The 72089-nt window shown below is 39.3% G+C and overlaps 5 protein-coding genes and 1 pseudogene across 6 annotated transcripts; 1 reads left to right on the top strand and 5 right to left on the bottom strand.

The window, feature by feature from the left end:
- Positions 1-2524: 2524 nt before the first annotated feature.
- On the bottom strand, positions 2525-3992 carry LOC122020940 (NAC domain-containing protein 79-like). Its single transcript, XM_042578994.1, has 3 exons — positions 3744-3992; positions 3405-3661; positions 2525-3302 (listed from the first exon to the last, which is right to left on the bottom strand). Exons 1-3 carry the CDS (start codon positions 3895-3897, stop codon positions 2790-2792), a joined length of 924 nt encoding a protein of 307 aa, XP_042434928.1. The 5' UTR covers positions 3898-3992; the 3' UTR covers positions 2525-2789.
- Positions 3993-33040: 29048 nt separating this feature from the next.
- Positions 33041-34534, bottom strand: LOC122021544 (transcription factor bHLH75-like). The gene is made up of 6 exons (XM_042579666.1): positions 34114-34534; positions 33909-34028; positions 33749-33814; positions 33613-33681; positions 33456-33536; positions 33041-33100 (listed from the first exon to the last, which is right to left on the bottom strand). The coding sequence occupies exons 1-6, from the start codon at positions 34420-34422 to the stop codon at positions 33041-33043; spliced, it is 705 nt and encodes a 234-aa protein (XP_042435600.1). The 5' UTR covers positions 34423-34534.
- A 2636-nt stretch (positions 34535-37170) lies between these two features.
- LOC122021542 (zinc finger protein GIS3-like) lies at positions 37171-37875 on the bottom strand. Its single transcript, XM_042579665.1, has one exon. The coding sequence runs from the start codon at positions 37873-37875 to the stop codon at positions 37171-37173; it is 705 nt and encodes a 234-aa protein (XP_042435599.1).
- Positions 37876-38912: 1037 nt separating this feature from the next.
- LOC122021040 lies at positions 38913-43917 on the bottom strand. 2 transcript variants are annotated; one of them, XM_042579107.1, is made up of 6 exons: positions 43207-43917; positions 43055-43122; positions 41225-42958; positions 39971-40097; positions 39750-39849; positions 38913-39647 (listed from the first exon to the last, which is right to left on the bottom strand). In XM_042579107.1, the coding sequence occupies exons 1-6, from the start codon at positions 43343-43345 to the stop codon at positions 39122-39124; spliced, it is 2694 nt and encodes an 897-aa protein (XP_042435041.1). In that variant the 5' UTR covers positions 43346-43917; the 3' UTR covers positions 38913-39121. The 2 variants fall into 2 exon arrangements, with proteins under 2 accessions (XP_042435041.1, XP_042435040.1); XM_042579106.1 differs by having other exon boundaries at positions 38913-39849; positions 43207-43914.
- A 4642-nt stretch (positions 43918-48559) lies between these two features.
- On the bottom strand, positions 48560-49258 carry LOC122020962 (probable calcium-binding protein CML18). The gene has a single exon (XM_042579024.1). It carries the CDS (start codon positions 49244-49246, stop codon positions 48737-48739), a length of 510 nt encoding a protein of 169 aa, XP_042434958.1. The 5' UTR covers positions 49247-49258; the 3' UTR covers positions 48560-48736.
- Positions 49259-52337: 3079 nt separating this feature from the next.
- On the top strand, positions 52338-54687 carry LOC122021538 (annotated as a pseudogene).
- The last annotated feature ends 17402 nt before the right edge of the window (positions 54688-72089 follow it).

The following is a 72089-nucleotide window of genomic DNA, read 5'->3' as shown; positions in this document are numbered from 1 at the left end:
CTCTGACCAAGCTTTGGTGATATCTGATCGGTGCTTCTTTGTCCCGGTTGGGCGAGTGAGTTGTCCGACTGGTCAACGACACATGGACGTCGACCGCTTAGACTTTGACTTCCACCGTGGCCATAACCCTCTGAGGGGTGGGCCCTTATCACCGGATTAGAAACAATATGCAACAAATCCTAAAAATCGAGGGAAACTCCTATATAACCGTCGTAGAGGTTCTAAATCATTCATTCAATATAATTACAACGGTGTAAATGCTAATTCTATAGTTATCGTATATTTTTTGTCGATTAAAATAGTAACATATTATTTTTTCAGACCAATCAATCACAGAGAAAAAAAAAATCATATTATCGCTTTTAATGAAACTCATTATAACTCAAGGGTGGATTGGGGAAAGGGTAAAAATTGTATAGGTATGCTATGATCTTATTTAGTGATTCTTAATTGTACATAATTATTTTTTATGATATTTTTAACATATTTGTTATTTATAGGATGATATAGTGAAATTGCATAATAAGTATGTTCAAACACAAGAACATATAGGAAATGACATCGATCCAATCTAAATTGCGGATGTAGTCTAAATTGCGGATCAAATCCGCGATACTCATTCTATTGAATTGTTTTATCATATTCTTTTCAATATTTCTTCATCTTGCTTGCATTTGGTTGTTTCATCTTGATCATTTGAGATACTCAGATGAGTTTAGTCTTATCCACATGCTCAAGATATCATCATATCATATGTTTTATTATCTTCAAAACTTGTATTATTTTGATGACTTAGGTATTGAAATACTAGGTCAATTACACGTTTGTTTTACTTTTGTACTTTATTATTTAAGTTCTATATTAACAGACACCCTCATATGAAGTATTTAGTCATGAAATGTAAAAGCCTCAAATTCATCTTTTTTGCATTCATGAGTATATGCACAAGTGTCATTTACTTGTGAAGGACTTTTAGTAATATTCATATACTTGCACGTCTCGTAATGATTATTTTTGATTCTTGAATTGAATTTTCATAATTTGGTATTTTATTGTCAAGCTATATCAGGTTCTTGGTACTCGTTCCAGATATATTAGAGGATTTGGAAGTTGACCAAAGCTAATTATGTCCACTTCTTCATATGCCACCTCATCCAAATCAACGACTAAAAGACATAGAAGAAGAGTTGGTAAACATCCAAATTCAGTTAGTAAGCATTCAAGATTAGTTAGCATTAATGAGATCAAGATAAGGTATTTTTGAATATATTCTTAACTAATTAACACTTGAAACATTACAATCCTTGATCTATGATTCCTCTTGAACTCCACCTCTTCGTCCTCCTCCTCAACCTTTATTTCCTTGTATTACTAGTTGTCCTCCTCCTCAACCTTTATTTCCTTGTATTACTAGTTGTTATAGTTGTGAACTTGATGATGTTTTATGAATGTTGTGAAATATGAGTATAAATTTGTGAATGCTATGAGTTGTAAAATTTTTTAATGTTGTGACTTTATTGTGAGTTATAAATTTGTATATAGGATATTAATACAAATAAATAATTAAAAAAAAAATAGTGTTAGCGATGAATTCAGATGAATTCGTCGCTAATAATGAGGGTTAGAGATGAATTAATGGGAATTCGTTGCGAATCCCTTAATGAGACTTGGGTTATTGAAATGTATCGTGGCGCTACTGGATTTTTTTTTAAAAAAAAATGGTTAGCGACAAATTATGTGTAATTCGTCGCTAACGAGAATGGATTTTAGCGGCGAATATGTGCCAATTCGTCACTAAGGTGATGAATTTAGCAACAAAAATGTGCCCATTTATCACTAATCTGGGTGAATATTAGAAGCGATTATGATCATCTTGACAACGTTTTATGTTATATCGTTAATCTTAATGAAGAAATCTTAGCTTTTGTCGTTAAATATGATCTACGATAAGCCAATAGAGACAATGTTAGCGGCGAATATTTATCTATCGTTAGATTCTTTTAGCGACAAAAATTGTTTTATTAGTGATGAAATAACTCACTGCTAAATCAGTAATTCATGTAGTGTGGTCTGATGAATTGCATGCACCAAATCTATTTTCTTTTGCTATGTTTTATTATATCTATGTCGAAATTACTGAAATATGAATTAAATATAGTAACATACAAAATATTTGCTGTTCCAAACTGTGTGTGTTTTTTAATGAATTTACTAAATATCTAAACTTATCATCAGATTCAATATTTCCGCACATTGTGTGAGTCTGCACACGGGCAAGTGCTAACTATATTTTGTTCTTGGTTCTTTGCAGACTCATCGTATCTTTGTCATTGACCTCGTAAGCTCCAATGGCATTGAACAATAAGCCATTTGAATTTCCTTTTCATCGTCCCCCTTGCAATTCCTAATTATTATTCTTCTTTTTAACCTGCACTTGCATCGTTGCATGATTTGCTCATTTTTCCCTTTCATTAATGGAAAATTACAGTCGTGTAATTATGTATGAAGTCACATAACATAGCATACAACTAAATTGCAGCAATTACACAGCCAGAGTACTGGACTAGACTAGAGCGGATTACATGAAGTATTGGCCTTGAACATCATTTAGTGCTACTAATACACATCATATTTATATGTATTTGTGTTTTTTATACACAATTGCTTTATATATATCTGCGACCTGCCCAAGTAACAGGGTTCATGGTCATGACCTTCGTCATCGATCCACCCACACGTTCATAGTAAATAGAAACAACAAAACTAACCCAAATGTAATGTGCTTCTGATCAGTAGTCCCTCCAAGCTGGTTCCTGATTGAATAGCTGCGCTTGTTGTTGTTCTGAACAGCCCACCCCTTTAGAAGAAGAAGCAGCTCCTTGCGGCATAAAATGACTCACACTTGCTGCATTGATCGGATGCTCTGGGCCGGAGAGCGCCAAGGCCTTCAGCATTGCCGGATTTGGAGGCGCGAAGCCTGCTCCAAACAAAGCAGCTGCCGCAGCCCACGGAACAGAGCCCTGCCCGTTCATCATCCAGTTCGTCTGCATGTTCACGTCGTCCAGCTTGACGTTGCTGCCGCTGTCGCCGTACATGCCTTCGTTAATCTGCATCGCCATGGAGCTGGGATTAGAATTGTGCACCAGATTGTTGAACGCCGAGACGTCGATCTCGCCGAGTTCGCTCAGAGACGCGGTGTTGCAAGGCGATTCGAGCAAGGCAGGCATGGCGAGGGAATCCGGGTGATCAGGCTGCTTCGCCGTGGAGCTCTTCTTGAACACCCTGCACACCACCCATTCCTCCTGTGCATCCAACACGCAGTTAATTCTTAAATTAATTTACCCACTAACAAAATTAAAGGTTTGAAGGGTTAATTAGTGAATGATTTTGTGAACAGATTAAACCTTAGTGGGGCAGTTGGTGTGGAGCCTGTACTCGTGCATGACCCAACAAGTCTTCTCGCCCTTAGGAGCCCTGCCCTTGTAGAACACCAGGGTCTTCTTCAACCCCACTAACACCCCGCAGTGGAAGATCTCCTTATCTTTGCCCGTCGTCTTCCAGTAGCCCGACTCGGTTGCCCGGTTCGTCCGCAGCCCGGTCGGGTACTTCCGGTCCTTCATACTGAAGAAATACCACTCCTTCTCCCCCATGCTCGCCTTCCCTGAATTCAGACCGAACAATCAGTTCATCCATATAACTAAATTGTCATCGTCGGAGAATGGAGAAACAGAGGCTAAAAATACCCGGCAGGTCCCATGGCTCGCACTTGTTGAGGTCGACGTCGGCCATGGCTCTGGTGGAGAAACCCAGCTCCGTCACCTTCCGGGTGAGATAGTAAGTGATGAGTTCCTCATCGGTGGGGTGGAATCTAAACCCTGGAGGAAGGATCTCCTCCATGGATCTTTATCAAGCTTTGGAGATCAGGCACTATAGCATGCAGATCCGAGGCAATTCTAATGTTGCCTAACTCAATTTAGCAGCAAGCCAAAGCTAGCAGTAAGGAGAACAGGGATTTATATATATATATTAAATCACGGAGAGCTTCTAGATCAATTAAAAATCCAAAAAAAAAGAATCAAACGAGGGCATTTGAATGAGTGGAAGAATATAATTAAATTTCTGCAGTGAATGATTTGAGAATATTGTATGATTGCAAGGAGGAGGATGTAATTTGCTTGCTAAAAATTTGAAGAGAGAGTCACACTCGTGCGGATCTCCTTATCCACTTTCCAACCAACCCCAACCGTTTCTACCAACCGGCGATCCAGCCGCGCGCTTCTCCGACAAGATCCGATAAAATCTACTTGCACGCGGTAGATTTCTCATGCACGTGAGGTTCATAATCGTATAATTTTACTTATTAACGAAAAGGATTCTAAATCATGCTGAAAGTATCCGATAACCCATTTTTATAGGAATCACAATATCAGATCATGTTTCGATATTTACAGTCGTTCTGTTTCTGCATATATCTGTTAGAACGTGAATTAACTTAATTGTTTTGGTAAACTTATAAGCTGAAGTTTCTAACAGTTTAGTTTGTCTCATAGTGTTTATGTTTTAATTGTCCTTGGACTAGGTCATCTCTTCCGCATACAAAATCTAAAATTCTATTAAACCATCAATATCATTTAGATCAGCATGAGTTGACTTTAGTGCTTGCTCCACTAAGTCCACGCACCAGGACACGGGACTAACCCTGTGTACTACAGCTAATTAATCCTTATTTTTATCTTTGCTAATCAATTACTCCTAATGATAGACTACGAGAAAACTACGACCCTGTCCAAAGAGGCTCACCAAACAACAGAGACTCCTCTCTGGCTCACTGGGCCTCTCTTTCTGTCTCTCCATGATGCTTGTTAGCTTCTCTCCTACTCGTTCATTATATCTCATTATATATATATAAATATTCAGTAAAATAAAACAACGTGGTTCTAGAGATTTTGGCAGTTTGTGCTAGATCTTGGTCTCTCCGTATGTGGAGTGAGGGGTGAGGAGAGAGGAGAGTCGTTCCTAACGAGTACTTTTTTTCGGTTTAGTGAATTAAGGGGATGGCGTCTCACAATCATTCTCCGTGGTATTGGTGTTCCACTTCCGTTACGTTTCACTACCAGACTGGATTGAGAAATTAAGGTGGAGCCTGGAAGCAAAGTTTTCTAGATCGCCTTCATTCCTTGATCAGTGGGAAAAGTGTGCCTCTGTTTTCTCTCAAACAAAAAAGGCTTGTTTCTAGATCTCCTTTTTAGTAGATAGAAAACATATTTGTTCGCGGCGGCGAGGAATTACACCCATCACCGGTAGAAATGACGCTGGAACAATGGGGTGGAATCGAGAAAATTTGATCGGGCCAAAATGGATTAAGCGGGACGCCCCTAGCAATCGCGTGAATTAAGCCCAAATGAATTGATCAGGGGCTCCCTTTTGTTGTCTTCCTCCAAGAAGCAACGAGGGCAATGTTTCTTTTCTTCCTCCAAGAAGCAAATAGGCCTTGATCTCTTCTCCGTGAAATAGTTTAAGGGTTTGAAGCTTGGAGCAAGTTAAGGAGGGTTTTATCATGTTAAACTTAAAAGAGATAAAAGAGAATTACCAGCATTGATCGGATCAAATTATCAAATCAAATCAAATTAATATTTATATTATTCTAATAATTCTATTATAATTATTAAATTAATTCTCAGTATTATTCTTAAAATAATTCTATTATTTATTAATTGATCAATTGACCAAGTACTTTTTGAACATTATATATTGTATTGTCTTTAGGACAAATATCAATGAACAATAAATTTTATTGCTCTCATATTATTTCTTGCTCTCTCCCTATTTTTCTTCTTACATAGTATCAGAGTCATTTCTTTTTATCTTCCCTCAACTTCTTGAGGCGAAGATCTAATAAACAGCGAATCCTTTTTAATTTTTTTTCTCTCAAGCCTCTTCTTCTTTCATACGTATTTTAATTTTCTTGTTCTTCTTTGTTTTCTTCCACGGCCAACTTCTTTATTTCTCTTTCCTCTTCCTTAATATTCCTTAATCTCTATGTTTCTCTTCCACAAAAAAAAAAGTTTCCTTAACGATTCTGTCTCTATGATTTTTCTCCATGGCCATCAACCACAAGGTAGAAGCTCTTTCTTGTAACGCCCTCCAATAGCTGCTGTCGGACAAGTTATTTTTACTTTAGATGTCAAATACTTAACGACATCAAAGAGGCTAAAAGTAAAATTCAGACCGATGTCAGATTTGTCACATCGTTGATCATATTGAAAATATATGTCCTAAAAGACTTGATTGATCTCGGTAAAATATAAAATTTATCTCGGAAATGGACATTTTGATATTCAATGTCCTAATCCATTTGACTTAAATTTTATTGGTGGTCCTACAGCCTCAAGACAACCATATATTTCACAAGTATATCCTAACATCCTCTCATCTGTGCCTACTTGTGGTAAAACCCCAGAGTTTTTATCTACTGATTGGTATATTAACACTGGAGCAATTCATCATGCCACATTAGATTATAATATCTTTACAGACGTAATATCATATTATGGCTCAGATACGGTTCAAGTAGGTGATGGTTCAAGTTTGCAAATTGCTAATCTTGGAAACACATATATTCATTTATCTAATCGAACTTTTCACATGCACAATGTCTTTCATATTTCATCTATCACTAAAAATTTACTTTCTACACATCAATTTTGTCTTGATAATAATGTCATTTTTGAGTTTCATCATATTCATTATCTTATAAAGGATAGAGGAACAAATGCTATTGTATATTATGGGAGAATCAAAAATGACCTCTACTATCTTCAGAGTTCTTCAATCAAAGCTTTTGTTGGTGAACATACAAATAAACCAGTTTGACATGCTCAACTTGATCATCCTTCCCTTCATATTGTTCAGTCAATCATCAATAGGTATGGTTTACCTACTTCCATTATCTCCTCTCAATCTCATTCATGTAGGGCCTGCATGAAATCTAAAAGTTATAAACTACTTTTCTCTTCATCTGATCATGTTTCTAATTTTTCACTTGAAATAATTCATTCTGATATTTGGGGTCCTGCAACTATTTTGTTTAATCAAGATTTTCAATATTATGTTATCTTCATTGATCATTTTAGTAAATATACTTAGCTCTATACTATAAGAAGGAAATCTAATTTATTTGATATATTATGTAATTTTCAAATTCAAGTTGAACGATATTTTAATCGTAAAATACTCTCTTTTCATTATGATTAGGGAGGCGAATATCACGCTCTCCATTGTCATCTTGTCTCTTGTGGAATTGTTCATCGAGTTTCTTGTCCTCACACTCCAAAACAAAATGGCTCTGCCGAGAGAAAACATAAACATATAGTTGAAACTGTCTTACCTCTTCTTCATCATGCATCGGTTCCACATAAATTTTTGGATGAAGTTGTTAGCACTGCAGTATATCTCATAAATCGACTTCCTACTCCATTGCTCAATCATAAGTGTCCTTTTGAAAAACTTTATAATCAAACTCCTGATTACACTTTACCTCGAATTTTTGGTTGTGCACGTTATCCATGGTTACGCTATATTCTACACACAAACTTGACTCTCGTTCATACAATGTGTTTTTTTTTTGTTATAACAATTTGTACTATGGTTATCGTTGTTTGCATATACCAACAGGACGAATTTATATTTCACGACATGTTACTTTTAATGTCTCTATTCTCTTTTTCGGTAGCTTCTTCGATCTCTCCTCCAGATACAAGTGACACATTCTTGATGCCACCTAATATTGTTAGAAGTGATGACATCCTAGGTCCTGCTCCAGAACTCTCTAATAACTCCCCTATATCATCAGAATCACCTCAGGTTGTTGCTCCAATCTTGGAAGTCTCACCGGTCGTAGATAATATGCTCTCTAGTTCTGGATCCTTGGATAATGCATGTTCGTCATCTACATCACCATGTCAGCCTACTTCCTTGTTGCCATCAACAAGTGATTCAGATGATAATGCTCCTCGTTGCATGCTTCCCATTAGTGACATTTATAAGCGTTGCCCACCAAATGCAACTCGATATCCCCTTCCACGAGCTCTAGTGGTCTCTTCAAAATCTATTAAACCAACTTGTTTTACATAAGCAAGCAAGGATCCAAACTAGTGTAGTGCAATGGCTACAGAATTTGATGCACTTCTTCGAAATGGATCATGGAGTCTAGTTCTGCGCACTTTCTCAATGAATGTTGTGAGCTCTAAATGAGTATTTCATCTTAAGCATCGAACTGATGGTTCTCTTGAACGGCATAAAGCTCGACTTATAGCTAAAGAATTTAGTCAACAACCAGGCATTAACTTTAATGACACTTTTAGTCCAGTCATCAAAATTACATCTGTCAGACGATTATTATCAATAGCTGTTGTTGGTGCAATCAGCCTCTAGGATTTCGATGTTTGATAATATACCTAAGTCTGGTCAATTTAACCAAGAATTAATCCAAACAGGACTTGGTATTTGGAAGAGAGAAGTCTAGTCAGGACTAGATGACTAGTAAAGGTAAGCCCTATCCAAAGGATAGGCAGGGAGAAGTCATGGTGAGTGAAGCTAGACCCTAGTGAGTGAAATTAGGTAGTGGAAGTTCTAGTGAGTGAAGCTAGGTGGTGGAAGTCTTGGTGAGTGAAGCTAGACCTTAGTGAGTGAAGCTAGGTGGTGGAAGTCCTGGTGAGTGAAGTCGGGCCCTAGCGAGTGAAGCTAGGTGGAGGAAGTCCTGGTGAGTGAAGTCGGGCCCTAGCGAGTGAAGTCAGGTGGAGGAAGCCCTGGTGAGTGAAGTCAGGCAATGAAAGTCCTAGTGAGTGAAGTTAGGCAACCCTAGGGGGAGATAACCCTATGTTATACTTGAATTCTATTTTACCTTACCATTTTATCTATTGTGCTAACTCAGTGTTGCAGGGAAGTCCAACTAGGTCAACAGGCTGACCAAATAGCTGGCATGAAGTCCAGATAGGTAGACGGGCTGACCAGATAGCTGACACGAAGTCCAGATAGGTTTGGGTGCCCGGAAGGCAAAACTTATCCTCGTCGCAACGTGGAGCACGCTGATTGGCTGGGCCAATGTCACAGTCCAGGAGCCCGGAAGGAATCCGAGTGCCCGGAGCACTCCTATAAAAGGAGCCTTCCTCCAGAACTAAATACACAATTTCTTTCAATGACTGCTCTGTTGCGCTCTACTCCTGCGACGCTGCAAAGCTTCTCCGACAACCTGCGGCTCAAGTTCTTTTCAATTGTTGTTGGTGTTAGGATCGGTTGAGCTAGAGGGGGGGTGAATGGCTCACTTCTTTTTCTGATTAACTTTGTTTTGCACAGCGGAAATCTGAAGGCAATGCTAACACCGTTATTTACTTGGTATCCACCTCCTCAAGGAGGTGACTAATCCAAGGATCCACACCACTCACACTCTTTCACTATCGAAAACCCTCCTTCTCGGAATCACACCGAAGGTGGAGAAACCTTAACAGAAATACACCTCTCCCTTTTCTTCAAAATAAATATCACAAAAGCTACAAAGAAGAAGTAGAGAAGGATTACAAGATTTAACCAGCTTCTTCTTTGCAGGTGAGATTTCAGTACGTAGTAGAGAGGAGCTTGAACCCTTTTGCTTTGAATCTTTATCACTTGAGAGCTTTCAAAAGGCTTGGAGAGCAATGGAACAGTATAGTGTTTTCTTGTGTATGTTTTCCCGTTTCTTTCCGTGCTTTATACGTTGAGAAAACTAGCCGTTTCTCACGCCGCCGTCGCCGTGGATCGATTGAGGTCATATTCCAATCGATTCACAACTATCCGTTGGAAGCCATCGCGTCAAGATCAACGGTGCAGATTCTTTTATTTGACTTGGATCGATTGGGGCAGCGTTTGAATCGATTCAAACGCTTGCTCATGAATTTAGCAGCTGCGTGAATCGATCGGCCGATCGATTCAATAACTTGAATCGATCGGCTGATCGATTCAGAGTGATTCTGTGCTTCGCACAGAATGTTCACGGATCGATTGAATCGATCGGCTGATCGATTCAGAACGATTCTGTGCTTCGCACAGAATGTTCACGGATCGATCGGCCGATCGATTCAGTACCTTGAATCGATCGGCTGATCGATCCAGACGCATTCTGTGCTGCGCAGAACTTTACCAATCGATCAGCCAATCGATTGCCTTACCTTCAATCGATCGACTGATCGATTCAGAGGCAATTTGCCGCACAGCCATGTCTGAATCGATTTTCCAGTCGATCTCTGACAGTGAGCCTATCACACACATAATCTTGTGACTTGCAGGAGGTTTCTCTTGCCAAGAATCCGGTTCCCGACCTTCTTGGACTTCTCTTGCCTTGCATCTGGTCTTCTGACCTGCAAGAACTCTTTTTGCCAAGAATCCAGTCCTCGACCTTCTTGGTCTTCTCTTGCATCTGGTCTTCTGACCTGCAAGAAACTCCTCCTGCAAACTCACAATGCATGTTAGTTCCACCGTATTAACCTAAACTTAAATAAATGTCAACACATTGAAACTTCCAGGGCATGATTGCACCAACAGTTGGTATTTCTTTTAAGAATTCTTGTACTTATATTTGTAATCCTTTTTGCGAACTACTAGTGAATTGCCCAACGAAAGCACTCGACAAATGCGGGCCTTGGAGTAAGAGTCGACGAAAGCTTCGAACTAAGTAAAATTGCTTTGTGTTAGCATTGTGTCTTTGGTATTTCCGTTGCATACTCGACTTGAATTTGTTACGAATTTTTCAATTACTATTCACCCCCCCTGTCTAGCGAATTCTACGATCCAACAGCTGTTAGTTTTAATTGGCCTGTAAGACAATTGGACATTTTAAATGCATTTCTCCATGGTCATCTTGAGGAAACTATATTTATAGAGCAACCACCTGGGTTCATTCATCCACAATTTCCATCTCATGTTTGCCAACTTAAGAAATCCTTATATGATCTTCGACAAGCTCCTCGTGCATGGTTTCATCGACTATCTAATTAGTTATAAGCTCAAGGATTTTCTGGATCAAAGACCGACTCGTCTCTATTTCACAAATATAATGATGGATCTATGATACTTTTTTCTTATTTATGTGGACGACATTCTGATAACCGACAATGATCACAAGGGTATCACAACTTTATTAAGTCTTCTCAATCAAGAATTTCCTACTCGAGATTTGGGTATTGCTTATTTTTTTCTTGGCATTGAGCTTATTCCACATGACGATGACTATCTTCTCTCTCAAAGCAAATACATTATTGGACTTCTTCAAAGAGCCAAAATGTATAGAGCACGTCTGGTCTCTACAGCAATTGCTATAAATAACTCTCCAACTTCATCCTCTCCTACTCTATTTGATCCACAGATTTATCGAAGTATTATTGGAGCCTTATAATATATCACTATCACACGCCCTGATATTATTTTTGCGGTAAATCATGCTTGTCAATTCATGCATGCTCCAACTGAACAAAATTAGGATAATGTAAAAAGAATACTTCGCTATCTCAAAGGTACTATTCTACATGGTCTTCTTTTATATTGTCAATTGTCTCGAGATTTACATGCATATAGTTGAAGGCACTGGAATTTCGTTATGTTTAAATTTCCTTGTACAAAAATTGTATAAGTACAGAACTTTTCCTAGCAACCCGCATGTTCGATCAGACATGTGTTTGATCAATCAAGCAAATTCTTGACGGATCAAAGTACACCTTGATTGAAGTACAAGATCGTTGGCCTCTTGTGTTGGTATTCAAAATCAGTCCAAAGAAAACTTAAACTAATTACACAGCGAAATTAAAGAACTAGTTGTATCTTTCCTTTGTAGCTAAAGACCTCTTGATCTTCTGTCGTATTCCTCTCCTCTTCTTGGACATCGTGTGGGTGACGATCTACCAAGACAAAATCACCCTTCTCATTTCTTCCAAACCGTCGGCCACCAAGGACTCTCTAGGATGGGGCGCTTACTAATCTTCTTCCTTCTCCTCTTCTTCCTCTTCTCCAATTCGCCACCCACCAAGGGATCCTAGCAAGGAGGGGTGCCGACCCTAGCAAGGAGGGGTGCCGACCCTAGCAAGGAGGGAGGCGCCGGCCACAAGGAGGGAGGCGCCGGCCACAAGGAGGGAGGTGTCGGCCCTAAGCAAGGAGGAGGGGAGGGGAGTTGGCCCTAGGAGGAGGATGTGTGCTGCCGGCCCTAGGAGGAGAGAAGAGAATTGTGGGAAAATTAGGTTTTTGGGGCCACCACCTACTCCTTTTATAGCCTTGTCGTCGACCCTAGGAAGGTAAGAAAAAATCAAACCAAAACCAAGTTGTGGATGGGTGGATGTGAGGTTTTATATAGAGGTTACAATAGGGATCTAGAGGAGGAATTAGTTTAGGCCTCCTGATGGGCTTGGACTTCCTGTGTTTAGCATGAACACCCAACCCAAGTCCATCAATAATAACTCATACCAGTACTAAAGGGTTATTATTGAACTACCGCACCAATCCCATATTACAATATGAGCTTCTTCTTATCATGAGTACGTTAATCTTCCTGTGTTTAAGATATCGTATGTCCGTTAATTAATTGAGTTACTGACAACCCAATTAATTAACATCTGATTCCAAGAGTAGTACCATTCAACTTTATTATCATGTCAGACTAAGTCCACCTGCAGAGTTTACATGATAATCCTTATGAGCTCCTCAAGGGGACATCATCAGCCTAAATAATTAGGACATAGATTCCTTCTATAATCAACAATACACCATATAAATAATACTATCTCCCAACGCATCGTTCCTATTGATTTAATGAATAAATATCACTCATTGATAAGTTAAAGAAATAAATACTAAGTATACGTGCTTATTATATAGGGATTAAGAGGACGCACATCCATAATAACAGAGGTTCTATTCTATTATGTAGTCATTACAAATTGAACAAATCTCAAACGGTCCTGCTCAATACACACATAGTATACTAGTGTAATTTTATAGTCAAGACAGACTAATACCAAATTACACTACAACCGTTCCAATGGTTTGTCCCAATCCATCTTGGTTATGAGCTACTATTTATAATTTATAAGGAACTGATAACATGATCTTCTGTGTGGCACCACACACCATGGTATCGACAATATAAATTAAATGAGCAACTGCAATGATATATATATATATATATATATATATATATATATATATATATATATATATATATATATATAAAATGCAGACATTTGATTAAAGTGATTCTCATTTCAAAATATTTCAAAATAGATGTTCATACAAAAACTAGGCTTATAGTATACATCCCAACAATAGTGATGCGGATTGGGCAAATTCTCCTAAAGATGGATGCTCTACTAGTGGATATGCAATATTTCTTGGATGAAATCTTATCTCATGAAATTTGAAAAAGTAACCTACAGTATCTCGTTCTAGCACTGAGGCAGAATATAATCTATAGTAAATACAACGTCAGAAATTATTTGGTTTTAATCACTTCTCTCTGAACTTCATCTTGCATCAAATATTGTAACAAAAATTTAGTACGATAATATTAGAGCAACATATTGTTGGTACCTCGAGGTTGTTTTGATGTGATCAAACAAGTTAAGTTAGGTCTTATTGTGTTTAACCCTGTGTCTAAGTGTGCAGGAGCTTATGAGCACAGGAAGTCGAGCAAAAGACGCAGCTAGCGAGAAGAATGGCACGGGAGAGAGCCGACGGGCTCGGTGCGTCCGAGGAACGAGGTGCTGAGGAAGAGTACGCGGGTGGACGAGAAGGAGGCGCGAGGCGTTTCCGAGGGACGAGAAGCCGGAGCGAAAGCTTGCTCGAGCAGAAGACCGAAAGTTGGGTTCAGGTGAGCCCTATTCCGGATGGCCGAAATCACCCAAGCGAGCGGAGCCGGAGTGGAAGGCCCAGACCGAGGTGAGTAGCACCGGAGCAGAGGGCCCGGACCGAAAAAAAGTCAACATTGTTACCTTTTAGGGTCCGGGTGTAACGACCCGACCCTCTTGGCCCATTTGGCTACCTCTCATGTCGTCGACCGTCGGCCCTTATGTCGTCACGGCCAGGGCAAAAATCCTAGGATTCATAAACTCTAATACTTAAGTCTGGAGGTTTAGAGTTCGAATCCTAGGGGAGGCAAAAATTCACTGACCAGGGGTGGAAAGTGCTAGTGAGTAACGGCACGGCCAAGGGTCGTCGGTCGACGACATTAGAGGTCGCCAAATGAGCCGACGACATAAGGGTCGACGGTCGACGACATGAGAGGTTGCCAAATGGGCCAAGAGGGCCGGGTCGTTACAATAAAAAGGCGTCTTTTATTGTAACGACCCGACTCATTTGGCGGCCCATTTGGCGACCCTCGGGTCATCGACCGTCGGTTGTGCCGTTACTCACTAGGACTTTCCACCCTTGGCTAGTGGATTTTTTGCCTCCCCCAGGATTCGTAACGGCACGGCAAAAAATCCTAGGGTTCATAAACTCTAGTACTTAAGCTTGGAGGTCTAGAGTTTGAATCCTGGAGGAGGCAAAAAATCAACTAGCCAGGGGTGGAAAGTCCTAGTGAGTAACGGCACGACCGACGGTCGATGGTCGATGACCCGAGGGTCGCCAAATGGGTCGGGTCGTTACACCGGGCGCCCGAACCAGTCCGAGCGCCCAGAATGTGATATTATCCAGATCACGTTTGACAGCGATCTGTTGTGAAAGAGATAAAGTTTTATCCTCTTCCAGGCGCCTGGAACCCTTCCAGGCGCCCCGACCAAGTCTATAAATACAGCCTTGGTACAGAAGCTAAACTAACAAAGTGAAGCGCAAGTCATCAAGACGACGAAAACAAAGCAAGCTCGTTCGAAATGAGCATTGAGAGCATCGATGAAGGGGAAGTGACATCAGAAGAAACCAGCACTTCAGGGGGAGCTACGGATAACGGGAACGACCAGGTATGTCAGGTACGATCTCTTCCACCTGATCAGATGTTCAAATTTGTTAAATTGCTATCAAAAACCTGTTGCATGCTAGAAAAAGAAAACAATGAATTGAAATTGATTTTAGATAAATCTTGTCTAGTAGAAGATTGTGATAAACTAAAAATAGAAAATGATAATTGAAAGTACAAGTAGAAGACTTGACAATCGTGCATTCTTAAATGTTAAAACCTAAAATTATAATAGACTAAGCTAACATCTTATATTTCATAGGGGCCAAATCAGAAAACTATCTAGAAAATATGTCCTGAAGATATTATTAATTAATCCAGCTGGAAGGAACCTGTATTGGGTTCCCAAATCTTGTATAAATTGAACTTTAATTAGGCTTAGGGATTTCAGCGAGAAAATTAAATGTTTGATTTCCTTAAGAGGCTTTGTCTAGAAAGTGGTTATTGCTCCAATAACCAAGAAGGTCTAGTGTCTCGGCATATTCTGAAAGTCAATTAATGAAATAAAATGTTTAATGGACTAACTGGCAAAAGTATTTAAATATGTTTTAAATAGTTGTCAAAGTTACTCAAATTTTTTTTTTTTTGCAATTTTTTTTAACTTAGAATTTTTTTTATAACTTAAAGTCTTTTAAAATTATTTGTCTATCAAAGTTTTTTTTGGAAGCATCAGCTTTACTTTACTAAAATTATTTCTCCAAAATTATTCAAATATATTTTTTTAATTTATTTAACTTAAGAAATTGTTTTTATAAAACTTAAAGTTTCTAAAAATATTGACGTTGCAAATTTTTTTAAAGTGATTTCAAAATTATTTTCAAAGTTTTTCAAAAATTTGAGAAGTTTTTTAAAAATATTGGAAAATCAAAGTCTCTCTTAGAACTAAAAACTTTCTTATTTTTTGATAAGTTACCCTTAGATTTTTTTGGTACCCCATTTTTTATGTGATCAAAGGGGGAGAAGGGAAGATTAAGTCTAGGAGGAGGTAGTTTAAAACTTTTTAAAAAAGATTTTTTTTTGTACTCGAATTGCAAATTCTTTGCTTTTACTTTATGTTGGTTAACCCTAACTTAACTTAAGTTACTCGCATCAAAAAAGAGGGAGATTGTTGGTCTACCAAGGTTGTTTTGATGTGATCAAACAAGTTAAGTTTGGTCATGTTGTGTTTAATCATGTGTCTAAGTGTGCAGGAACTTAGGAGCACATGATATCAAGCAAAAGATATAGCTAGCGAGAAGGACGACACGGGGAGAGAGTCGACGAGCTTGGTGTGTCTAAGGGACGAGGTACTACGAAAGAGTACGTGTTGGTTGCTACTCAGAAAACCTATAGGTTCCACTGTACAAAAAATTTGTACAAAGGTCTGAACCTTTTCCTAGCTACCATGTGTTCTTTTAAATTAAATTTTGGATCGCCTGCGGAACTTAACACGTTTGATCCAAAACTTAATCTATTTGTTCTTTTAGGTTTTGACTTGGATCTCCTGCGGAACTTAACACGTTCGACCCAAGTCTCCTTAAGTTATTAATTCCATTAAATATTAATTTCCATAATTGGTTCCCAGTACTGACGTGGCGAGGCACATGGCATTCTTGGATATGGGAGCAACCACCACCGACTAGACAAAACCTTTTATAGAAAGCTAATATTTAATTTCCTAAAATAACTTTAGATTAACCAAAGAGAACAATCAAATCACAAGGAAAAGAAAAAACAAAAGAACACAATATCGAAAAACATATTCGAAATTCTAGAACGTAAGCCTCTTGTATTTGGTATTATTTCCATAAATAACTAGCATGATGCGGAAAGGAAAAATTACTAGTTATACCTTGTAAAAAAAAACCTCTTGATCTTCTACCGTATTCCTCTTCTAACCTCGAACGTTGTGTGGGCAACGATCTTCCGAGATGAGAAACCACCAACCACCTTCTTCTCCTCCAAGCAAGGTTCGGCCACAAAGGAAAAACTTCACCAAGGAGGAAAACCAAAATACTAACCAAGCTCCAAGAGATGCTAGCTTTCTCTCCTTCTTCTTCTTCTTCTCCGAGTAGTATCCGGCCACCACAAAAGCTCCAATAGAAGAGAAGGGTTCGGCCACCACAAGAGGAAGAGAGGGAGAGGATGGCCGGCCACACCAAGGAACAAAAGAGGGAGAGGAATAATAGATGTTGTATCTCATGAAAGCACCCTCACCCCTTCTTTTATATTCCTTGGCCTAGGCAAATTAGAAAATTTAATTACAATAAAATTTCCTTAATTTTCCTTGACATGAATTAATTGAGAAAAATAAAATAAAATTTCCCAATCAACTTGTGATGGCCGGCCACAATCAAAAGAGCAAATTAGGAGAGTTTCAATCAACAAATTAAAACTTCCTAATTTGTTTCCGGAAATTTAAAAAAAAAAAAAATTTCTCTTTAAAAATCTCTTCATGGTTAATAAAAGGAAATTTCTATAATTTTAATTTTATTATCATGTGAATAATTTTAAAGAGAAAATAAAATATCTCACCAATCTACAAATAAGGAAAGAGATCTAATCTCTTTCTTTAATCTTTTGTAGATCTTTTATAAGAGAGATATTTTAATTTAAATTCTCTTTAATAAATTATTTCTTCCACATAATAAAAATTAAAATTAAAATTCCTTTTTAATTTAATTTGGCCGGCCCCCACTAGCTTGGGTTCAAGCTAGGGCCGCCCCTAGGCCGGCCCTAGCTTGTTTCCAAGCTAGCTTGGCCGACCCCTATTGGGTGGGAATAGAAGGTGGGTATAGGTGAGTATAGAACTCTACAAATAAGAGGCTACGATAGGGACCGAGAGGAGGAATTGGTTTTGGTCTCCCGATAAAATTAAGCACGCTTCGAACACACAACTTAATTTTATCAATGATAATTCATTCCACTAGAGAACTATCATTGAACTACCGCACCAATCCCAAATTACATTTTTGGGCTCCTTCTTATTATGAGTGTGTTAGTCTCCCTGTGTTTAAGATATCGAATGTCCACTAATTAAGTGAGCTACTGACTACTCATTTAATTAATATCTTAGTCCAAGAGTAGTACCACTCAACCTTATCGTCATGTCGGACTAAGTCCACTTGCAGGGTTTAACATAACAATCCTTATGAGCTCCTCTTGGGGACATTCTCAACCTAGTATCTCTAGGACACAGTTTCCTTCTATAATCAACAACACACACTATAAGTGATACCATTTCCCAACTTATCGGACTTATTGATTCATCGAACTAAATCTCACTCATTGATAAATTAAAGAAATAAATATCAAATATATGTGCTTGTTATTATATTAGGATTAAGAGCACACACTTCCATAATAACCGAGGTCTTTGTTTCTTTATAAAATCAGTATAAAAGAAACGACCTCAAATGGTCCTACTCAATACACTCTAAGTGTACTAGTGTAATTATACAGTCAAGATAAACTGATACCTGATTACACTACGACCTTCTAATGGTTTGTTCCTTTCCATTTTGGTCGTGAGCTACTATTTATAATTTATAAGGTACTGATAACATTATCTTCTGCATATGACACCACATGCTATGTTATCTACAATATAAATTAATTGAACAACTACAAACAAATGTAGACAATTTGATCAAATGTGATTCTTTATTCATAATGAATGTTTACAAAGCTTAGGCTTTCAGTATACACTCCAACAATCTCCCACTTATACTAATGACTAAGCTGCCATATCTTCTACCATACATCTTATTCCCATTCCCTCCACATGCCGATCGAAAGCTTTCGCCGGAAGGGCCTTAGTGAAAGGATCCGCCAGGTTATCCGCTGCAATCTTGCGATGACAACTTCTCCTCGCTTCACGATATCTCGTATCGGGTGGTACCCTATATGTTTACTTGCCTTATGAGATCGTGGTTCCTTCGAGTTTGCCGCTATTATCACAATAAATTGTGATGATTTTGGGCAAACCAGAATCACATCTAAGTCCATTAGAAAGTTCCTGAGCCATACCGCTTCTTTAGCTTCCTCAGAGCTACATACTCAGCTTCCATGGTTGAGTCCGAAACGCATTTCGCTTAACACTCCTCCATGAAATGGCTCCACCTCCTAAAGTAAACACATAGCCGATGTAGACTTACTATCCCTTATCAATCGAAATCAGTGTAACCCACAGGAAGCGAATCGTCCGCTTGGTAAACTAGCATATAATCTCTAGTCCTTCTCGGTACTTCAATATATGCTTTACCGCAGTCCAATGTCCTTATCCGGTTACTCGATATCTCACCATGCCCACGCAGAAACAAATATCGTGTCTCATAGCATTGCATACATTAGGCTTCCTACCAATCATAAGGAACTGCTTTCATGTCCTCTATCTCTTTCGACGTCTTTGGAGACATCTCTTTAGATAGAGCTACCCCATGTCTAAAAGGTAAGAAACCTTTCTTGGAATCCTGCATGCTTAAACGAGCAAAGATTGTATCTATATATGAAGCTTGGGACAGACACAACATTATTTTCTTACGATCCCTTATAACTTTGATCCCAAGAATGTGTGCACAATCTCCTAAGTCCTTCATATCAAATTATTTGGACAACCATACCCTTACGTCTGATAATACCTTGACATTGTTGCCAATTAACAAAATATCATCTACGTATAGTACAAGAAATACCACCACGTTTCCGTTACACTTCTTATATACACAAGACTCATCCGGACTTTGAATAAATTCATATGACTGGATTACTTCATTAAACCGGATGTTCCAAGACCTTGAAGCTTGCTTCAGTCCATAAATGGACCGATTGAGCTTGCACACTAGATGCTCTTTGCCTTTTTCAATGAACCCTTCTGGTTGCTTCATATGGATGTTCTCTTCAAGACTTCCATTAAGGAAAGCTGTCTTGACATCCATTTGCCAAATCTCATAATCCATATGAGCAGCAATGGATAAGAGTATCCGGATAGACTTAAGCATGGCTACCGGTGAAAAGGTTTCCTCATAATCGATTCCCTCTTTCTGAGTGTACCCTTTCGCAACAAGCCTAGCTTTGAAGGTTTCTACCTTCCCGTCTGTCCCTCTTTTCCTTTTGTAGATCCACTTACATCCAACGGCTTTTACACCATCAGGTGGTTCTACAAGCTCCCAGACCTTATTAGAGTACATAGACTCTATTTCAGAATTCATCGCCTTTTGCCAAGATGCTGCATCTGTATCTTGGAGTGCTTCGTCATATGTCCGGGGATCAGGTTCATGTTTACCTGGGATCAAATCCGAAGACTCTCCCAAAAACATGAATCTTTCAGGTTGCCTTACAACCCTCCCACTACGACGAGGCACTGTCTGTGGTTGTGTACGTGTTGCAGTCTCTTGTGGTACTTCATCTTGTACTGTTGGTACTGAAGTAGACGTGTCCTCTCTAAGTTCTTCTAAAACAACTTTGCTACTGGGCTTGTGATCCATTATATAGTCTTCTTCTAAAAATTAGGCATTGGTGCTAACAATGACCTTCTGGTCTTTAGGACTATAAAATAAACAACCTTTCGTTCCTTTGGGATATCCTACAAACACGCGAACTTCTGTACGGGATTCTAACTTATCAGCATCTGGTTTCAGCACATGTGCTGGACTACCCCAAATTCGAATATGTCTTAGACTAGACTTTCGCCCATTCCACAATTCTATGGGAGTAGAAGAAACTGATTCAGAAGGTACTAAGTTCAGAACGTATACTGCTGTTTCCAGAGCATATCCCCAAAACGAATTTGGTAATTCTGAATAACTCATCATTGATCTAATCATCTCCATAAGAGTCCTATTCCTTCGTTCTGCTACACCATTCTGTTGGGGTGTTCCAGGTGCAGACAATTGGGATTGAATCCCGGCCTCTGATAAGTTATTCCTAAACTCTCCTAAGAGGTATTCGCCACCACGATCTGACCGTAGTGTCTTGATACTTTTACCTAGTCGTTTCTCCACATCAGCCTTGTATTCTTTGAACTTATCAAAGCACTCGGACTTGCGGTGCATTAGGTAAATGTATCCATATCTTGAATAATCGTCTATGAAAGAAACAAAATATTCAAAACCTCCTCTTGCCTGGATAGACATAGGACCACACAAATCAGAGTGAACCAATTCTAACACTTCTTTGGCTCTATACCCCTTGGCCTTGAACGGCCTCTTGGTCATTTTACCTTCCAAGCAAGATTCACAAGTTGAAAAATTTTCCAACTCAAATGAACTCAAAAGTCCATCGGCTATAAGCCTCTGAATCCTACTTAAGTTAATATGACCAAGCCTTAGATGCCAAAGATATGCTTGGTTCATCTCCGAAGGTTCTTTTCTCTTATTAGAGTTAGAAGATGAGTTATAAATTTTCATGTTTTGCTTTGTGGAAGAAATTGGATTTAAAGTATACAAATTGCCAACTAATGCACCAGAACAGATAATTACTTTATTTCTCTTAATAACTACATCGTTACTGAAAGAAACTGAATATCCATCTAAAAACAGTTTAGAAACTGAAATTAAATTCTTTCTAAAACTGGGTACATAAAGACAATTTCTTAAAATCAAATTTCTATTTCTACTAAAAGATAAGTAGACGTCTCCCACTGCAACAGCTGCCACCTTAGTAGCATTGCCCATGTAGATGGTAATTTCTCCTTCAGATAGTCGTCGGGTTTCCTGGAACCCCTGCAAGGAATTGCAGACATGATCAGTGGCTCCCGTATCTACACACCAGGTGCTGGTAGATAACACCGCTAAACATGTTTCAACAACTAGAGTATGAGATATACCTTTGTTTTGGTTCCTACGAGGACAGTCCGCCTTCCAATGTCTGCTTACAGATGAAGCACTTGCCTTTTCTTCCAACTTTAAACCCCGTACACTGAGATTTATTCACTTTCTTTCTTTGAACCGACTTGTTTCTTCTTCTTCTTTCCTTCGGTTTAGAAGTAGAACCATTTTCAACATAGTGAATTTAAGCATTGTGACGAAATAATCCTTCGGCTGCTTGTCTGTCAGTAGTTCCGCTAATGAATAAACCCTCTTATTCATATTATAGTTCAAACCGCTCAAAACTTCTAGGTAGCGTTTGAAGAATCATATCTGGGTTTCCCATCAATTTCTCCTCCAAGGATCAGATCTCGTTCGGATAAGCCATCATCTTTAGGATATGATCCCTTCAGGAGTACCCTCTTGCATGGTGGTCATTATCTTTCTCATGGCTTCTTGCCTAGAAGCCCTATCCCGATGACCAAAGAGTTCCTTGAGATTGTTCATAATATCATAGTCGTTGGTCTTGATCTTGATGTTACAATACATTTGACATTGAAGCCAAAATGTAACACGCGCCATCTCATCCGCTTTTACCCATTTCCTATGAAATTCAATCTCCTCTTGGGTAGATTCACCGGTAGGTGCATCAGGGCATTGCTCGGTCGATAAATTTATAGCTTTCAGCAGTAAAACAATGTCCAGGTTTCTTTTCCAATCTATGTAGTTTGGTCCAGTAAGTCTATTCTCTTTAGTATAATGGACAGTGGGTTGAAAGACATCCTAAGAATCACAAATAACTTTTGGTCAAAACTCTAAATTTAGAATAATATTGATTCCTCAAACAATACTATTTTAAATTAACCAACACCTCAAAACACCGTGAATTTTGTATGTCACGTTAGTGTGGACGTATATAAATTCAACATTTGTAAAGGAGGGTTTTATCCCATTAATTTTATTATCTTGTCAACCTAACTTTTGACAAATAAAATTAATAGTTGGTGTCTTTGGTCACACAAATAATAGCAATGACTCTGATGGGGAGGATACTATTAGATGTGTCTAAGTGTATACCATTACTTGACACTAAGTTCATTAATAAGATTATGCCCCTTCCGTTGGGGAAGATCACACGCTCTTAATTAACTTCCTATAGTCATCCAAAAATGGAAGTCTGTTCTAGTGATCCACAAACAAGCTCATCCGTTATGGAGGAAGGCACTCAGAGCCAACGTGCAAGCTTGTTTGCATCACTTACAAACCAGTAATGGAGACCATGGGATTTATTTAAAAATCCCTCTCCCACTTAGTTATTTATAAATGAGGAATTTTAACTATGCTAGCCTACTAAAACTTGTAAACTAACATGCACATACAGCATAATATAAAAGCAATAAATGGAAAATTTAATTTTCAACTATTATGGCTTTTATCACTTATTATCCTCCGTGTGTTGTCATCCCAAGCTGCTGCCATATTTGGCCACCGCCACCGGAACTAGTTGTCGCATCCATCTTGCTCCTAGTTCCGCTGCGCTTCTGGTCCTTAGAAGGTTCCACGCTTTGCAAGATTCGATCCGCGACATAAATAGAATTTTACATTTTGATCCTATATTCCATAAAAGGAATGTACATGTATCTAGATCAAAAATAAAATCCTAATAAAACTAAATACAGCTCCTGCTGTATTTTAATACAATCATGCACACACAGATAAATGCCCTTGACATGTCCAAGGGTCCAATCACACACATAATAACTAAAAGCCATAATAGTTGGATCCTGCATCAACAAAGTTAGCACATCCTACTATTAACCTGCCTAAATTATGTATGACATGTGCATAATTAAACTAAATACCAAATACACAGAGACAAAACCCTAGCTCTGATATCAATTGTTGGTTGCTACTCGGAAAACCTATAGGTTCCACTGTACAAAAAATTTGTACAAAGGTCTGAACCTTTTCCTAGCTACCATGTGTTCTTTTAAATTAAATTTTGGATCGCCTGCGGAACTTAACACGTTTGATCCAAAACTTAATCTATTTGTTCTTTTAGGTTTTGACTTGGATCTCCTGCGGAACTTAACACGTTCGACCCAAGTCTCCTTAAGTTATTAATTCCATTAAATATTAATTTCCATAATTGGTTCCCAGTACTGACGTGGCGAGGCGCATGGCCTTCTTGGATATGGGAGCAACCACCACCGACTAGACAAAACCTTTTATAGAAAGCTAATATTTAATTTCCTAAAATAACTTTAGGTTAACCAAAGAGAACAATCAAATCACAAGGAAAAGAAAAAACAAAAGAACACAATATCGAAAAATATATTCGAAATTCTAGAACGTAAGCCTCTTGTGTTTGGTATTATTTCCATAAATAACTAGCATGATGCGGAAAGGAAAAATTACTAGTTATACCTTGTAAAAAAAACCTCTTGATCTTCTACCGTATTCCTCTTCTAACCTCGAACGTTGTGTGGGCAACGATTTTCCAAGATGAGAAACCACCAACCACCTTCTTCTCCTCCAAGCAAGGTTCGGCCACAAAGGAAAAACTTCACCAAGGAGGAAAACCAAAATACTAACCAAGCTCCAAGAGATGCTAGCTTTCTCTCCTTCTTCTTCTTCTTCTTCTCCGAGTAGTATCCGGCCACCACAAAAGCTCCAATAGAAGAGAAGGGTTCGGCCACCACAAGAGGAAGAGAGGGAGAGGATGGCCGGCCACACCAAGGAACAAAAGAGGGAGAGGAATAATAGATGTTGTATCTCATGAAGGCACCCTCACCCCTTCTTTTATATTCCTTGGCCTAGGCAAATTAGGAAATTTAATTACAATAAAATTTCCTTAATTTTCCTTGACATGAATTAATTGAGAAAAATAAAATAAAATTTCCCAATCAACTTGTGATGGCCGGCCACAATCAAAAGAGCAAATTAGGAGAGTTTCAATCAACAAATTAAAACTTCCTAATTTGTTTCCGGAAATTTTAAAAAAATAAAATTTCTCTTTAAAAATCTCTTCATGGTTAATAAAAGGAAATTTCTATAATTTTAATTTTATTATCATGTGAATAATTTTAAAGAGAAAATAAAATATCTCACCAATCTACAAATAAGGAAAGAGATCTAATCTCTTTCTTTAATCTTTTGTAGATCTTTTATAAGAGAGATATTTTAATTTAAATTCTCTTTAATAAATTATTTCTTCCACATAATAAAAATTAAAATTAAAATTCCTTTTTAAATTAATTTGGCCGGCCCCCACTAGCTTGGGTTCAAGCTAGGGCCGGCCACCCAAATTCATACCTAGGCCGGCCCTAGCTTGTTTCCAAGCTAGCTTGGCCGACCCCTATTGGGTGGGAATAGAAGGTGGGTATAGGTGAGTATAGAACTCTACAAATAAGAGGCTACGATAGGGACCGAGAGGAGGAATTGGTTTTGGTCTCCCGATAAAATTAAGCATCTCGTGTTCGCCCCGAACACACAACTTAATTTTATCAATGATAATTCATTCCACTAGAGAACTATCATTGAACTACCGCACCAATCCCAAATTACATTTTTGGGCTCCTTCTTATTATGAGTGTGTTAGTCTCCCTGTGTTTAAGATATCGAATGTCCACTAATTAAGTGAGCTACTGACAACTCATTTAATTAATATCTTAGTCCAAGAGTAGTACCACTCAACCTTATCGTCATGTCGGACTAAGTCCACCTGCAGGGTTTAACATAACAATCCTTATGAGCTCCTCTTGGGGACATTCTCAACCTAGTATCTTTAGGACACAGTTTCCTTCTATAATCAACAACACACACTATAAGTGATACCATTTCCCAACTTATCGGGCTTATTGATTCATCGAACTAAATCTCACCCATTGATAAATTAAAGAAATAAATATCAAATATATGTGCTTGTTATTATATTAGGATTAAGAGCGCACACTTCCATAATAACCGAGGTCTTTGTTTCTTTATAAAATCAGTATAAAAGAAACGACCTCAAATGGTCCTACTCAATACACTCTAAGTGTACTAGTGTAATTATACAGTCAAGATAAACTGATACCTGATTACACTACGACCTTCTAATGGTTTGTTCCTTTCCATTTTGGTCGTGAGCTACTGTTTATAATTTATAAGGTACTGATAACATTATCTTCTGCATATGACACCACATGCTATGTTATCTACAATATAAATTAATTGAACAACTACAAACAAATGTAGACAATTTGACCAAATGTGATTCTTTATTCATAATGAATGTTTACAAAGCTTAGGCTTTCAGTATACACTCCAACAGTACGCGGGTGGATGAGAAGGAGGTGCACGACGTTTTCGAGGGACGAGAAGCCAGGAGCGGAAGCTTGCTTGAGAGGGTCAGAAGTTGGGCTCGGGTGAGCCCTATTCCGGATGACCGAGATCACCCAAGTAAGAGGAACCGGAGCAAAAGACTCGGATCGAGGCGAACGAAATCAGAGCGGAAGGTCTGGACTGAAAAAGTCAACTTGGTTGACTTTCCTGGTCTGGGCGCAGGGACTCCGAGCGCCCGGAACCCTTCCGGGCGCCTGGAACCAAATTTTATCCAGATTTCGTTTGACTGTGATCCGTTGATAAAGAGATAAAATTTTATCCTCCTCCAGGCGCCTGGAACCCTTCGAAGCGTCCCGAGCAAGGCTATATAAGTAGCCTTGCTCCTAAAGCTTTACAACAATGTGAAATACAAAGAAACAACACTTGTGTGCTTTAGTTTTTGTTTAGCTTCTTTTCTGTGAGTTCATTGTTGTAAGAGGTTTCTCCGCCTGAATGAAATTCTTAGTGCGATTCAACTTTCTTGGATTAACAACCTCCCCAGTTGTAACCAAGTAAATATGTGAGCCTCGTTTTTTATCTTTTATTTTGTTTATCCAAGTGTTCATTTTATTTAAGTTATAAGTCCGAGGAAGGTAGTTTTGTCTTGATCTGTGCAGGGGCTATTCACCCTCCCTCTAGTCTGTTGGGGTTGCAAGGTTGCAAACATAGTCCCATATTGGAAACACATGAGAAAGATCATGGGTTTATAAGAGAAAAGATATCTCCATTGGCATGAGGCCTTTTGGGTAGAGCCCAAGAGAAAAACCATGAGGGCTTAGGCCCAAAGTGGACAATATCATGCTATTGTAGAGATATCTAAATTCTTTTCGATCCTACAATTGGTATCAGAGCCCGGACTGCCAGAAGGTTTAACCGCCGACTGTGCATAAGAGCTATGGTCTGATTGAGCCATGTGGGTACAATATTAACCTCGAACAAAGAAAGTGGGGGCTCCTATGTTCGGATCAAGAGGACCAGACACCAGGCAGGAAGTCCTAGTTGCGACTAGGCAAGGAAGTCCTAGTAGGTCGGGTGGACCAAGGGACAGGAAGACCTGGTGGGTCGAGGATCGAACGTGGGAAGCGTATGGTCCTTTGTTTGAGGGGGGGATTGTTGGGGTTGCAAGGTTGCAAACATAGTCTCATATTGGAAACACATGGGAAAGAAAGATATCTCCATTGGCATGAGGTCTTTTGGGTAGAGCCCAAGAGCAAAACCATGAGGGCTTAGGCCCAAAGTGGACAATATCATGCTATTGTGGAGATATCTAAATTCTTTTCGATCCTACATAGTCGACCGCCAAGGGTCCTAACAGTTGGTTCCCTAATAAAGCATAAAAACATCAATCGACTTGACTTTAGCCTTTTTACTATTTTCTATATAGATGTATCTTTTACCATCAAACGTAAGTCAGCTCATGAGACAACCATGCATAGTGACACTTATGTGAGTAGTATCGCCGGTATCTATCAACTAAGTGTCAGTGGGTATAATAGCTAAATTGACTTCTGAACTAATAAAGTTGAGAAATTTATCCTTCTTTACACGCCAGTTGGTGTAGTTGAGCCAGTCTTTCTTCATATAACCTTTCTTCTTGCAAAAGAAACAAATGAATTCCTCATCTTGCTTCTTGTGCTCCTTATGACCATTGCCTCCAAAATCTACAGTTTATTTTTCTATTACTTTGTTATTGATCCTCTTTTGCTTCTTGCTCGTACTTTGAGAACCAAATGATAAGTGAGCACTCTCAGATGTCTCAATCTTTAGTCTCAACTCCTCTTGCACGCATTGAGCAATGAGCTCATTCAATGTTCATTTTTCCTTTTGAGTATTATATGATATCTTAAAATGAGTGAATCGTGTAAACAGAAATATCAAGACAAAATGCACTAATATACCCTCAGACATATCGAGTTTTAGTGCTTTCAGACTTGTCGTCATATTGGACATCTCCATAATGTACTCGCTTATGTTTCCTTTACCATTGTACCACATGGTTACTAACTTTGTAAGAAGTCTGGTAGTCTCAACCTTTTGATTTGAGGTGAATCAGTTTGCCAATTGGTCCAAGAAACTCCTAGAATCTCCTCCCTTTGTTATTGAGCTCTTTATTGGTGCCGGTATAAAAACTCTCATGATACTTAGACACATGCAATTTGATTTCTCCCACAGCTAAAATTCAACCCTCTGCTTTATAGTGCTAGCACTGTCAAATGTGCAGGGTGATCATTCTTTAATTCATAGTCTAAGTCCATAACGCCTAAGAACACGATTACGTATTCTTTCGATTCAGTAAAATTTGAACTATGTTATTAATACTGACAGTTACATATTGCGCTAAAATTAAAGAGAAAAAATTATTTAAGTTCATGATTTAACTAAAGCCAAGAACATGTATAATATAAATTATGCAAATAAAATAAAATTTTAAATATATATATATACACGAACTCTTTATGAGATACTAAATACAACATTACATTTACTATGTAGACTAAAATATAATTTATTAACGATATTTTCATATATAACTCAAACTTTATTTGGTCACATAATATGTCTTTGAATTGATTCATTGTGTGCATAATATGATACTTTATATGAGTTATATTTCCTTCCATAGCTCACAACAACCTTAATCAACCACATGCTTCCTTTAAGCTGATATATTTTGTACATGATCTGAATAAAGTAATAATTTTGTTTCATAGTCGTAAGATATTTTAGACATATATCTAACATAAAGTAATATTTATTTGGGTCGATTACTTTTAGTATAGATATATATATCTATCAACATAAAATACATTAAAGTTACTTAAGACATGTTCCTTTAAACTTACACGTGTATATATATATATATATTTTTAAAAAATTATATACTCGCATTAAGTTTTTTTCCCTTCGAGTGTTCACGTTGAAACAGTACGTACTGTTCCACATTTTTTCTATGACACAGTGTTTTATTGAAACATTTTGTTTTTATCTATCTAACGAAAGACACGAAACAGTAGCCGTTTCATGAAGTCATTAACTTAAAATAAATTAATCGAAAACGAGAAATAATTTTAATCGATTGAAAATAAGCATGGTCATAAGTTTAAGATGGTTAATTAATTAAATATTAATTATTTCTATTTAAAATTTTAAATTTATCAACCGATTAGTCGATTAACGTAATCAATTCAACCAATATAATTTTATATAAAATTATATTAAACAATGACGATTTTCACGGTTCTCCGTGTTCTTGGTGGAAATATAAAAAATTTGAAAAATAAATCTATCATAATTTTTCTTTACATGATTTTCAATGATCGAAAAATTGTATTGTACTAGAAAATTTTGATCTAGTATATAAATAATAATCGATGAAAAACTTAAATTTTATTGTCAATAAAAATTACGAAACAGAATATATGACTCTGATACCAATTGATATAATATGAATTTTCTTATAACTGAATGAATTCTAAAAATAAAATAGGAATTCGAATCGAGAAAACATAAATATGATCTAGTCTCATTCGTAAACTTGACATAATAATGAAATACGAAATACTGTAATTACAAAGAACCTAAATACAACGGAATCATTATTGTTCTTCATGTAAAGCTCGTTGATTTGATAATCCTATGGAAGAAGTAGAAAGAGACGAAGGTTGATCTCCCGGAGAAGTTAGGATTGACGGCATCAAATCCTCGTCGTTAATGGGGAACGAGGAGACGTCTCAAAAGATGTCCTAAACCTCTGGGGATCAACCTATTATATTGTGCATATTCATTATCAGCCCATAGATGATAATGAATGCCGAATTCTACACATATGAGATACATATCTAACAACTTGAAAATCCAATAACTTTAAGTTAAATCACTTAGTTCGTATTAATATATACAAATTACAATTAAACCCAGTTAATTGAGATAAATCCAACAATTCTTTGTTCCCGAAAAGAACTATTCCAATCAGCAACGTCTCAGGGAAACCTCGGTCAAGAAATCCCCGTTCCACTCCTCACTTTCCATCATACTCTGTCATGAACAAGGTGCATATTACATTGTATGTTGTCTGCTTTTCAATTTTAGACCACACTAGTTATTTAATTGCTTTATGATGTTAACAGATGCCGATCTCTGTGAAGATGCTAGTAACAGAATCAAATTCAAGGATGATGATGAGTAGGTCTTCATTGAGGACCAACGACAACGGAAAGGCAAAGTGCTTGAGCTGGAAGAAGATAGTAAGATACAATGATGGTGGTTCTAAGTCATGTGCGACAGTGCGAGCTCAACCAAAGTGGAGTAGAGGAACTCTTCAGTCTCCAGGGATTCCCTCTGACACGGAATGCCTATACTCTTCATCATCGCGCATCTTATTGGCGATTTAATCGTGTGAAATACCAGGGTTTTAACTATGCTTTATATTTTCAGAATCATTTAGGAACATAATTGATGTTGTTTGAAAGTTAGAGATGACGTGCTGGGTAGATGACAGCAACATTGATTGGCCGAAGACTTTTAGATTGAATTAAAGACTATGAGTTGGTGCACAAATCCTCTTTGCACACACTTAAACGAGCAAACAGAAGGGGTCCTTGGCGAAGATCCTCCGACGTTCAAATCAGTGTATTTTCTAAGCAGGAAGTAGAACAATAAATGAGTAGCAAGACGGGCGCATAGTAAAATGCATTGTGTACCTTGTCATCGGAGAAGACCCTTTTTATATATCACTTCTATAACTTCCTCAATTATGAGATGATAGATATGACAAACAGAAGTTGTCGAATAAGGGAATATATATAACTTGGGAGGTGTGTAATCATCGTTTGAGGAATCTTCCCTTACCCGTGTGCACCCTTTTGTAAATGACGTCATTGATGAGACGGTTGAAGAAATATACTATCATATAATATGTCAATTGATGGAAATGTAGAGTCACCTTCGAGGAAGGTTTCATTGAATGCTCATGTAACAAGAGAAGAATATTCTATGATAAATGGTTGTTACTCTCTAACAAATTGTTGTGGTTCTCTGATAATGTTATCTCCTAGAGATGTCCCGGTCAGACATTTAGCCGACCGACTATATATTGTAGCGGCAGCTCGATATATGAATGAGATACTGAGTTATGCGAGGATGCTCTACTTTTAGGTCTGCTCGAATATATGTTATGTGATGCTGGAGGTCTAATTATAAAGTAATATAAAACCAAGTCCCTAGGTCTGGGTGATTCTACGATGTGCCAGCCTTATACATTGATCGAGCCCCAAAAGGCCTAACCAATTCTTTCAACCGGTCATCCTTGTATTTGGAGGGCCTACCCTTAGAAGTGATATTTTGAGCTCTAGGAATCCAGTCGGGCTTCTTTTGAGAGTTGCCTTGCATGCTGTGGGGCTAAGGATACTGAGCTATATAACTCTAGTCACCCTTTTAATTGGCTGATGGTACATAAAAGGGCGGAAGAATGAAAAGCAAAACTCATATGTTTGACTAATTATATATGAAGTTGTACTCTGGTTGAAAATGTTGGATTATTGAGATCCAGCCGAATATGTTATCGGACGGCCTTTTGACAGGCCGGTCTTCCCTTCGACCTGAGCGGATAATGAACAATGGGATATACACAAAGTGTTTTGGCACATTAAGTCCCTTGGATCCGACCGACGATTAGGTCGGTCGTCCTTGGATTGGGAGGCCCTAATATTGGACGATGGACTAGGCTTTGTCGAGAGTGACTTTTTGACTGTCATTCCCTCTTGACTCGGACCGTCACTTCACTTTGACTTTGACTGCCATATTATATCGGGACCCGTTCGTAATACCCGAATCAATAATGTTCCAAACAAGATCGATCAATCCCACAAGAACCTTCTTGAGCTTCCTTAGAGCAGACAAGAAGAATCCTTGCCTGGATAAATTGTAGCATGCACGCGATGTACATGGATAAATGAATTGAAGTATATGTACATTTTGAAGTGTCGATTGGGCTATGAATTTTTGGCCCACTGCATTATAACAGCTATTGCTGAGTTGATGTTTAGTGTAAATCAAGATAAAAAAGTGATAGTAATCAAATTGCATTATGAGAAAGCTTGTTAGTAGAAGCCAATTGAACATGTTTTGATGCTTAATGGTTTCTCAAAGCATTAAGCATTGGATCTCAAGTATGCAATAAGTATTGTGACTAACACCCGAGAAGCGTTTATCATATATTATTTATATTTTTGAAAGGTTGGTAAGGTAAAACATCCTCATAGGATTGGTGGATCACATAACTTTTTTAATTAATTAGCCGATGGAAAATTTATGCATAATGATTGTTCAATCAATAATATGATAAGTCTAGTACTAGGTTACTATGAATTTCAAATATGACTTCAGCAAGTCATCACACGATTAAAATTTTGTTGAGAAACATTAATTGCGTCTCATATGATATATCAATTTGATGCATAAACATCGCCTGAAAAGGTAGATTGAGATTAATTAACCTTTTTCAAAAATTAAAAAACTAAAGTAGTAACTCTCAGCAATAGTTCACCACGTACAGAGGTGTTAATTTCACAAGAACTGTGGCATTTATTTTTTGTAATCATCTTAATTACGTATATACATGTCAACCACACTAACCTTGTCCAAGTTGTTGGGATGTCACCTAATTAACAAGATGTTAGATTGGCAGTCTACAACCAATTTATAATATTTTTGACAATTTATATTAACTAAAAGTTAAACAACCATTGTAATTAAGTTAGAAGCCTAAACAAGATGAAGCTGCAAAGACAACAAAACTAGTTACAATTTAAACTTCAATTCAATATTACACCAATCGCATGTCAAAGTAGATTCAGATATATTCATTATGAAAGCAGAGATGAGCACCTCGTAATTATCATGCACAAAGCCAGAAAGAGTAGGATTATTTTAAAACGTACGGCATGGTAGAATCATCCCTTGCCACCGACAGCCCATCACCACCCTGCAGGGGTACAAATCCTATATCAAAACACGTACATAGTTCATTCACTTAATATGATTTACAGAAAATGAATTTTCGTGAATTCGGTTAAGTGGAGCCCAATTAACGGCATCCAGTTGACATAGGATGCTTGCAGTATTTAAAAACTAACAAAAAAAAAAATAGTTCTTGTCCTTTTATGATCGACATCAAGATTTGATATTATTTTCAATGAAATGACCCTGTCTCGAAACAGTCCTTGTTAGGACTGTTCTTACTGTTTTGGCTGCACAAGGACAGTGCGTGGCCCTTGTACTTGACTGCCTCCACAGTCAGTGGACATTAGAGAGGAAAGGAAGATAAATTTAAGGATCACCTGTAGTGCTGAAAAACCCTCCACGTCGATGGAATGGCGTTCATAAACAGAGCATGCAGCTGAAAGAGTCACTGAAAGAAACTGCAAGAACGCAAATGTCATGTGCCACGGAAAGTTATACGAGATTGATTAAGGTATCATCATAACGTATATCTACCTCGACTTGGCTCTGCAGTGACTGTACGTAGTTGATTATCTCGTCCAGCCTTCCTGCCATGCCCAGACTCTAAAGCAAAACATAGAAACTTAAAATTAATGAATCACAATCTTACGAATATGCATTTATTGATTACCTTGTGACAGCCGGGAACGAGGTCTTGCAAGACCCGCATTCTTTCATTGATCCTCTCTCTTCTGCCCTGCAACCATTTAGGCATCTTAATTATAACAGATTGAAATTGTTAAGATAACGGTTAATTTATATTAAGCAATATATATATTTGCTGCACTCACTCTCTCAGCTAGACTGTGACTGTCAGTGGCTTGGCCTTTTCTCGCCCTCACATGAACCACCTCTTTCGGCTTGTCTGCTTCCTTTGAGTTGCCTCTCGCTCTCTTCCCATTCCCTGAGCTCTGCTAAACATACATGTAATTAAACTGACAAAAAAGAGCAATAGAACTAAATCAGGGGCTTCTGAATCTCTTTAATTTTACGTACATTTTTGTTCTCACTGATCTTTGTTTCAGCGGTTAATTCATGCACCTCCATGCTCTTCCTTTTCCTTCCTTCTCCACGACTCAGCTCTGCGGCAGACGATGCAACGGGCAGTGGCAAAACAGGGGAAGCAAGCGGGCGTTCATCCGGAGAAGACACGTAGATGGACAAGTAATCTTCGTCGAAATAGCTCATCAACTCGAGACTTGGGATCTCCATCGTGCACTCTTCGAGTTGGCTCGTCATCAAATCCATCTCCATGGCAGGGAGGCAGGGGTTGAAGCAGGTCGGAATCCCGGCGTATTCTTCCATCAGAGCGGATTCACCTTTGAGCGTGAGGTGATCTGACAAACAAATGAAAATAAGAAGAGGCAGATTCAATTGATCAGCAACTCAAAGGAAAGGGACTTGGAGCAATTGGATTGGGCCTTCTTCTACCATGCAGGCCGTTTCTTGGCATATAGCCGAAACTGAAGATTAATGCCCCTGGTACTACTGCTGTCAGATGGACAATCCGTGATGGGACGGATCGATCGACCATCCTTGCGGGCTGATAAATTCCAAATTCAATTCATCCCAAGATGAGTTACAGATTAGATAGTAGATTAAAATTTTTTAATTTGAATTGTGATTTAGGCGGATAAAGCTTTCAATTGTAAGAAGATTTTAGATGGATAAATATTTTTTTATTTTCATTAGGAATGAGAATCGATGGAAAAAATTTATCATCAGTGGTGTGGTGATTAGGCGATGCCCCATCCTGACACTTCGTGGAAGTCAAAGTCAAGATAATCAACGGTTGAGTGATTGGATAGCCAATTGGGTTAGTTATACATCGATCGAAGAGTTGAGTAGCGACCCATCATCCTGTGTGCAAGGAGTAATCAGATCGACGCTCAAGGGATGTGTAGAAGCCGAGTCGAGCGGCTATCTCGTTCGGCTCGGCTACGGACGACACGGGCAGAGGACTTTTAGTCGAGCGGCCCTCCCGCTCAGCGCAACAGAGGACTTTCAGCCGAACGGCTCCCCCGCTCGGCATGGCAGCAAATAACATAGGGGTATTGGAATTATGGCTGAGCGGGCATTCCGCTCGCCCAAGCAACAGATACAGCGGGATATCCTTCGACATCCTTTTGAAAGCTAGTGTCGCTGACAAGTGGCCTGGTCAGATAGAGAATTGTACGGTTCACTTCAGAGATATGCTCGACCCGCTAAGTTATTATGTCAGTGACACTTTATTGACATGTTGCTTTAGGGAAAGCTTGGGATAGTATGCTCGCTTTAAAAAATGTGTACACACGTTACAGGAGCCCTATATAAAGGGGGTCCAGGCATCGGCAGAGGTATGATTCTCTCACGATTTCTACTGTTGTGCTACAGTTCTCTATACTTCTTCTTGCTTCGTCGAAGATTGACTTGAGGATCGGAGGGTCATTGTCGGGATCCTTCCCTGGTTTGGTATTGACATTGCTTATGTTGCAGGCGGGAGCGGAGTCTACTGTAGGTCAGCAAGAACATCACATCGCCAACATCCATCTCCTCTGACTTTCGGACAAGAACAATCAATTTAGTACCTTAGCCCCGTTACTAAAAATTTATAATTGTTCTATTTTCTCGAGTGAGCCCATCAAGAAATACAAAAAAGGTTAAATTTTTTAATTTTGAGTTGTGGTTTAGGCGGATTAAATTCATGAGTCCATTGAGTTTTTAACTTTAATTTAAAATTTTGAAAAGGAAAAAATTTTTAACACGTAGACCAACTCAAGCTTGTTACGAGTTGATCTGTGCGGATTTAGAGTTTATGCGGGTTAGTCTGTCTGAACCCATCGTAAAATAAATTGATAAAATTTTAATTCAATCTCTTAAATTATTTAAATTAAATTATTTAAATTATTCCACGAGATGGATCAATCCGCCTAATCTAAATTGTCAATTCTACCTGACACAAGTGATCGACTTTTAGATTATCCATCTTGAGGTAACTTCTATGCTGTGACACTTTGGTTCGAAGGGATAATTGAATAATTGTATATGTTAAACCACAATTAGCAACTAAATATTGGACAACTCGAAGTCATTTCAGACACTTACTGTATCATAGCGCTAGGAATTAATTAATTAATTAATTAATTAATTCAGATGTGCTGTCTCATATTTAAGAATAGCCTACTTCAACAACTTTATCAGACTCCAAATTTTTACCATCTGAATCGGTCAAAATCCCACCCAATAAACCTTCATGACAGTCTACCAACAACAAATTAAACTTTAGCAAAAGTTAACACACGCAATTATGTTAATTAGTTTATTTTGACATGACATTGGCGAAAACACTTACAATAATTCGACCAGGTGCCATAAATCTACTGGCAATTAATTTATTCAATCAGCACTTAGTCGAGTGAGTGGGAGAAGAAAGGCCCAAGTCAATCGGTGTCAAATCTATTAATTGCATCGGTGCTTGATTAAATTATGGATTATGATTAATATAACAGATACGAATCTCAGGATGATATATCTGTTCGCATAATTGAATTAATTAATCAACGAGGGTTCTGAGTAATTAGTTAACAGGCATGTAAAGCCCAAACACTGAAAAAATTAACATGCATGCGTGGCGAACTCGAAGACTCGTGACTGCGTTAGCATCCACATTACTTGAAAGTGCACGATGTGTATAGCATCCACTATCGTGTAAAATATAATATATTTTCTTCCAATAGATATCTGAAATCGTTCATGATTATGGGGTTTGAGAATTGAGATCTCTCCGGCATAAAACTATTGATATCAACTCGAAATGAGACAAGTATTTGACTCCATAAAGATTTTGTCCAATGCGGAGGGAAGATGATGATGCCTTCATTTGAATAATTGGCTTGATTTTATTAGAGAATTGTATATATATATATATAATATATATGCTCACAAATCTTTCAGAAAAGATCTGGTGAAAAAAAGAAAGAACTTTAATTAACTACAAGGTTTTGCATTTGCTATATGGCTAAAAGATCCCCCCGTTTCATCTCTGGACCGTGCTAATTAGTTAATTGACTCGAGTCACCACCCGCCTGGAGCCAAGCTGAGCTTGAGGTCCAACCTGCACGACTCGCCGGGTCCGGCCGAATTCTTCGCCGGCCTCGCGAACGAGCTCGAGCCTGTCTCCGCTGAGGCTGCGTGGCCGCTGCCCGCTTCGTGGACAAGCGCTCCGCGCGCATATCCGGCGGGTACGCGAGAGAAGCCCGAGGCAGGGGACGATGGAGGAAATGCGCAACCGTGCGCCACGTGGATGGGCTCCGACGGCGCCGCCGGCGGCGGCTCATTGGCGGTGCGCGAAAAATAGAACCACCTGGTGGCGGAGTCGGCAGCGGGTGGGCCCGTTAGCAGATGGGGCGGCGGCGCGAAGGCCCACCCAATCGGGTTCCGCGGATACAGCGCGCTGCTGCTGCGGCTACCGCCGCCCCCGTAGAGGAGATTCTGCTGCTGCTGCTGTCGCTGAATCTGCTCGCGCTTCAGGTGCTGCCGCTCCTTCTTGTGCGCGTTCTGGTGGCCGCCGAGCGCCTGCGAGTTGGCGAACTCCCGGCGGCAGTAGTGACACTCGTACTTGGCCCTGTCTCTGGCGCCGCCGGAGGCGGTCGTGGCGCCGTCGGCGGCGTCGGTGGTCGATCCGCCGGCCTCCTGGCCTTCGGACACGTCGAAGCCGAACAATTTCATCCCGTAGCCGCGATTGTTGGACGACGGTGAACAATTATCTTCCTCGGTCATCAATAAGATTCCTCGTCTTGGTAAACAGAAACAAAGAATTAAAGCAGAGCAAAGAAATTAAATCGGTGTGCGTGCTTATCCATGTCGTCTCCTGTCTACACGCCAATATGTTGTTTATATAGAGTGCAGTTTGCTGTGACCTCATAGATAATTTGAAGGATGGAAGAGTGAGTTCCCAAAGCGTAGTTAAAAGACAGGGATCAAGAGCATGATCTGAATACTTTAACCAATAAAAAAGACAAGATAGGGCATATGCACTATCATACTATTTGAATGAAGTGGTGTTTCGGGCATTAAGTTGCTTGATTGTGCATGTTAGATGAAGAAGAAGAAGTGGTTCGGATTGAGAAAGGCTGAAGGAAAAGTGAGTGGGTTCCACATCGTGTTCATCCAAATGCAGTGTGCGAGCCATGCACGCACAGAGTTTCCAACCGCAGCTGGTTGGTGCCGTCAGTGAACGGCACCAAGCTCTCTCATTTGTCTCCTCTGTTTATTGTTAATTGTACCAATTAACAACTTAATTATAATGCAATTAAACCAACCAATTCCCCCGGCCGGTCATTTAATTATCAAGGAACAAAAAAAAGAAATGAATTAATAAGCTTCCAAACTTTACCTGCCGGCAAAATTATGATATGTAGACCGGAGGACCGAACCTTTTGGATTTGTTAAACATATCCGATAGAGCTAAAGAATGCTTAACAGTGTGCTAGGAAGTGTAGGATAGATAACAAAGCCCCTGGCCTTTTCAATTTTTTTAATAATTATGTATAATATGCGTGATAAACATCTGCGTGCCTTCGAATTAGGAGCATTCTAATTGCTAGTGTGGTTTTTTTATAGTTTAATCGCTGTTGAAGAGTGAGGTCTACTCCAACATAGTGACACTGGCTATTGTATTAAGGCTTCAGTGTATGCTAAGTAAACCCCCAAAGAGTCTCATTAGCACTTCAACATCTACTTTAAAGAGTAGCTACGAAGATTCTGCAAGTAGTTAAATACAAAGAAGCTTTTAAACAGAAAATAAGCACATTGAGTAAAAGGGAATCAACTCATAATATGTAATTGAGGCCACAAAGCAAATCCAAAGATTGAGCAAAAAAATACATCGACTCGGCAATCAACCCTTTTCACAAATCTTCTGGCAATTTGTACAAAACTTGATTTTTTGCTTCTTAGTGTCTTAAATACAGTAAGAAACCAAGAAACACAAAATCAGGGCTTGTTTATGAGACCAATCGACCCATCAGTTGCAACTTCTGATGTTCAACATCTGCCAGCAGAAATCGGTCACAGTTTCTTCCACCAAAGTCTGAAGAATGCTGCTCTCTAGATCCATGCCGGTCTCAAACACTTCCATCTTACATACTGTCCACTTTTCAGTTGAGCTTTTCATTCCATTCTTGATCAAATCATCCAAAAAGTTGCCTGCCAAATCCATCCATTCTCTTATTTGCCTGTCAAGTTCTTCCAACAATTTTTCTCGGGTTAAATGGAAAGGTATCTTAAGATATGTCATGAAACCAGACTTGCTTGAACAGCTATAGTTTGAATCCAGGCATTCGATCATGCAATCAAATAGCAACTCTCTTAGTTGATCTGTTCCTTTTAACCCATTATAACAGGGATCAACGGTTGGTATCTGAAGTGTGTCGCAAATAGCTTGTAGCAAGTCTAAAAGAGATGATTCTAGAGAAATGTCTAAAGAACCAACTTCTGGCCCATTCGAGGTGAAATTTTCAAACAACAGTTGTGCATTTGAAGCGAAATGCCTGGATTCACAAAGTTTAGCGTTTGAAAATCCAACATCACAATGAATATCATCAGCAGTTGAAGTTATGCAATTCAGAAGATGGATTTTGTCCACAATAGACCTGAGATCAACTGAAGTTGCTGAATCCAAAAGTTCATTCTCTGTGTCAGTTGACTGTGGTGTGTTGCAACTTTCCACCAAACCAAACTGCAGCTTTCCACCTGAAAGCAAACACATTGTAGACAAATATGATCTCTTAATTTACAATGTCAGTGTTCATTGGAGCAAACATAGAAAAAGGAGTTCAAGGTCCACAAACATATATGATAAATTTTGCTGCACCTGAACTGGCATAAAGGCTCCCAATTGAGCAACTCTCATTGGAAAATGTAGCCTCTAGAATGGATATTGGGCTAAGCTGACTACTCTCCAAATCAAGAACTGATGCAGGGCTGATTTTGACATTGTCCTGTCCGGAAAAGATTTGTCAGAATCAAGTTGAGCAACTATCATACTAGGAGCAATCTTGAGAAATTTATCTTTAATGGATAATCTCAGTTATCATTGTAGAAGTTATGTTAAAGAAGTTGACTGAGAAAGCAACAATGATAAAATGAGGTGAAAATTCTGGCCTTTTTATATATTGCCCATAAAGAATTTGGCCACGCCATTTCAACTTGATGCTACAAAATGTCCAGATAACATAACTGTCAAGATTAGGAGTGCTGACTAGGTCAAACCACCCATGGCCCAGCCCGGTATCGGCATGCCGACCATATATGGGCCAGGCCTGAACCCAGCGAAGTACCTGGGCCAGCAGCAATTACATGGCACATGAGCTGAGTCCAACCCACCAAAAAGACTATATATACAATAGTTTAATATTTTAAATATATTCAATAAAAATATTTTTTCTATTCTTGCTCAAGTTTTTATTGACATTTTTTAATACTTTAAACTTTTAAATATGGCCTCCAGGCCCAGGTTACTACTGAACCAGACCTCAGTTTGATCCCAGCAAACATGACTCCTCACGAGCCAGGACATGGCCCAAGCTCAAGTCCAACCCATTGACACCTATAGTCGAGAAAGCAAATAAGTGAGATCTTTAATAACACTATTTACGAATACCAATCTCATGTCTAGAAGCAGGGTTGTAATTATGCTTCTTTTTTTGGCACAAAGACAACACCAATTGAACAAATCTTACGGCTCTCATAACTCATTTCATTTTTAAAAAACTATACATTATGAAGGAAAGTGACATGAAAAAATAGCAGGCGAAAAAAAATGAAGTTTGCTGAGTTTCTTTCATCTCAAATCATGCTTATCATCACTAAGCCATGAGGTCCAACAATTTAGAACTGATTTCATATATAACTCATTATAAGCACTAACATGCTTACATTATATATTCTTGCAAACAAAAAAACTATATCCCCTATGATATGCATCTAGATTTTAGATATAAAAGGCCTAAAAAGGGCAAAAAATGTGCTAGATAAGCTCTGGTCAAGGAACACTCATACTACAACCACTATGTCATATGGAGGGCACCACAAGGATATATGGCAAATAAAACCATTTTTTTTTCACCTGTGTTTGCGTAGGAAAACAAGATGAGTCTGAGCAGGAAGAGGTGACAATTTTCTCGGAGCAGGCACCAGTATTTTTATGTTCATTCTGTCCAGCTATGAAGGCAGTTCCTAGATCCTCTAGACAAGGAAAAGGCCTTGCAGCTCTAACTAGTAAGTCCTGATCAATGGAAGTAAATTCCTTAATTTTTTCTTCAAGCAGATTCCTTAATTCATCCCCTCTCAATGTAGCTATTCTGTTAGATATCATGTTACTCCGCGTATCCAACTCCAAGGTTGAATCACAATCAATGTTGTTTATGTACCCATTTGTAGTCCTGTTCTTCTCCTTTTCCTTGTAAGAAGGTGATCCAAGTGTATGCATAATCGGTGAATTCAATGTGAAACAAAAAATATCACTGCTCTTGAAACCAGATACATCACCACTTTGGTAATTTGAATTGCTTTTGATACATCTTTTGCTGACAGACCTGTTACTGTTTTGTTCAACCCCCTTTCTATCACTTAAATTGATTCCAGTATTTTGCTTGGTAGAAGTGGTGCGTCTGGTTTCAACATGTTCTCCACAGAAAGTACTTATTGTTCTCTTATGCGACATGTTCTTCTTAGTGTTAGTATCTAATTCTCTTCTATTGCTATTTTGTTCATAAGCCAACTTTGAACAACTGTCTTTGCTTGCGTTTCTAACCACAAAAGCAGAACCTTTTGCACTACTGAGCTTATTTGCATCTCTTCCACCATGCTTACTTGAACTAACCTTGGTTCCAAATGCTACTTTGTCTCTTGAAATAGCATTTTTTCCACTGGCTTGATTCTGCCTAAGTTGATTCCTCCTAAGCCTATTCGATGACCTATCAAGCTTAGTCTTGCATGCACATTGGTTATTCTTCTGACCAAGCTCCTCCACGTTGTTTTGCATGACGATCTTAGATTGAACGGGTTTAAGCATCTCAAAGCCATTACACTGTTCACCATGCAAGGCAAACGAACTAAAACTACCTAATGCAATTTCAGCATGAGAGCAAGAAGGATTACCAATATCAAAAGAAGATGAACCAATCCTTTGTCTCGGAGTTTCTTCATCACCTGGTTGGAATCGGAATCTGTCATCTAATCTCCTACAGGTCAAGCTAGATTCAGAAACAGAATCAGAGAATGATTCATTAGAGTCCTTCAAGGTCGTGACGATATCAATGCCTTCTGCGTCAAAGTTTGAAGAATCCTTGTAGGTTATTGCCACTTTAGCCCGGCCTCCAGTCTGCAAACCAGGCTCCAGAATTCTAGTAGCAGCCTTCATTAACCTGCCCGGTGGTAACCGCGAGCTTTTCACAGGGGCAGGTAGCTTGTGAAGCTTATTCTTTGAGGGGGAAGAGAGCACCGTCTTCTTCTTCTTCTTCCCCGGAAGATAAGCTTTCCCGTGGCCTTCATCAATGGGATGTCTCTCCAAGAACCCTCCAGTCTTCCTCAACTTCTGCGGTCTGCTCTCCTGTTTCCCAATCCCACCAGATTCCACACGCAGATCCTGATCGATTCGGTGAAACACCCCACCACTTTCCTCCCTGTTGGCAAGGCAGCTGCAGTATGTAGCCTTTCGTGGCCTTTCATGCGCGACAACAGGCATGGATTCGAGACCCATCAACCTGGCCACCAGCCCAGGAGCCCGCATCCCACGTCCCAGATCGTCGAGCTTTTTCGTGCTGGGAAAATCACCCTGGTAGTGGTTCTCATCATCGATCTAACAATTTGACCCAAAAGATAGACTTTTAGGGAGGGAGCGTCAATGACACAAGGAGCATAAAAGGACACACACAAAAAAAAATCGAAACTTCACCAGCAGCAATTTCGCCAATGGCATCTTCTCATCGGCGGCGAACGCCTTCGCCGCTTTCACTGCCCGAACTGCGCAACCAAATGAAGTGCGTAAGCGCTCCAGACGCAATGCACATTATATTGTCAGCGCAGAATAACAAACTGCCAAAATACCTGGAGGGAGGAGCTTCCTCCGAGAAAAAAGCTTCCTCTTTGCGAGCCGTCGGTTCCACTCCAAAAGGTGGAAGAAGACGCCGACGAACCCACCCGGCTGCCTCTGTTGTGCCTTCCTCTCCGCGATGGCGAGACTCATCTCCAGGCCACCGTAAAACCCCCCTCAAGAAAGGCTGAGTAGCAAAAGGCAGCAGGACAGCGATTGCTTATTACTACTCAGCAATCAATGGAGCGTCTTCTTCCTTTTTCTCATCATCCTTTTGGCAGTGCAGCTGGCAAGCAACAAATTAAATGCTTCCCTTAGAACTCGTCGCAGTCTAGCAGTCGCAGTCGCAGAGCACGCAGAACAAAGAAGCCAAAGAGAGAGAGAGAGAGAGAGAGAGAGAGAGAGTCGAACTGAGCGAAATCCGAGGAGGATTAACTAGTAAACAAATAGTTAAAGCTTATGGAAACAAGGAAAGCCTTGAAAGGAGAGTGCGGTGTCGGAGCGCATTCTTCTTCCTTCCCCCAATCCCCCTCACATTCTTTGAAGTTGCAAATGCTGAAATCCCACCCTTTTTTTTTTTTTTGCCTTTTTATTCCTCCCTGTAATTAGAGGGATCAAGAAGAATGCAGCAGTAGCAAGTGGAGGATGGCGGATGCCAGAAACAGGCCCGATGTCTTCTTCCTTTTGCTTTTCTTCTCTGTTATTTTGCGACAGTTCAAACAGAGTAATGATATAAGACCAATCTACATGGCCAACAGTCAATTTTAGTAATTCAAAATGCCAGTGGGCTCTTTCATTCCCAATGACCCCCTCTCGCACTCTTCTTTCTTTTGTCATCCTTTTTTTGTATGAACAAGCCAGGTATGTATGGTACGTGGGAGGCCAATGGATCATCTGTCCAAGCTCCATTTCCCATTCAGCGGCACGAGCGGATCCACAATGAGCTTTATCAGGCTACGCCCCATTATGTGATCAGTGAATCAAACTTTATCCCATGCTTCGTCAGGAACTCGAATTTCCGAGACCGATTGATGAGATGCCAAGGCAGGCCGAGGCGGCCGCGCCTTCGGTTAGGCTAGCTATCCCTGTTCCTTCCCGTGGTGTCCCACGCCATGCAGTGGACGAAAGAGGAAGAGGACCACGAGAGTCATTGCATGCGGAGCGTCCCCGGGTCACGAGGCGCGTCGCCGTGGTTCCCAATTGAGCCACGAGCGGGCCGAGTGGGGACAGCGACGGCCGAGGCGGCCGACAATTTGTTTTCCCTCTTCAGATCCTTGCCCAATTGACCTACATTACCATCGCACGGCTTCTCTGCATCGTTTTCAACAAGGAATTTAAAATGCTCTGTCGGTGCAGTCCCTGTCCTCAGGCAGATGTTAATAATAATTACTCTACATTCGAATAACTCTTCAGGTGGTGCTTTATCCATCACTGAATAATTACGGGAAACAACTTTTATTTACTATAATTTCGACTGTTGATGGCATTTGTCAGCACGATAGTGGTAATAATCTGCGACTAATTGATGTAGTGTTTGGATTAAGGCGTGAGTGAGTCCGGCATTGGATTCTCGTTTTAGACTGCATCCTTTCGTCCTCTGCTTGGCCCGCCTGACAAGGTCAACTGGAGAAGGCCTTTCTTCTTGGCTTATCCGTAACAAAACGACAGGGTTCATTGTACGCACTTAATTCATTTTCTGTCGTGTTAGAAAATTATAGAATCAGTTAATACGAAAAACTAATTAAAAAATAATAAAAAAAATAGGACAGATTTGTAAGGTAATTGCATCCATTCTGATTAATAGTGAAAAACATAAAACATAAAATCAGAAAAAAAAAGCATAAAAATATTTTTTTATCACAAATTATATATATATATATATAAAGAGTAAATCTTGTTAGCTAGAATGGTCAGTTAGAATTTTCTATCGTCCAATCATAATATATGCATGCAATTAATATATGCATATGATATTACTAAAATACCTTTGTACATGCATGCATGCATAAATTCTAGCTGGCCAGATTCTGGTCATTTAACATTACTCATATATAAAATCCTTGCCCGATTGATGATTATACCAATTAAGAGCGACTTGACTTTAATACCACTTGTAAATTAGAATTGAAAAGGTGCTAGAGGGGTGAATAACATTCATTGCTTTTTCAAAAATCATGAGAATACGTAGCGGAGAATAAATGAATGAAAGAAGAAGTTCTAACACAAATAGTTTTCTTGGTTCGGAGTCTTCAATGACTCCTACTTCTAGGCTCACATTCGTTGAGTGTTTTCGTTGGACAATTACTATAAGTTCAAAAATATTATAAGAATTTAAGTAGAATGTAATAAACTAAAATGTACCGACAACAAGCAAAGTCTAACCTTTAGTATCGGTTGTCAGAACAGCTTTTCGGTTCATGGAGAGCTTCTTGGAGCACCGCGTGACAACAAAAGTTAGAGTAATTGATATTTTGAAGTTGCTACTAGAAGGTCTTTGTATAGGACCTCTTCAAGCGCCTGCAACCATCCCCGGGCTCCTGGAGTGTGCTGACGTGACTACATCTCGTCGAAAGTTTATCCCGTAAACTTTATCCACCTCCGGGCTCTCAGAACACTAACGTGGGTTGACTAGTCGAAGTGTGCCACTGCAACCCATCGTCTAGGTGTCTATCCCACCTGTCCAGGCACTGGGAGCACCTTCGTGCGCTCGGACCTTCAGGCGCTCGGACCTCCTAGAGCCCGGAGCCCCTTTTCCAATCTTTGATTTTCTTCATTATAAGGTTATGTTGACAAGCAATAATATGTAAATAAGAATAATATTTAATAGTGTTCGAACTGTCTGGTTCTGACTTTAAGTTTCACTGAAACTTTAAGTCGGACGGACACCTACTGTTCCCTCAACCGAGAACGCGTCTTCACTGGATCACTCCTCCAGTTGTTTACCTCAATTTACCAATCGCAGACTTCCTTGATGTCAAGTCTCTTGACTCACCAGGACTTCTTGCCATATCTCAACCAATATGAACTTCAGTCAGTTGTCAACCTAACTAGACTTCCTTCTGCCAATTTTTAACCAATTTGGATTTTGTGCCACCTATTAACCTAGCTGGACTTCAGCTTAGTGTTTCAGTCCTTTAGACCCATCAAGTTCATATCCTACACACTTGGTAGACAAATTAGACAAACATAATATCTAACTTTAATTCATTTATCATTCATCAAAATCTAAGTTTGACCATTGTGTTAACTGTAACAACAAAGGCTATACTCAAAAATATGGGACTGACTTTAAGGAGACTATTTCTCCAGTTTCAACGATGGACTCTTTTAAGACAATCATGACACTTGTCGCACACTTCAATATGAAACCCCATTAAATGGATATCAAGACAAATTTTTTTAATCGAGGCATTAAGGAAACAATCTATATAGTGCAACTAGAATACTTTGTATCAGGAGATCCAAAGAGTATGGTTTGCAAACTTAAGAAGTCCATCTATGGATTAAAATAAGCTTCTAGTCAATAATACCACAAATTTCATCAAATAATCTCATTTGGTTTTGAGATAATTAAACATGTTAGATGATTGTGTGTATCATAAGTTTAGTGGGAGTAAGTATATCTTCTTGGTTTTATATGCTGACGACATTTTGCTTACCATAAATGATACCAAAAAATTTCTATCTAGATATTTTGAAATGATAGATCTTGATAACACATTTTTTTATACTAGAAATCCAAATACATTTAGATCATTCTCGAGGTATTCTTGGATTATCGCAAAGGAACTATATCAATAAGGTGCTTAAAAGATTTGACATGTAAGATTGCAAACTAGGTAACACCTCGATCACTAAAGGAGACAAATTTAGTATTAAACAATACCCTAAAGGAAGCCTCAAGACTCAAGAAATGCAGAAGATTCCCTATGCTTCGACTGTAAAAAGTTTTGTGTATGCTCAAGTTTGTACACGTTTGGATATTACATACATTGTTGGAGTGTTAGACAGATATTTAAGCAACCCAAGAATGGATCATTGGAAAGCAGCAAAGAGGGTAATGAGATATTTAAAGAGAACTATTAATTTTGTGCTCACATATAAGTGGTTAGATATTCTTGAGATCATGGGATATTCTAACTCTAATTTTGTGGGTGCTAAGATAGCATAAGATCCACTTCAGACTATGTTTTTTTGTTGACCGACAGAGCTATCTCTTAGAGAAGTGCCAAACAAGCATTGACAACTTCTTCCACTATGACAGCAGAATTTATATTATGTTACGAGACATCTAATCATGGAATATGACTGAAAATTTTTCTCTATGGATTGCGTATTTTGGGAAGGATTGAGAAGCCACTGAAATTATTTTGTGACAATAGATTAGTTATCTTGTATTCTAACAATAATAGGAGCTTGACAAAATCAAAATACACAAATATTAAGTTCCATGTGAAAAAAATGTGGAACCGCCACATCAGCGGCCCCCTAGAGCCGCAAGTTCCTTGTTGTGAAAGAAATTTAAAGAGTACAAAGTGGATAGATTTTGATACAATACATAGGCACAAATTCCATGATAACATATCCTTTTACGAAGGATTTACCACCTAATATCTTTATGGGCATACCACTTATTTAGGTGTTATCAAATTTGGTGAATGTTAGATCTAGTGGGAGTTTGTACTTTATATGTTTTCTATATATGTTTAGTTATGTTATTGAAACTTGTATATTTAGAGATTTTCCGATTAAATATAAAGTTAAATGTTTATTTGATTATACTTTATACAACTTAAGTTAAAGTTTTGATCTCATATTGGTTGAGGAGAACCAGTTGAAAATTGACATAAATAGATTACCTTGCATGTAATTTTCATGTCACATGTTCATGATTGATCTTTGTCATGTGACTATATTGATGTAACTGACAATTGATGGTTTAGTTGTGATAGATACAACATATATTACATTAATCCCGTATCTATATAATTAATGGACTAGATTGTTAAGGAAGTCCTATGACAATGATTACAAAAGTTATGAGCCTATTAAGATTAATATATTTATAAGTTTACATATATGACCCAGTGAAAGATTATTAAAATTTTAGGATCATAATTATAATTATAAATATATAATGTCATCATCTAAATAAGTCATAAAGTAATATGGTCAAATTTAGAATTAAAGATTAACTTAAGGCTTAATTATTATGAATATAATAATATAAATATCAGGTGTAATTTCTGATTTATTTAGAGATCAAATTAGAAATAAGTAAACTTAGGATTCAGATAATGTTTTGTATCCATCGGTAAAATTTTTTCATTGTGATAGGTTTAATCATTTTATATGTCTATTTTAGAATATTTTATTGATATTCTTTCCTTGAAAAAAAACGTGACGATTTTATAGAAGGCAATTGCTTTTGAATCAGAAGCAAGCAAGGGACAGTTCAAGGCTACGGCCGAGCAGCGACCTTAATTTATGCGCTTCTAAATCACGAGAGATCTGTTGCAGAAGTGGTTTTGCACTAGGGGAGTTTCACCTCCCTCCGACGCCGTCGATCATCATCTTCTTGAACTCCTCAAAGTTGACGTTGCCGTCGCCGTCGACATCGACGGATAGGATCATCCGCGCGCAATCCTCGACGGAGCACTCCTCCCCGAGACGACTCAGCACCCGATGGAGTTCCTCCGCGGAGATCTGCCCGTTTCCGTCGAGGTCGTACACGTCGAACGCCTCCCTCAGCTCCCTGCTGTCGCCGTCTCCATCGCCGCCGCCTCCGCCGCCGCTTCGGCGGTGGAAGTCGGCGAACTCCTGGAGGTCGACGAAGCCGTCTCCGTCGGAGTCCATCTCGGCTATCATGTCGCTGATCTCGGCGGGGGAGGCGTCTAGGCCGAGGGCGCGAAGGACGCCGGCGAGCTCGGAGGCGGAGATCCGACCGTCGCCGTTGGCGTCATAGCAGGCGAAGACCTTCTCGATCTCGTCCATGCGGAAGAGGCCAAAAGAGCCCGGGGCGTCCGCCGCCATCGCTTCTCCTCTCCCTTCCATTCACGTAAAGAAATCATTAAAAATTGACGATGGTCGGTCCAAATAAATAGACAGTCAACAGAAGTTCGTTTGAGTGTTAACGCGGAATCGTTTTAAAAATTAAAATTAAAATTAATAAAAAATTACAAATTAAAATAAAAAACAGAAAAAGTGGGATTGAAATAAAAAACGCGGTTTCGCATGGGTAATATAATCAATGATATCTTTTATTAAAAAAATTCCACTTTCAAATTTTAATATATTTCATTTATATACACAGATTGTTTTAATTTTAATTTTTTTAATATAACCATGGAAAATTATCAAATATTATAATTTATTATATTTTATTGAATAAAATCAATTCGTGTAGTGATTCGCTTTTATCAATTTTGTCAACTAATTTTTGGTTATAAATTTTGATATCCAACGACTATAATAACCTTTAAATTTGCGCAATATAATATAATTATAATACAACTTAAAGTGGAAAATAATAAATGCATATGTAATTAATATTTAGTTTTTAAAGGAAGAAAATCAACGATTCTGTAAATTTCCTTTCTTAAGTTAAAAAAAGTACATAATAAAAGTAATATAATGAATTTAACGTATATTTTGACATATGAGAAAATTTAATTACAAGTAAGCTGTATTTTTTCAGTTTTTGAATAAACAAAAAAATTGTTTCTAAACATTAAATAGTTTCTAGTAGAATGGATAAAGTGACAATTTAGTCCTAATAATTAGGAAATTACTTATACTAATTGCTCTAAAAAAAAATCTTACTCCATTAAGCATCTAATTAATATTGAGAAATGGATGCATTGCATAGTGTAAAAACATTTATACGGAGAATAAAATACTACTCTGATGTAAGTAATCAGTTTCATATAAATACATTTAGCATTATATACTATAAATATAATTTAAAATCTATTTAAAAAATATTTTTTCACAAAACAAACATTCATCTCTAGGGCACAGCCCTCTTTCAGACTGATATTATCCTGCCCATCCCAAATGCACGCCGCACGTGTGCACCATAGGGTTGCCAATGTGTATTGACTATCATAGCTCTTCTGAAAAAAAAAAAAAAAAATGATAATCTCAATTAATTTTATTGATTATTCTTGAGATGATCAATTCGATTCCATGAAAATTTTTATTAATCATCAAGATAAATTGGGAAGCACACGTAACGATCAATCCAAAAGCCTAACATCTTTTGATTATGTTCTCCATTTGGAGAAATTTTTTTTATAAATACATCGTAACTGTAATTCAAACTATAGATATTTGAATAATAATCTGAATATCTGATTGTGGTATTATAACCCCAGAGACACTATATCACTTCTTAATCCTTCTAGGTGGTTAGATCCTACTAGTAACCCTATTTTAATTGGTATAACATGACGATCAATAAATGAATTTAGACACTACCCTTCAAACTTAGTGTGAGAATCTACAATAAACCTCTTTCGAGGTGGCTCCAACAAAACAGCTCCCTCCAAGGGCGGAGCCACGTTGATGATTGGTGGGGCAACTGCCCCACCTCAATATTTTGTAAATGTCCATAGATATTATAGAATTACAATTTTGCCCCAGCAAAAAAGAAAAATAAAACTAGGGCACGCAAGTTGCAACCCTCGCTGCCCTCTCCCTGCGTGCCTGTGCGCCGCGACCGACTGTGCTCCCTGAGACGAGACGACCCCCTAATCCCTATCCTGCTATCCATCTTTATCGACGGCAACTCTGAGATTTTCTTCGCCCTCCTTTTCTTCCTCCGCTCCGATTCTCTAATCTCTAGTGATCTCTACCCTCCGCCGCCTCCGTAGCTTCTCCAAGTAGAACCTCATCGACGACTCGACGAGGCTCTCTTTTACGGTGTCGACAGCCGGCTTCCCTCCGCCTTGTCCCCGACGCCACTCCTTGGATTCGACGATGCTACTGTGCTTGCCGGTGGTGGTGGAGTCCACTGTCCACCCCGTGTTGGACGTCATTCTCTAATTTCCACTGCTTTGTCTGCCGGATTCAAGACTTCGAGGACAACTGGTATCTTCCCCAATTTCACTTATTACTGCTTGCAAGTTGGAAACTTGGAATCCATTTCCTGATTTCTCTTATTATTTAGTAATTTTGGATTTTTGGTTGATTAAATATTATTGGCCTTACATTATCCCAAACATAGTTCATAAATAGTTTGCAATAAATTCATAGAGGAAATCAAAGCATCAGTAAGTCAAGCATTACATCTATTTGGACACTTTGCTATGTTTGTAGAATAAAGATGCCAAGTGTGTTTAAATAACATGAGTGAATTGTATATCATGATTCAAAGTTATACCTTCACTCCAATTATCTGTAGAATGAACTGCTGCTGTTTATTACTACAAGGCAGAAATAATTTTCGTCTTTGTGCTCTATTGTGGCAAGACTACTATGGTAGTTTGGTGCATATTAAAGTGTTTCAATTCACTCAACCTTCAATGGAAATGATATCAGAAGAAAAGCTTTGTTGCAAAAATTGAACATTTTTAACCAACAGTATCCATAGAATTTCTCATGTGCCATTGCCACCAATTCTTTTGGCATGGAAAAAAGGGCTTTTAAAAGAGAGGAGAAAGTCGATCTGATATTGTTGATTATGAAAATACAGATTCCTATGAAAGTCATGTTAATGAGTTACATAAGTTACATTACTAATTTACTATCTAACTCACAGTGCAGTAAAATAACATATTTTTAAGACCAAGAAAGCGAACTTCTCGACTGATCAGATTCTCGATTATGCAAATTGAGAAAAGAAGTTAACATTTTAATCTTGTAGAGGAACTTCCTTATCATATAGGCTTACGGTGTTGCATTTACTAGACAGTTGAGGACGTGAGGTGAATAAATAAGTGGAAAAAATAAGTGGTGGACGATTAGTGTCAGCTGTTGTTACAATTTTCTAATTGCCATTAAGCTCTTATTGAAGCTTCTTTTGTTGTAGGGTTACATTTAAGTTAAGTAAATTATATTAAAATTTACAAATAATTGTTAATATGCCATTTTCTTTTTCTTCTTAACATTAACAGGAATGGATAAATTTTTTAAAAGAAAGTCAATGGTAAATGAAGAAACAAGTCAAAGAGAAAAAAGTAATCTAGAGTTACAACATGTTCCCTTAAAAATATTTCGAGTTGAAATCAATTTGGATGATCTTCAATCAGATCCTGGGTTACGGGTAAAGATTTCAAACTATGATCCTAATGATCGGGAAAAAGTGAGAAGAGCTTACCTGCAAAAAGGACCTTGTCAACCTCGCAATCATAATTTTCCACAAAGAAAAATCAGTAAAGCATCAAGAAGATTTTGTCCATCTTGGTTTAATGAATTTGGAAATTGGTTAGAATATAGCATAAGTAAAGATGCTGCATTCTGTTTGTGTTGCTACTTATTCCGACCAGATTTTGGAAAACAAGTAGGTGGAGATTTATTTACTTCAGTTGGGTTTATTAATTGGAAAAAAAAAGGAGATTTTTGTTAAACATGTTGGAAGTTCAAATAGCGCACATAATCAAGCTTGGCAGAAATGTGTAGATTTGATGAAAGAAAGTCAACACATTGAAGTTGCTCTTACCAGGCAAACAGAGCAAGCTCGCAATCTTTATAGAGTCAGGTTAACTGCTTCAGTTGATTGCATACGATTTTTGTTACGCCAGGGGTTAGCTTTTCGGGGGCATAATGAATCTGAAAGTTCATTTAATCAAGGTAATTTTCTTGAACTTTTGAAATTCATTGCAGATCATAATGAAGATATAAAGAATGCAGTTTTACAAAATGCTTCGGAAAATAATCAATTAACTTCTCCTGAAATTCAAAAAGATATTGTAAATGTTGCTTGTCTTGAGACTACAAATGTCATATTGAATGAACTTGGAGATGAAGTGTTTGCCATATTAGTTGATGAATCACGCGATATATCAGATAAAGAACAAATGGCTATTGCTTTACGTTATGTAAATTTGAGAGGCATTGTTGTTGAACGTTTTTTTGGGATTGTTCATGTTGGTGATACTTCTTCCCTGTCACTAAAAAAAGCTATAGAGTCACTACTTTCATATTATGGATTGAGTATAGCTAGAATTAGAGGACAAGGATATGACGGTGCAAGTAATATGAGAGGAGAGTTTAATGGGCTCAAAAGTTTGATTTTGAAAGATAATCCTTTTGCATATTATGTTCATTGTCTTGCACATCAACTGCAACTTACTATTGTTGCAGTAGCAAAAAATCATCTCCAAGTTGCTTCTCTATTTAATTTGGTTGCTATTGTAGTTAAAGTAGTTGGAGGTTCATGTAAAAGACAAGATATCTTTCGAGAGAAACGAATGGCTGAAGTTAAAAAAGCACTTGGAAATGGAGAAATTTTCAGTGGTCGTGGCTTAAATCAAGAATCTGGGCTTAAAAAAGCTGGTGATACTCGTTGGGGTTCACATTATGGCACATTGATGAGTTTAATTGTGCATTTTCCCATTGTTCTTGATGTTTTAGAATATGTAGTGGAAGATGGTGCTCATTCAGAACAAAAGGCTGAAGCTGCTGGTCTTTTGGATTCTTTAGAAACATTTGATTTTGCTTTCACTTTGCATTTACTGAAGAGCATTTTGGGTGTTACAAATGAACTTTCCCAGATTTTGCAGAGAAAGAATCAAGATATTGTCAATGCCATGATACAAGTTAAAATCTCAAAAAAGAGATTGCAATTGATGAGAGATAATGGTTGGGATGATTTATTGAATGAAGTAATGATGTTTTGTAATTGCCATGATATTGTAATTCCAGACATGAATGAAGTTCGTGTTCTCAAGGGTAGATCAAGACGTAAAGCTCCAGTTGTTACCTATTTACAGTACTACAAGGTTAGTTTATTTTATGAAGTCTTGGATATGCAACTTCAAGAGCTTAATGATCGATTTACAGAAGTAAATACTGAATTGCTTCTTTGTATGGAATGTCTTAGCCCAGAAAATTTGTTTTCTGCTTTTGACAAGGAAAAGTTGCTTCAATTTGCTAAGTTTTATCCCGCAGATTTTTCATCAGTTGAGATTCTGGCATTAGGTAATCAGCTTGATAATTATTTTATGGATATGAACTCCAGTAAAGAGTTTGCAAATTTGAAAGGAATAGGAAGTCTTGCGAGAGAATTAGTTGAAACAAGAAGAGATATTGTATATCCATTGGTGTATAAGCTTATTAAACTTGCACTTGTGTTACCGGTGGCTACAGCAACTGTGGAAAGGACATTTTCTGCTATGAAGATTGTGAAAAATCGACTTCGAAATCGAATGGGAGATCGGTGACTGAATGATTGTTTGGTTACTTTTATTGAAAAAGAAGTTTTTGATACAATTGACAATGAATTAATATTGCGTCGTTTTCAAAATATGTGTACTCGTAGGGAATTCTTGTAAAATATTTTGTTATGTAATTTTTGTATAATATATTGTGCTTTAAATATTTTGCTCCACTTGATATAAGGGGGCTAGCTTCGCAATTCTGGACAGAGAAAAATTTTGTGTATTGTATCTGTTAAGTCATTCAAATTTCAGATATGGCTACAAGCTTATTGTAAGGCCTTTTAATCCTAAAAAACTTTTATATTGTGGCTGATGTTAAATACAGGAACTTAACCCTTTACTTAATTTTCCAGCTGATTTTCTTTGATCTATGCAAGAAAACAACAATTGAGAGTTGTCATTTCTACTAATCATGTTATTAAGGTGCTTCCTTCTTTTCTTTGGCTTACCTTCTGTATCTAATAGAATCACATACAAAGTTATTTATCTTCTGTTATATGCAAATTCTTACAAAAGATGTTCAAGGTCAGAAATTTCTCAACTAGCTTATTTACTTAGTTTTTACCACTATATAACTAGCTTACTTTTTCCAATTCTTTCCCAATTGAATTTATTAGATTCATATCCATCACCAAATTGGTTAACAAATTCTATTTTGAGGTTCAGAATTACTATTTTACATTGTGTGATACAAAGTACCAAATCTTCATGTGGGTTTAGTTGCTTAATCAATTAAGTTACAGAATTGTACTATGACCTGGTGAATGATGCTTCATCTTTCCTGAGTAACTGTCTTTTTTGATACTGTATAAATTTATCAAAAAAATTTATGCTCATTAGTCATTAATGTAACTTCTGTTTATATTTGTATCATATCATTGAGGATCAAAAGTTCACCAACTTCATTATCAACAATGACATTCATTGCCCCACCTGTTATAAGGGGCCTAGCTCCGCCCCTTGCTCCCTCTCATCCTCTCGTAGTGGAGGGTTCCTTTGTTAATTGTGAGTTTACGGAGCCACTTCTTTTATTGTTTTTTTTAATTATTAAATATTTTTATTTTTATTTTAAAATAAAAATATTAAAATATTAAAAAAACTTAGGAAACGTTAATTTCTTTTAGCCGTTCGAATCATTCCTAACTTTTAGTTGTTATTCAACAGTTAATTATTATTATTTTTATTTAAAAAGTTATCTATAAATATATTCTCTTACCTTTTTATTCTTCTTATTATTTTCTCAATTCTCTACTTCTTTCAACCACAAAAATATCTCAATTTATTTCAAATGGTTAAAAATCCAGATCGATCTATGTTTCATAAATTTTGGAGAAATAAATTGATAGAAGATACGGAAGATATAGATGAACAAAAAATACTCCGACTATATGAGCAACAACAAATGGTACGTCAAAGAGCTCAAAGTTCTAACAGAACACAGAGGAGAAGATATTTGAATCGAGATCGTAAATTTAGACATGCTCGTCTTTTCAATGATTACTTTTCTGATGAGTCAATATATCTTGATGATATATTCCGACATTGATTCCGAATGCAAAGAGGGTTATTGTTAGGATCCTTCGTACGGCTAGAGAGGGGGGTGTGAATAGCCGCCCCAAATCGCTCGTTTCTTCCTACAATTCGTTAGCGCAGCGGAAAAATAAACTAGAAACGAAAGGAAGAATATCAAACCTTAACACAGCTATGTACGAGGTTCGGAGATGATGCTCCTACTCCTCGGCGTGTCCGTAAGGTGGACGAACCCAATCAATCCGTCGGTGGATGAGTCCCCGGAAAACCGGCTAATAAAAACTCCTTCTGGGTGGAGAAACCTCGCCACACTTATTTGCAACAGCAAACAGGAGTACAAGTACAAAGAATAAGCAAGAAATACAATAAGAATACACAAGCACTCTACCAATCTTGCTTTCTCGTCGACTGGAGTCCAGATGAAGCAGCAGCTTCAAAAACCCTAACAGCAGCAGCTGTTCTAGTTGGGGAAGCTCACGCGAAGCTTTCGGAAGGAACTCAACAGAGCTCTTATCGCAGCCCACAAATCTTCAGCAGAAGAGAGGAAAAGTAGGAAAAATACCAAACACAGAAGATGCCCTCGATCCTTTATACCTGTGACGGAGAAACAGCGAAGAAACTAGCCGTTGCGTCGCAACGGCTAGAACCGACCGATCAGGGAAGATGGCTTCGCTTCGTTTCGTCCCTGATCGGTCCATGGACCGATCGGGGAACCTCTGATTGGTCCACCGATCGGGCTTTGTCTGATCGGTCCCGACCGATCAGCCCCTCTGCGCCTCGCTCTGTTACACGATCGACTCGATCGGTCACCGGACCGATCGGTTATCCTGATATGCTCCGCGTCTTCACCGCGAGCATCTGATCACCTGATAGGCTTTGGATCGATCACGGATCGATCCGACTCATGGTTTCGCCCAAACCAAGTCCAAACCAACATCCGGTCAATCTTGACTGTTGGTACATTATGCCTAGCATCCGGTCACTCCTTGACCGCTAGCACTCCCGCTAAGTGTCCGGTCAATCCTTTGACCCACTTAGACTTTCCACACCGATGTCCGATCATCCCGATCCATCTGGATTTTCCACTGCCAAGTATCCGATCACTCCCTTGACCTACTTGGACTTTCCAACACCGGAAGTCCGATCATCCCGATCCATCTGAATTTTCCTTGCGGCTTCACTCACGGGACTTTCACAGCTTCACTCACTCATTTCCCACATTGCCTAACATCCCAATTAGGACTTTCTCCTCTGGCTTCACTCACCAGGACTTTCCAACTGCCTAACATCCCAGTTAGGACTTTCCCACTGCCTGGCTTCACTCACCAGGACTTTCCAACTGCCTAACATCCCAGTTAGGACTTTCCCACTGCCTGGCTTCACTCACCAGGACTTCTCCGTGCCAAGTCTCCATACTTGGACTTTTCCCGTGCCAAGTCTCCATACTTGGACTTTTCGCGTGCCAAGCTCCCTGCTTGGACTTTTCCAGTGCCAAGTCTCCATACTTGGACTTTTCCAGTGCCAAGCTCCCTGCTTGGACTTTTCCCAAATCAGGTCAACCAGGTCAACCTTGACCTACGGTTGCACCAACAACCTCCCAAACATCTATTCTTGTCCCATATCAAGAATAGAACTCTCTCACGAGTGTCAAACATCAACATGCAACTCAACTAGGTCAACCTTGACCTAAGGTTGCACCGACAATCTTCCCAAGTCAAACATCAAAATACAACTCGAGTCAAATCACCTCGAGTCGGGTCAACCAGGTCAACCTTGACCTAAGGTTGCACCAACAATCTCCCCCTTTTTGATGTTTGACAAAACCCATAATCAAGTTAGGTTAACCCGATAACCTAACTTAGGTTTTCCAACCATCTTCCAATGTCCAATGTTCATTTCTTGAACATTCTCTGGACATTCTCCCCTTAGGTTAACCCGATAACCTAACTTGGGTTCTCCAATAATTCTCCCCCTTTTTGACATACATCAAAAAGAATTCCAATGTTCTTCCTCTAGCTTAGGTTAACCCGATAACCTAACTTGGGTTCTCCAATAATTCTCCAATGAACACTCTCCCCTTTTTGACACACATCAAAAAGAAAAAGGAGGGTATCAAGGTCAAGAGTTTCTTCCTAATGAAAGTCCCATACCTTTCATTGAAACTCTTAATTTCCCCCTTGATACTAAACTCAACAATCAACTTAGTGATAATCCCATATCACTAATCCTCAAAAGTCTTAAGGAGTAAAAACTCCCCCTAAAAGTCAACTTCCCCTTGACAATTAGGTAAAACTCCCCCTAAAGGTCAACTCCCCCTTGACCATTGCACCAACAATGTCTTTGTGAGTTCCAAATCTTTAGAAATCCAAAAACACCACTTCCATAACTGAAATTTCAGACAACAGCTGAAAAATCAGAAATTCAGCACGCCCTGATCGGTCACCGGACCGATCAGGACCCCTCTGGATCGGTCCCCAGACCGATCCAGCCTTCCCTGGATCGGTCCGGTGACCGATCCAGCCTCTGAAATCAGAGATTTCTGATTTTCTCTCTGGGAGAATTTCAGAAACTCACAGAAAATTACAGAAAATTCCAAAAATTACGAAACTTTGATGATACATTCCTCATATCATACACTATCATGGAAAAATAGTTTTCTATGAAAATAACTTCCATTTTCAAATCTTGATACAAAGTTCAAAAACTTTGAAATAGTTCAAGTTTAACTCAACTTTGTATCACAATGTTCAATGATGAATGCTATCACTAGGAAAGCTTCATCAAGGTTTTTCAAATCAATTTTAAAATGCTTTTAAAATCATTTGAATTTAGGACCATAATCTTAGGGCTAGATGTACATGACTTGTACACAAGCTTTCCCTATGATCCTTAATTTCTTGAATTAGGGTCATCTAGGTACAAGGACTATGCACCTTGATCCTAACTCATGATCCTAATATCTCACACACATCTAAGGTGTATCAAACCACATTCAAGTCAATTTGATGTGAGATATGGATTAAGGTCAACTTAGGCTAAGATCTCATGTATTTTCTAAACACCAATTTGATCTCAATATCAAATTATATGTTTGTCCTTAAATCAATTTCATTGATTACAATGCAAGAGATGATGACATGGCATATAATGATATCATAAGTAAAAACATGTGCCAATGTCATGATGTCATGGCATAAAGTTTGAAAACTTGAATAAAGCATGACATATAAACTAGCCTAAGCATTATCATGACATTTCAAATGATAATAAAACTAAACATGATGTCATGACATGTGAGGGCAAACAATCATGGCAAGATTTAGCATAAATAAATATACCTAGATTACCTATCTAAGTATCCTTAACCACTTTGCTAACCTAAAATCTAACCCTAGATTGCCCATATATCCCTAAGAGAAAACCAAAATCCCAATTATGGTATTTCTCTAGGTTTTCTTAAATTGTGCCAAATAAGATTAAAATCGATATTTTTCAAATATGGCACAATTTACTCTTCAAGGAGTAAATAATAATTCTTTTTCATTTTCAAAGGTTCACAAAACCTTGAAAATGCTCCTTGAGTGTCAATTTCCTCAAAGTTGGGTTAACTACCCTTCTTATTGGAGTTGACACTCTCTAACCCATTTATGGGGTAAAGAAGATGCTCCTAGGAACCCAATACCTATTTGAGCTCATTGGATTCACTAAATATTCACTAGGGATAACTTCCCTAGCAACCCTCCTAATGACCCTCTTAGGCTTTGAAGCCTTGGTCATTTGGGACTCATCAAGATCAACTCTAGGGGTGACTCCCCTTGTGATCTTGGTGGTGGTCTTCCTAGCCCTAGGTTTTGTTCCATAATCGAATGGAACATTGTGATAAGTGGGCTTGACCACTTGGGACTTAGATTTGTGACCCAAACCTTTCTTGTCCTTGGACATTGGTTTTTGACCCTTAAACCCTAGAGTCAAATCCTTAAGAGCCTTTTCTAGAGAGTCAAGTCTTGACCTCAAGATTTGATTTTCTTTCTCTAATACCTCAAGTTTTGATTTGTCATTCTTTCTTGAGGTGTTCCTAGGCATGTGTCTAGTTGATTTAGGATTCCTACCTAGGTTATCCTTAGCCTTAGATGGGTTGATCCTAGGGTTAGCCTTTCTAGAATTATCCTTATCTAGACTCACATGTTTAGCTCCTAAGCACATGTATTGATTCCTAAGGTTATCATGCTTGTTATTATCGACAAGTGCAATAAAATTCCTAGCATGCATTTTATTAGAATTGTAAAAATGAACCTTAGAGGTTACCTTAGGATTTGCCTTAGCTCTCCCTATCGATGTGCCCGGTCTCTTGCCCTTGTGAGGTTGCCTCCCCCTCGGACAATGGCTCCTATAGTGTCCCCTTTACTTGCATTGGAAGCACACGATGTGCTCCTTGCCCTTGCGTTTCGGGACTCCGGCTTCCTTGACCTTTGGCGCCGGTGGAGTCTTTCTTACCCTCTTCCGACACTTATTCTTGTAATGTCCATGTTCCCTACACTCAAAGCACATAATGTGTAATTTAATTGAACTTAAATTGCTTGAGTTACCTAGGGTTGAGGGTGGATGCGAGCTCTCTTCTTCATCCCTTTCGGAGGTAGAAGCTTCTTCTTCTTTCTCCGAACTTGAAGAAGAACTCTCCTCCTCTTCGTCCTTAGATGTTGAGTAACCCTCAACTTCTAATTCCTCTCCTCCATGATGTGAGCTACTTGATGACTCACTTGTCTCCTCTTCATGATTTGAAGTGGAGCTCTCCTCATGGTACTTGGCCAAGTTATCCCATAATTCCTTGGCATTGTTGTAACCTATCTTACACAAGATGTTAGTAGGCAATGAAAATTCAATTATTCTCGTTACCTCTTCGTTGATTTCGGATTTGTGAATTTGTTCTCTGGTCCACTCCTTCTTCTCAAGAGGTTTTCCTTCCTTATCCACCGGAGGAGTAAAACCTTCTTGTATACAAAACCAATTCATTATGTTAGTCATAAGAAAGTACTTCATCCTTACCTTCCAATACGCGAAGTCGCCGCATTCGTAGAAGGGTGGAATGGTGACGTCTTCTCCATAGAGATCCATTCTCTAGCTTTGCTCCCACGGGTGTGAATCCGACGAAGAGCGACCTGGCTCTGATACCACTTGTTAGGATCCTTCGTACGGCTAGAGAGGGGGTGTGAATAGCCTCCCCAAATCGCTCGTTTCTTCCTACAATTCGTTAGCGCAGCGGAAAAATAAACTAGAAACGAAAGGAAGAATATCAAACCTTAACACAGCTATGTACGAGGTTCGGAGATGATGCTCCTACTCCTTGGCGTGTCCGTAAGGTGGACGAACCCAATCAATCCGTCGGTGGATGAGTCTCCGGAAAACCGGCTAATAAAAACTCCTTCTGGGTGGAGAAACCTCGCCACACTTATTTGCAACAGCAAACAGGAGTACAAGTACAAAGAATAAGCAAGAAATACAATAAGAATACACAAGCACTCTACCAATCTTGCTTTCTCGTCGACTGGAGTCCAGATGAAGCAGCAGCTTCAAAAACCCTAACAGCAGCAGCTGTTCTAGTTGGGGAAGCTCACGCGAAGCTTTCGGAAGGAACTCAACAGAGCTCTTATCGCAGCCCACAAATCTTCAGCAGAAGAGAGGAAAAGTAGGAAAAATACCAAACACAGAAGATGCCCTCGATCCTTTATACCTGTGACGGAGAAACAGCGAAGAAACTAGCCGTTGCGTCGCAACGGCTAGAACCCTGATCGGTCTGTGGACCGATCAGGGAAGAAGCCTTCGCTTCTGTTCCGTCCCTGACCGATCGAACCTCTGATCGGTCCCGGACCGATCGAGGAACTCTGATCGATGCGGGATCGATCGGGCTTTATCGATCGGTCCCCGATCGGCCCCTCTCGCCTCGCTCTGCTTACCCGATCGACTCACGATCGGTCACGGACCGATCGGTTATCACTGATATACTCGATGTCTTCGATCGGTCACCGGACCGATCGAGAATATATCGCCTGGATCGATCACGGATCGATCCAACTCATGGTTTTCGCCCAAACCAAGTCCAAACCAACATCCGGTCAATCTTGACTGTTGGTACATTATACCTAGCATCTGGTCACTCCCTTGACTGCTAGCACTCCCACCAAGTGTCGGTCAATCCCTTTGACCCACTTAGACTTTCCACACCAGATGTCCGATCATCCTCGATCCATCTGGATTTTCCACCGTGCCAAGTATCCGATCACTCCCTTGACCTACTTGGACTTTCCAACACCAAGTCCCATCATCCCGATCCATCTGAATTTTCCCTTGCACGGCTTCACTCACGGGACTTTCACCTGCACTCACGATTTCCACCGCCTAACATCCAGTTAGGACTTTCTCCCGGCTTCACTCACGGGACTTTCACACGCCTAACATCCAGTTAGGACTTTCCCCTGGCTTCACTCACGGGACTTTCCAACCGCCTAACCTCCCGTTAGGACTTTCCCCTGGCTTCACTCACTGGGACTTCCGTGCAAGTCTCCATACTTGGACTTTTCCCGTGCCAAGTCTCCATACTTGGACTTTTCGCGTGCCAAGCTCCCTGCTTGGACTTTTCCAGTGCCAAGTCTCCATACTTGGACTTTTCCAGTGCCAAGCTCTCTGCTTGGACTTTTCCCGAATCAGGTCAACCAGGTCAACCTTGACCTACGGTTGCACCAACAACCTCCCAAACATCTATTCTTGTCCCATATCAAGAATAGAACTCTCTCACGAGTGTCAAACATCAACATGCAACTCAACTAGGTCAACCTTGACCTAAGGTTGCACCGACAATCTTCCCAAGTCAAACATCAAAATACAACTCGAGTCAAATCACCTCGAGTCGGGTCAACCAAGTCAACCTTGACCTAAGGTTGCACCAACAGTTATTTCTTCGTATAGTCGATTTTTAAAATCATTCAGAATATTTTCAATGGAAGGTCGATACGACAGAAAAAAAGGTTTATCGTCACTTCAAAAATGCATAGCGATTATCCGTCAATCGACATATAGAGTCCCTGTTGATCATTATGATGAGTACCTACAAATTACTAAAACAACAATCATCCAATGCTTATTCAACTTCTGTCGATATGTAATTGAAGTATTCTGGACTCAATATTTGAGAAGACCTAATGTTACTGATATCTAACACTTGCTTAAAATGCATGAACAGAGACACAACTTCCCTGGCATGTTGGGTAATCTTGATTGTATGCATTGGCAGTGAAAAAATTGTCCCATCACTTGGAAAGACTAGTTTACTTCGAGAGATCATGACGTCCCAATAATTGTGAAACAGTTATATCTTTGGACTTATGAATATGACATACCTTTTTTGGGATTGCAGGGTCGCGTAATGATATCAATGTACTTACGAATCACCTTTATTTCAAATTTAGATATCTTACAAGGAAATGCACCTGAGTTTAATTTTACGGTTAACAATACACAATATACAAAAGGATATTATCTAACTGATGGGATTTATCCAAAATGGACTATTTTCATCAAGAGCTTTTCATGCCCCCAAGGTCACTAGAGAAAAATATTTAAGGAACGATAAGAGGCCGCGAGAAAGGATATCGAGCGGGCATTTGGGGTGCTTCGATCTCGATGGGCAATGATTAAAGGTCCATGACGATTTTTGTATAAGGATAATTTGAAGAACATTATGTATACTTGCATTATTTTGCACAATATGATTATTGAAAATGAGGGAGATGTACTGTAGTAGTTAATTGGTCGAATGATGAAGGAGATCCTCCATCACAAATATTTCAAGGCTCCGTCCAAAAATTTCAACAATATCTCTAAAGAAATTGTGAACTATGTAATAATTAACTGCATCACCTTTGAGAACTTAATTGAGTATATCTGGGTGGGCTATGGTTGTGATCAATAAAAAAATAATTTATTAATTTCTATACATTTATTGTAATATTTATGTATTTTTAATTATTAATGTTATTTCATATTAATAATTTGTGAATTTAAATTTTATTAAAAATTTAATTAATTCCTTAGTTGAGCCGTTCCGGCGTATATATCCATAGTTGTGGTGTGAAGAATACCAGTGCCACTGATGAGAAGGGTATATAAGCACTAGAAATGGTAATTGCATCCGACGCAAAAGGCACTTAGAAATCCAATGAACATCCATTTCAACTCAATAGCTTACTTTTATATATAACTCAATAAAATGAAAAAAAAAAGGAATTAATTCTACTATAACTCATCAATCTCTAAAAAAGCTGCGTTAACATTCTAATTAAATATAATTATGTAGCGATCTCGTCAAGCTTAACGGAAGTATATAACTACTCTATCTCCGTATTTAATTCCATCGCTAAAAATTGATTTTTTTAAAGTGAAGCTTCGCTGAGCTCCTCTTCGCGATCCGTTCAATTGGGCAGTACTCATAGATGAGGAGGAGCTCGCAGCTGTCGCTCGGTGATGGAGCCGCGGAGACTGACGAGGTTGCGGTGGTGGATGGAAAGAGGATGGCGACCTACCTCTAGAGCTTTCAGTGTCAGGAATCCGTGGCAATTAGCCTAGTAGAGATAACTGCCAATTTAACCAACAGCAGTTAATGGACTACCTCAAAATCTCTGAGAATCCGTATGGGCTTAAGTTTGCCATCAGTAGAGGTTCTAAGTTTAAATTACTTGTTGATCTATATTTACAAATTTCAAGCAAACAAAATCTCTGAGAATCCGTATGGGCTTAATTAAGTTTGCCATCAGTAGAGGTTCTAAGTTTAAATTACTTGTTGATCTATATTTACAAATTTCAAGCAAACAAGAACATTGTTACATTAGTGAATTATTGTTGAACAATCTGTTATGAGATATTTTGAAAAAAAATACTAAATTTATCAACTAAATTCAGACTTATCTATTGAGATGATCTAAATAGATAATCTAGACTGTCGGTCTCAAAAGTCAGGTCGAGCTGTTAGATTTTTAAGAACACTACAAAAAAAAAATATTTTGGGACGAATTTTTAAAAAGTTTTCATTGTAAAAATTTTTGGGATGAATTATGCGATGAAAATATTTTCCTCCAAAAATTCTCGTTGCTAACATGGCGATGAATTCGGGGAAGAAATTGACGATGAATAATATTTTTATCGTCAAATTCGTTGTCAAATTTACAACAAAAATAATATTCGTTGTAAATTGCTGCAAAATTAGAGACAAATTCAGCGCAACAAATTATAATTGTCACCAAATTCATTACAAATTCTGTAACAAAAATAATATTCATCGCAAAATTATTATAGACAACTCTGTGACAAAAACAACTCTTGCAACAAATAATATTTTTGTTGCAGAATTTGGCGACGAAAATAATAATATAAAAAAATTATGATCTGCGACAAATTAATTTTCATCCCAAATTTATAACAAATTTGGCGATGAAATAATAATATAAAAAAATTTGTGATCTACAATAAATTAATTTTCGTCCCAAATTTACAATAAATTTGGTGACGAAAATAATAATAATAAAATTTATGATCTACAACAAATTAATTTCATTCCAAAATTTATCCCAGATTCTAGGACGAATATGTGGATTTGTCCTAGAACTAGGACGGAAATTAATTTATCGCAAAATTATCGAATTACGATAATTTGGCGAAAAATTATGTTTGTCACCAAATTTGTCTCTAAATCCCAAAAATTCCAACAGAACCAATTTGTTTCAATTTCTAATCCAATACATATAAACTTGTATATAACAAAATTAAATACCATAATATTAACATTCAACATATCTTAATTAATATTATCACATCCTATTTAACGTATATACACATCTATTAATATTTGAAATTAGTTTTACAATAATATAAATCCAAAGTTTTCAAAAAGCTATACAAGAACTTTCTTCTTCAAGACTCCAAGAACTTATACAAATCCAATACTCCGAAAAGTAATACAAGTCCAACACTCCTAAAAGTTATACAAGTTTTTTTTCAAAATAAACTATACATACATCAACTCATATTTTTTTTTCACAAATTGTCTTCCCCATCAAATATTCTTTTCCTACATAAAAATAAGCAAACAAACCAGATCATTTCTAACAAGAAAGAAAAATACTTAAATTATAAAGTTAGAGTGATATTAGAGGTTGGCGATTGACTTGAATATCAATATATATGTCTTGCTACTTACAAATAATGTAGCACTATGAATTTGAATGCCTTTGTTACCAATATGTTATTTTTTTCTGCCTTTATGGTTCATATGCAAATATGAAACTTTAATTTTTTCTACCGTACGATTCTCTGTCTGACCATGTCGCCGACCATGTCTCTTGTTGGAGACACTGATCCCTAAGAAGATATCGTTAGCTACTTCCTTTGTCCCTTACCGGGCCGAGCGGAGGAACCGCTCGGCTAGCGCCTTCCGGGCGACACCAAGGCCGGGCCGATCTGGATGTCCGCTCGGCCGGTGATTTGATGTCCGACTCCCCCTTATCACACTGAGGCTCTTTCACCTGCCGGGTAGAGGTTGTATCTCCTGCTCGGCCAAGCGGGATGGACGCTCGACCCCTATCTTTCCCTGCTTGAGTTTCATGAGCATCGAAAGCTCGGTGTTTGATCGAGCTGTCTAAGTGTCGGGCCGATTACTCTTCCTGCTGATCAGGAAGGTAGTTCGCCCGATCGACCGCCTACCTAGGATGTTGACCACTTTGACCTCCTATCGGGCGGGCCCCACCTTACCACTGGATCACATGACCTCCCTTCAAGTCTAGTGGAAGGAGACTGAAAGTCCAACTGACTGAACGAAATTAGTCCAATGCTCCATCGACCGCTCGGTCGTGCTACTGAAGAGGGTCCGATTGGCTCCCCGCCGTCGATCGACGGAGCGTATGGCGGTACTTATGCAAAATTTACCATTCCGGGTTATGGTCCGAGGCGGTCAAAGCTGACATCATCTGGATCTCCTCGAAATTCATGCAAATCACCGTCATTAAACCGAGCACGCGACCATGCTCGGTAATGGAGCTTATTAAATGCGCCCCTGTAGGTGAATGCCACGTGGTGCCTCCGCCGTCGCCACGCAATCGATGCGCCAGAGGTGATGTGACGTGCGGCGGTTCAAATTCGACAGTTCGATGTGTGCGTCGATTCTCGTGACTTAGATCGAACGGCTCCACTCAGCCGAGCCCGATCTTTATAAAGCCGCTACGCCGACTTCTGTTTCATTGTTGCTGCCTTCGTGTTCGTGTGCTTCGGCGGTTGCCCGCGTTCAGTGCTTCGGCGGTTGCCCGCGTTCAGTGCTTCGGCGATTCCCGACTTTCTACTCCAGCTCTTCCCTTTCCTGTAAGCTTCCACTTCTGTTCCTTCCTCTTCCTTTCTCGCCCTTTAGCGTTTTCCGGCATTCCGCCCTTTTGTCCGGTGAACCTCCTCTCTATTTTTCCGGCGATCTCTCTAGTGAATCCTTCTGCTTCCTTGTTTTTCGATCATGGCCAGTTCCTCCCAGCCAGTCAACCTTGCCCCTAGTCTCTGGTATACCACCATGGAGACCAGGTTTGATGCGGGCGATGCGGCGCACCTTATTAACGCTTTCGACATCCTGCCCGACCATGAGATTGTCTTGGTCGGACCGTCCGATCAACCACACAACCCGCCGACCGACACTATTTATTTTTTCCGAGACCAGTTCATGGTCGGTCTCCAGTTTCCCATCCATCCGTTCATCACCGAGGTTTGCAACTATTTCCGAGTCTCGCTCGCCCAGCTTGTTCACAACTCTTTCCGCCTGTTACGCGGTGTGGTCGTGCTATTCAAAGTGCACAACATTCCCCTTAAGTCTCAGATTTTCCATTACTTTTACTGCCCCAAACAGTCCAAGCTGGGCACTTTCCTTTTTCAGTCTCAGATTGGTTTAGTCTTTTTCGATAAAATGTCTTCCTCCAATAAGCAGTGGAAGGATTATTTTTTCTACTTGCGTCTTCCCGAGCTGCCATACTTCTGAACCCAATGGCAGACCGCCCTGCCACCTCCGCCCGAGCTGAAGAGGTATAAGACCCGGTCGGAGTACCTTCATGCGACCAACATGCTTGTCGGCCTAAAATTCGACATCCACAAGCTGTTGCCAGAAGACGTCCTGTACATGTTCGAGTTGAGCCCGATCCGAACTAGTCTCCCGAGCGGCATTGGTAAGGAATTTCCCCTTGCTTTTTTTTCTTTGGGCCTAACTGATTTTCCGTTTTTACTTTTGCAGCTGACACTATGATGAAATCGGTAGCTAGCGCTCGGCCTGATGAAGCTCAAGGCTGCCGAGGTCGAGGCAGCTGCAGTTAAGGAGATGGAGCGGCTCGGCCTTATGCTAGTCGGCTCACACGAGGGTGAAAGCGAAGCAGCTCCAACTGCTGGCGGGAGCGAAGCAACTCTAACTGCTAGCGGGGGGTCTGCTCAAACTGCTCGGACCGAGGGGTCTGAGTCTTCCGGCGACGAGCTTCCGCTAATAGGTCGCAAACGTCGTCGGACGGGCACACCCTCTCGCTCAGCCGCTTCGGTCATGCACGCGTCCGAACAAACAGGCGTTCCTCCGGTAGCTATCGAAACCGTGGAGGCAATATCTTCTGACCAGACTCCTTCTCAGTTCGAGCTACCATCTGAACCCCTCGTCGTTCAGCCTATTAGCTCTCTGCCCCCCGTTCACCGAAGAGTTTTGCGATCTGGCATCCACTCTGCTTTGGTCGGTCAGTCCTCGAGCCCTTCGACGTCCTCTCAATCTACCCCGAGCGGCTGAAGGTCAATAAAGGCAATTTTACATCTTCCGACGAAGGAGCACCTGCCCCAGGCCGATCGACCCACAGCTCCGGAACATTAGATAATTATTCGCGAGCCGCTCGCCAAGGTGTGGGAGGACGCTCGAGTGCGCGCTGTGACCATGCCTCCCGGTTTGGTGGGCAACAACCATATGTAGATGGCTACCGGAGTAAGTTCTGTTGATTCATGATGCACCTCTTCTATCTCGGTACTAACACTCTTCCGCTCGACTGCAGTACTGGGTGGAGAGCGTGGCGGTGTGCAACCGCTTAATGCTTTTGGAGGAGGAGCTCAAGTAGCTCAAAATTTCTAGTGGAGCCCCCTCCCAAGGGCCCTCATATGCCGAGCTTCAGGCTGATCTGGCCAAAACCAAGAAACTCCTGGAGGTCGAGCGGAAAACCTCATCCGATCGGTAGATAATGATGGGTCGACTTGAGGAACAGGTCCGGTCATATAACCATAAGCTCGAGCTGGCCACAACCAAGAAGATTAGGGACATGGTCGACCTGGATGCGAAGAACGTGGAAGCTCGGGCCCTGGAAATGATCGGATGACTCGAAAGCATAGCTTGGTGGCAGACAGACTTCTTTGAAGCAGCAGCAGGAAGTTGGAGTGGTTGGAAGTCCAATCGGAAGCGCAGAAGTTCGTATGAGTGATTAATTTCATGGCTTGGGCGAGCACTCCTTTTATTGAGGATTGTAGGTGCCTTCTAAGGCTTTAAAGGTGCCTCCAATGTGACAAGTCTGATCCCGAACAACCTAGTCCTTATCTTTGACGAAATCTGAACTTTATCTTGTGAAAGACACCTTCAAAGCACCGAAGACACCTTCTATGAACAGTCCTAAGGCGCCTTCCAATGCTTGAAGGTGCCTTCCATGAAGGCGCCTTCCATCTCCTGGAAAGCACCTCGGGTGTTGTTCACTCAAGGTTTTTTGTACTCTTCTTGCTTTGCAAAGTGTGTGTCCGATAAACCAAATAATAACCTGTAAGACAAGTATTAACACAATAATACTGAGTAGTAATTAAATCATGTCTCCTTGAGACCAGGATCTAGTCAGAGTCTCAGTTTAGGGATCCGAAATGGACCTAAATTAGACCGACGTCTATTGTGTTGGTGCGGTTAGCACTAACAATCTAACCCAAAGTTTGATGAATGACAAAGTAGATTAAGTTAGTTTCATTGTGATATAAACAATTTAACTAAGTGTGCAGGAGAAGCTCAGACTGGTCGACGGGTTAACCGGATGTCTAGCATGAAGTCCAGCTAGGTCGACGGGCTGACCTGATAGTTGGCACGAAGTTCTGATGAGTTGACGGGCTGATCGGACGTCTAGAACGAAGTCTAGCTAGGTCGACAGGTTGACCTAATAGCTGGCACGAAGTCCAGATGAGTTAACAGGCTGATCGGACGTCTGGCAGGTAAGTTAAGATAAGTCACCAAAGGGGAGTGACTTGGTGAGGACGCGTTCCCGATTAGGGAACTTAGGCGCCAATCCAACTTAGAACTATTTCAGAACTCTAAGTTGAGATCTTGACTAGATTCCGGTCTCGGTGAGATGGAATCTAATTAATACTCTGTTTGATTATTATAGCTGTGCTAACACTTTTTTTTGTAGGGTAATATAATTTACATTGTGCTTCGGACTAACGTTTTCTTGCAGAGAGTTGAAGCTGCTGGAAAATGGGGTCCGGGTGCCGGGAAGGACTAACCGCTGAGGCGCCCGGAGTGCAAACTTTATCCTCCTCGTCACTTCGCCACGTGGAACTCTATGGTTGGCTAGGCTACGTCACACTCTAGGCGCTCGGAAGGGATTCGAGTGCCCGAAACCTCCTATATAAGGAGGGTGAGCCCTGGAGCAAAGAACAACTCACAACTATGTCTTTCAACGCTTGCTCCTGCGACATTGCGAAGCTTATCCGACAACGTGCTGCTTTCTTTTTCCTTAATTGTTGTCGGTATTTCATTTACTTAGCATTCCTGTACTCTAAATTTGTAATCATCTTTTCGAACTGTCAGTGGATTGCCCAACGAAAGCACTCGACGAGTGTGAGCCTTGGAGTAGGAGTCGACCAAGGCTCCGAACCAAGTAAATTGGTCTTTGTTAGCATTGCTTTTATTCTTTTCCACTGCGTAATCTCTATGAACATTTTTTGATCGATATTCACCCCCCCCCCTCTATCGACTTTCATGATCCAACAAGTGGTATCAGAGCAGATACCGCTCTGATTTGGTGCAACCACTAATCATACAAGGGGGTGAAATTCTTTTTCAATTTTTTTTCGATTTTCAGTTTTACGTTATAATCCAAACTGGTATCGTTACCTTTTTAGAAATTTTCTCGTAGCAATTAATCTGAATTGGTGCAACACTAATTCAGTCTTAAATATTTTTTTAAATACTGCACTACTAATCCAAGACCAAGTCTTGGGATTTCTTTTTTTTTATGTGTGAAAGGTAAAAATGTCTCAAATCGAAGGCTTCAACACAGTTTGTCTTCCTCTATTCAACGGGGACGACTTCCCTTACTGGAAGAAGCGAATGGAAGTCTACTTGAAGACTGACTTCAACCAGTGGTTCAGCGTCACCAGAGGCTACAAGGAATTGGTCGACAACTCCGGAAATTCACTGGACCCGGAACAGTGGACTCTGGACATGAAAAAGAAAGCCTTGATGGATTTTAAAGCTCTCAACACACTGCAATGCGGGCTAACGAGGGAAGAGCTTAACCGAGTGGGTCCACACCAAAATGCGAAGGAATTATGGGACAAGATGGTCGAACTACATGAAGTAACGAGCGACGTCAAGGTAACTAAGCGTGATCTCCTTCTAAATAAATTATTTAATATTAAAATGTAGGAAGAAGAAATGGCAAGTCAACTTCATGTGAGAATCAAAGACATCCTCAACGGACTTCACGCGATAGGTCACCAAATGAAGAATCACGACTTAATCAGGTACGTCTTAAACGTGTTTCCGCGAAATACATTGTGGGCATCCATTGTGGATGCCTACAAGATTTCAAAGAACCTTTCTAAATTAAAATTAGACAAGTTATTTTGCGAACTTGAATTACATGAACAAACTAACGCCAGAACCGAGAAAGGTATCGCTTTGTTTGCAGGTTCCTCCAAGG

The sequence above is a fragment of the Zingiber officinale genome, chromosome 9A, assembly GCF_018446385.1.
Source record: "Zingiber officinale cultivar Zhangliang chromosome 9A, Zo_v1.1, whole genome shotgun sequence".
Classification (NCBI taxonomy): Eukaryota; Viridiplantae; Streptophyta; class Magnoliopsida; order Zingiberales; family Zingiberaceae; genus Zingiber; species Zingiber officinale.
Note: the sequence above shows the minus strand (reverse complement) of the source record. Positions and strands in the feature narration are given on the sequence as shown.

Bases quoted from the DNA above. Each gene is read 5' to 3' on its own strand.
- LOC122020940 (XM_042578994.1), bottom strand. From the start codon at position 3,897: ATGGAGGAGATCCTTCCTCCAGGGTTTAGATTCCACCCCACCGATGAG. The intron at 3,662-3,743 runs GTATTTTTAGCC...GTCTGAATTCAG, and splicing joins CGAGCCATGGGACCTGCCGG to GGAAGGCGAGCATGGGGGAG. The intron at 3,303-3,404 runs GTTTAATCTGTT...TTGGATGCACAG, and splicing joins ACACCAACTGCCCCACTAAG to GAGGAATGGGTGGTGTGCAG.
- LOC122021544 (XM_042579666.1), bottom strand. From the start codon at position 34,422: ATGGAAGAATACGCCGGGATTCCGACCTGCTTCAACCCCTGCCTCCCT. The intron at 33,815-33,908 runs GTGAGTGCAGCA...AAATGGTTGCAG, and splicing joins GTCACAGTCTAGCTGAGAGA to GGCAGAAGAGAGAGGATCAA. The intron at 33,537-33,612 runs GTAGATATACGT...GCGTTCTTGCAG, and splicing joins CACTGCAGAGCCAAGTCGAG to TTTCTTTCAGTGACTCTTTC.
- LOC122021542 (XM_042579665.1), bottom strand. From the start codon at position 37,875: ATGACCGAGGAAGATAATTGTTCACCGTCGTCCAACAATCGCGGCTAC.
- LOC122021040 (XM_042579106.1), bottom strand. From the start codon at position 43,345: ATGAGTCTCGCCATCGCGGAGAGGAAGGCACAACAGAGGCAGCCGGGT. The intron at 42,959-43,054 runs GTGAAGTTTCGA...TCAAATTGTTAG, and splicing joins CATTGGCGAAATTGCTGCTG to ATCGATGATGAGAACCACTA. The intron at 40,098-41,224 runs GTGAAAAAAAAA...TTTTCCGGACAG, and splicing joins GTTTTCCTACGCAAACACAG to GACAATGTCAAAATCAGCCC.
- LOC122020962 (XM_042579024.1), bottom strand. From the start codon at position 49,246: ATGGAAGGGAGAGGAGAAGCGATGGCGGCGGACGCCCCGGGCTCTTTT.